We start from the raw sequence: 72,089 nt of genomic DNA, 5'->3' as shown, positions 1-72,089 counted from the left end.
GACAATATTTGTCACTTGTAGCAATAAGCTAGCGGTATCCACCGCTTGTGGAGAGGGGAGAGGTGGATGAACACCTGACCCTGTGTTGGTTTCGGCATCGCCGTTGCCGCCACGTGCTCCTGCCTCGCCGGGGTTAATGGTGTCCCCGTTTGTTGCTGACCTGGACTGATTCTCCATGGATCGCGTATATACCATACCACGAGGCGCCTAACGGGGCCCCAAAATTGAGAGCGCGCAGGACCACTCTCGATTGACAACAAAGGAACGAATTTACGTTGGGCGCCAAATGTGGGATCTGCTCCTATTTAGGAAGCCTATCCCACGGGTGTGGGCTCTAATAGCCTAGTTCGTTCCCTGCTGTCAACCAAGAATGACTCTGACACGGAAAGTATACCGACTCACATTTATTCATTTGAGTCTTCTTCTAAACTGTCCTCCTTGCGCACCGTCCCAGAGCCGACTGCCCCATCCACCACCCTTCAGTCCCCATCACACCTCGTCTTGACCTTTACTCCCGGGGCTTCCGAGGACAGGGGAACAATACCAGAGGAATGTGCCTTGGGGCGAGGTCGTGCCGGAGTCTGCCGTCTGGGATCCCCACAGAGTATTCTGCACATCGTATTTATTTCCGAGAACTGTTTGTTGTTTAACAAATTTAATGTTCAACCAGGTTTCTAATATTATTAAGAGGGGATACCAGCCGCGGCGTTTCGCCGACTCTTGGCACGAGATGGCGCCGGGGTCTAGACAGCCACCAGATGGCGCTATAAGCGCCGGGTGCCGTAACCAGTACCGTTGTTCAGGAAGTGCGCAATACGCCGCTGGGGCATGTAGTTCCAACAACACGCGTGACCTTGTTGCATTTGATCGGATCGACAAGAATGTACGGCTAATCTCCTAAGAAAAGAGGGGTTCTTGAAGGGAATGCAGCTTTGTGGGACAAATGTGTCTGCGGTTTCTTCCTTGGTTCGCACTCTGTTCGACTTGTGTATCGTCTTGCAGCTTTTGACTTACAGCGTGCTCCTCACTAAAATCTCCCGACTGGATGACTCGAAAACGGTTCATGCTGGTGAAATAATTTCTTTTGGGTTGGTATTAGTGATGCGCCGGCTACAAGATATGCCGCGTAACGTTTATTTGCATACTCTCACCAATTGAATAAAAATTAACTTATGAATTTCGCATGCGATGGTCTCCGAGAATGTCCCCCATGAAAGGGCACCTTCATAGGTTTCCATTTCTTTCCCCTAAGTGATCGAAAGCAGGTTATTAAAGCGAAGTTCGGTGAAATAACTTATTTGCTGTATTAATTCACGAGAAGTCTATCCTACATAAATTGTACAGCTAATTTTAATCGCAGATGTTGGGATAACAGTTCTCGTATCTTGGGTTCCTTATTTTTCGGCCTTTCGATGATTCGGTTTTCTGACTTTTCGGCCTTCTGCTTTTTGGCCTGATGACTGTTCGTCGTTTTAATTTTTCGGCCTTCTGATAATTCTGCCTTTTGACTTTCGGCCTTATGATTGCCACCCCTTCTGGAGAGTACCTTATTTATTTCGATAACTTAGCAGCAGCAAAAACAAAAGGTGCGTCGATAGAAAATCATCTGTAGTGTTTTCAGGTTCCGGGACATTTGATCAGACGCCGTTTGGTCGAAGGTCGCTTGATCGAACGCGGGACATTTGGTCGAAAGCCATTTGATCGAACGCCGTTTGATCGAAACGGCAGCGGTCGTTTGATCGTTTTTTTTTTATTGTTCACGCACACTTCAATTTGAATAGGCGACAAGCAGTGTGCACTGAAAGACCCCACAGAAAAGAAATCCTCTCGCGTGACGTCATGTGCACAGTGTCTGTGTATTCCAGTGTTCTCCTACGTCCAAAAGGAGAAACATGCTTTGTATTTGAATTTGCACAAGGGCATAGAAGACACACCGAAGTAAAGGTTACGGATTGCAAGGGTCAAACGTACGTCAACCCTTTGTGGCGCGTGGACACTGCAAGTGTACACTGTACAGTGCCAGCGAAGCCTTCTCAGAGTTGTGACGTTGACCTCCTTTGAGGGGGAAGAAAGTGGGGTGGTGCAAAATGTGTCACGACTTCCCTACATAAAGTGTAGCGGGTGGAGTCACACTGACCCTTACGCTGACAGCTGAGACAGACGCATTGCGATGAAAGGTGCTCTAGTAGGCAGTAGCCAATTGAAGTTCCTCGACAGGGACAGGTTGTTCATTGAACCATCAGTGAACATCCTGACTTTTAGCTATCCATGAGCGACAGTTGCGCGCCTGACGGGGAAGGTTCGAAGGCTTGGGCTTCGGAGACTGGCCTTTATCGTTGCCTATATTGGCGGTAATGACTTGCAAGACGGCAAAACAGCAGCGCAGCTCATCGAAGACATTTCGGTTAGTACAAGTTAATCTCCGCTGGTTCCGCATGTTCCGCATATATGCCAATAATGCGTAATTTTTCCAGGAATGCTTGGACGAGCTCCGAAGGTACGCGGGACATGTCTTTCTGTTTCGCCTGATGCCGCAGCTAAGAAATCCCGCCGTGTCAGGCGAAATCAGACGGTACAACAAGCCGCTGGCCCGTCTCCACCAGGTGTCCTTGGGATACGTCACGTTGCTGAATGTTGACGTGAGTACTCGACGCTGTTTCATTGTTTGTCCTACAAGTAATGCGCATGCTAGCCCGCAAGTTATAAAGCGGGTGCCCGCGGGTCGTGCAGAACCTTTTTCTTCTTTTTTTTTTTTTTTTCAATTATGGTCATGGAACGTTTCTCTCCTTTGCACAAGGTCCTGACGAAAGGCAGGGTGCCGAAGCCTGGCATGCTGGACAAGGACGGCTACCATATATCTCAGGGTCGCGGCCTGTCCTGTATCGGCGGCATAATTGCAATGGCGCTGGTGAAACGGTACGGGGCGGCTTTGAAATCTAAAGGCACGCAGCCATGGACCTACAGGAGGAGGCCGAAGTCCTGCAACGTATGCTATGCAAAGGGCCATGACAACGGTGAATGTTCGGACTTCCTGAAGTGAATAAGGAAGTGGGCTTGCACAGCTGCATTACTCAGGGTTTCCACTCCAAGGGCGTGTTCCTGTGAGCGCCGTAGCATCATAGTGCCGCTCACTGCAAAAGCAGGGACTGCGCAACGATGTTACGGTGCTCACGCGCTTACAGGAACGCGCCGCAAGTATAGAAAGGATGCTTCACAAATTGAGCTATGAAAGGAAAACTGGTGCCTTTTCTGTAAGACTTTTTGCAAATAAACTAGCTTTACAAATGTCTCATCTTTCGTTAGCTCACTTTATGAAAAATCCCCTTTATAATTGGCATTGTCTTCAAATGGAATGTATTATGCTCACTGTTCGTGAACATAACCGCTGATTCAATTATTGCTGCGAACATCATGATGATCTTCGACACAACAGCTATATGTGTTACGCGCTTCACGGAGGCCCGGTAATTTATTGATTTCATAAAATAAACTAGTAATAAAATGGCATGACATGAGGTGGGAGCGCGAAACGTGAAAAATTTAAAACGGAGGAAATGGACAGGTGGATGAAACTAACGGACTGTGATACAAGGAATACGCGACGCACAGCAACGGCTGACCTGAACGGCGATGGAGCAGAAAAACATACAATGAACACCGGCGGCAGACTTGAATATGGCGATAGACGCGAGGAAGCAACAACGAAATACAAAAGCATATATTGTGTGTCTTCTCCTTTTTCCCCTTTTTTATTTTTCTTCACGAGTGGGGCAATAAAAGGATTTCTTTGGCAGAAGAGGAATTTGTTTGCAAAACTAGGAAATCACGTGACTTCACACAAACTTAGATAAGCTTCAGGTTGCTACATTCTATATTTCCGTTTCCAGTATGCTCCGCCCTTCGTCCACTTTGACTTTCGCTTCGTCGTTCCTTGTCCTTTCTTCTTTCCTTCTTCTTGTCCTGTCTTCCTCTGCCCGAGCGTGGACTTGCCGACGTGACACGGCTGCGAACGGAAGCATCCTGGTACTTCGACCAGGATGCTTCCGTGTACCTGCAACAGCGAAGGGATCGGCCCTTAGTCTACTGCAGAGCAAAATGCAGAATGAATACTTACGTTTTTTGAAAGGAGCACACCGCCTCGAACACAAAACGATGCAATGCTGAGAAATGTAGATCACACGTATACAGCATGAGCACGTGGACCTAGGCGTCCCAACGTTGATTGATGAAGTCGGAGCTGCTGACTGCGGGCAACACACGTGGTGGACGATTCAGGGGTGGACGAGCCGGATCCTAAATGAAAAAGGGCACAGTGCTGAAAACCAGGACTGAACGGGCAAACAGACGATACTGTAACTCACACTTTGCCAGGGGGAAAATATAACAGCTGTACATGCTGCGACGCTTCGGAGGGCGGTGGAACGTATAGCGAAGGCGCCAACACGAGACGTCTAGGTCACACGTATATAGCATCAGCACGTGGACCCAGATGTCCCGACGACTGTGCTCGGAGGCATTTCATTTTTCGCTACTTGTCTGTACCACTTCGCTTTGTTCTCTTCTTTGGTCTTGTCACAAAACCACCTTCTGTTGCCGTTCTACCTTGATCTTAAACTTGATGCTTTAACCTTCATCGAAACTTTCATATTGAGCCATACACATACGCTTCTAATTCGTATAAATACTCGTGAAACGTTCGCATACAACTTTCCGCCGAGAGATAACCAGAAATCATTCGATAAAAATGGACATGGCTCTCTGTTATGAGGCAGTGCCATATGTCATACATTTATCGGTATTTATTGAACAAGCATTCCTGACAACGTTCACGTCGCTACAATGCCCCTCTTCCACCTTTGGTTCCTGACAACGCACGGATTATTGGAATCTTTACGGGAATCTCTAAATAACCTTTTATGCTTTCAGTTTTTCATCTGCTTTATTTTGTCTTTTCCGCTACCAAAAGCGAAATTGATAATATAACATGTGTGCTCCCTTTCGTTTCCTTGGTGGATGGAGACGTCCCCGACAAAAAGGCTGCTACCCGTTTTCACTTGGCAAGCCTACCGAGGGCGGGTATTATCGACCTTGGCCATCAGTTAATCCGCTTTGAAGGCACCAAGTGGGCCTCCTACAATGGGCTTCTGGTCCCTTCTGACTCACACCACGAGAAGGAAGGATATGGGTTTGGAATACGGGAGCTTCCTCACGCGGAGTGGTACTTCTCCCTTCTAATCCGCGGCATGGCGCTACTATGCAGGGGGAAGACAGGACCATCTCCCACGGCTCTCGGTACATCTGCATTTTGCCCTTAATCTCGATAACGTATGAGCGGATTTCAATGAGTATAGTATCAAAATACTCTGGAAAGAATTCTGCATCCGAGTTTCAATACGGATTTTTCGTTTTTCTTCTTACTTTTTAACAAGAGCGCTTCAAAGTTGCATTCAATTTTTCCCGTGCTTTCGCAACGCCTAGAAAAATGTCAAGAGCGAAGATAAAAAATCGGTTCTGAAGCTCAAATGCACCATTGGACAAGCTATCGTACAAAACAAACCGGGTGAAAATCCGTCGAATATTAGCCGAGATTAAGGACGAAACGTGTTCCATAGAAAATACATGGGGCCTTTGGAGCTGGTATCCCCTCTTAATACGTCCATAACCCCCAGACTGAGGCACATAAACTAACGACACCAGCTCGAAGGCTTCATTGCCACCTTATGCTATTGTGTTACATAGGCTTGAAGTCGCCAGTTGAGGTACCTGGAAAGAAGCAAAAAGCCCCAATAGTCACGTTACATGCCCTATATTTTGCAATTAAAAAACGAGTATTTCGAATAAACTGCTTTTTGGTCTTCTGGCAGAAATCTGCCTTCTTTGTAAAAGAACTGTTCAATTTGCCATCTCGACAGAGTCCTCAGCTGTGCAGGCTCCACCGAGGATGTGGACCCACTTGTATATGTGTCAAGGATGAGGGCACAAGGCTCAAACAGCTGAAATGTCGGCATTTAGTTCAAATAGTACCATAACTAATATACACACTAATGCTACACTAATATGCTACACATGCATAATTTTGATGCATATGCAAACACAGGATGTATTCTGTTTTACACAGTCACACAGCTGTATTGGCACCAGTGTTATCAGCAAATAAGGGCTAAAGTAGCTGCACAGGCTCTACAGGATGCACAGAGCAAGTTGAACTGGTTGAACGCAGCAGAACACCACTGGTATGGTAATGGTTGGTAAGGTTATTTTTGGTAATGTAAAACAAAGTGCAGAGTTGTAGCACGAACAAAATCTCCTGAGGACATAGTGCATCAAACTTAGGTTTATTTATTTTAGAGGTGAACTACAGAACACTTGTAGTTTTTCCGGCACGTTACCCTAGTGAAAGACTCCAGCTGCCATACACATGGGTCGCCCTGGTTTGAGGGAAGAAAATGAATAACACAGTATGCAACTCCAGTTCGGGTGAATGTAAATGGATGTAGTAGTCCACCTGAGTAATGATTATAAGATGAGGAACAAAAGTGTGCACCTCTTAAAAACATCCTAGCTTATTCAGGTGTAAACAAGAAAATGTCCCCCTCAATATCATAGTTGTGCACATGATGAAGCAAACTGAAATCAAATAATAATAAAAAAAGAACTTGTCAACAACACACGGAGCCCGAATGGTAGGCAAGACAATGCTGCAAAGAGGAATCTGGAAGGACTCTGCACAACATTGGTCTCCTCTGAATAGTAGGTTGCAGTGATCATGCTGTCTCACCTGGTGGGTTTCAGGCTCCGCTGAGGAAGTTACCTGGAAACATGATCATGAAAGCAGATGAGTGAAGAGAAAAGAACGGATACATATGTTCAATATATTACATAAATATTCTGTTAAAGTATGGTTTCTAATATCATGCTAAACGTACTCTGTTTTTATCAACATTGTGCCACCTGAGTTTACTGACTGGATTTGGTAACTTCTATTTTGTCTTCTTTTACACTCTCTCTCCCTCTTGTGTGCCGTAATCGGCCGCAAGATTCCAAGTGACGCAGATGAGAATTAACCCATTACGCATTCCTGAAAAATATGGTAGCATTTGGACCACACGGACTGAGAGATGTTTGTTAGCCCCAATAACGAAAAGTACTCACACTTTTGCGCCGTTTAGGTGGATGTTCTTTCCCTGGTGAGGACACGTATTGTGATGGTATCACACCTTGATTCAAACGACACTGAGCTCGTTATCCAGTACGTTGAAGAGATTCAGCGTCCTCTCCGTAATTGCAATCATGCAAATATGTTCGCTACAAACACGAGCAGTCGATGGCACCATTCCGTCTTTCCATTTCGGCGGTCCGATTGCTTCGTGGTATCAAAAGCTGTCCGTCTCGTCACTGGGAAGCATATGACATTGGATGCCCGGCGAATATTGACGTGAATTAGGGCAACCAACCATCCAACATCGTCTCGGCATGTCGGCGAAAACCACAGGATGCGACTGCGATATACTGCGACGATCGCCCGGAAGCTGGTGTCATGGAGATTTCCACTCCCGACGAACGCATACGCGGGATTCTACGGCGCATGCTCCTGGCGGGATCGCGACACGTCACGATGACGTGTCGCGGACCGTGCCGTGGTCCTGCCAAGTTGCCGGCTGTGTTTCCGCGCGGCAGCTTGCCACAGCGCGGCGTCAGCAGTACTCCCCTCGCCGCTTCGTTTAAATTCGCTCCCGAGAATACTCCTCGCATGATAAAGGTAAAATTTTGGTTCTAGACTCAGAAAAATGTTTTCTATCTGATGAAAGCGAGAAAAAAATCATTTCATAGTCCCTATAAGACATAGCACATTGACAATTACACAGTTGCATATATTGCTTTTCTCCAGTTCACAGTTCTGTATTGAGTCGTCTTTTATGTGGTGCGCCCTGTACTGGAGTTTTTAGCGACTTTAATGCAGGACCAAACCAATATGGTCGCTCATAGGTTCGCGCTTCCCACGGAATTCAATATATGCCACCTTCAGAACAGTCGTATTGAGACATAGAAGTTGGTCTTCGTGGGTTGTGGTGCACTCATATTGCTGTCATTCGGCTGCGCTTTCGAGCTCCTTGCAGCACAAGCATTCGATCTCCTTCGGCATTATGACACACCAGCCGCTCCGGCACCTTAAACAGCAAGTACGCATTAAATACGAGGACACGAAATGTCAGAGAACGCATTTACATGTTCGATCACAGTGTGCGTTAAAAAGCTCATCGCTTACTTGTCTGTCGAAGACAGGCGACTGATCTTGTTTGCTTCATCTGTAACCGATGTTCGCAGAGCTTTGACTTCGGCTCGCATTTGCGGCATCGGCGACGTTTCGAAAGCGAGGCTTCCGAACTCTTCAGCACACAGAATTTCCTTCTCGATAGCAGAAAGGACAGAAAAAAGTTCCGGGCTCGAAGTCTCCGCATTTCTTGCTTCGACGTTCATATTGAATATCGCTTTCCAGATGCCGCCGCTCTCACAAACTAACAACAGAACTTCCCGGTTCGGGCGCCCAATGAAACATGACCCTCATGTTTTCGTCACGCACACGGAAATTGGCGGATATCCACTACAAAGGGGCTAGATTTCGGCGCCGATTGCGCGAGTTGAGGAGGAAAAGCCAAGCTGGTTTTCAGCTCCCCGTTTGGCAAACTGCCGCCACGCACAGCCAAAATATTTCGCGTGTGGCTTGGAGGCATATTATGCCTTCGTAATACATGCAAACGAAAGATTTGTTCAACTTCTGGTCAGAGCCGCTTTAAGCCCCGAATTTTATGAAATTGGCAATTTCGAGTGCCGTTTTGGAAGCGATTTTGTCAAACGCGACCTCTCAGGGTGCAACAGGGGAACAAGGCACGGGCTTCAAACCCCGTGACCTTACTTTCACATATACGTATTACAAAATCAACTTAGGACATCTTTACTGTTATTGTTATAACAAATGATATTAAGTTGCGAAGTCGATGAAATTGGCCATTTGGCCATTTCCAGATCTGTTTTGGAAGCGATTTTGTCAAACTCGACCTGTCATGGTGCAACAGGGGAACAAGGTACGGGGGTCAAACCCCGTGATCTTACTTTCAGATATACACATTAGAAAATCAGCTTCGGACATATTTAATATCATTGTTATACCAAAATATATTAAGCCCCGAAGTTGATGAAATTGGCCATTTGGCCATTCGAGTGCCATTTAGGAAGCGATTTTGTAAAACGCGACCTCTCAGGGTGCAAAAGGGAAAATGGTACGGGGCTCATACTCCGAAATCTGGATCGTTGCGAATACTTACATGGCTTTGGAACTATGATACAAGGGGTATCGACCGTCTTAAAGGGCTCAGCTGCCCCTTTTCCGTATTTTGCGGTAGTCTCTGTTACAATCCCAATAGAAAGGCATAGCACAAGGCATTGATGACATGTCATTGGCAGCATGATACAAGGGGTCTCGCCCGTTTCGAAGGGCTATGCTGCATCCTTTTCCGATATTTGCGGCCGCCTGTGTTATGATCTCGGTAGAATGGCATAGTATAAGTTGTTGATAATAGGTCTTTGGCAGCATGACGCAAGGGGTTTTGCTCGTTTAAGAGGGCTCTGCTGCCACGTTTTCTGAATTTGGCGATCGCCTGTGTTATAAATCCAGCAGAATAGCATTGCCACAAGCAACTGATAACTTTCTTTCTTTCGCTCCATGATACAGGGAGTGTCGCCCGTTTTAAAAGGCCTTGCTGCCGCTGTATCCAAATTTTGCGGTCCCCTCTTGCGCAATCCCGGTAGAAAGACATAGCGTAAGCCGTCATGAATGTGCCTTTGGTACCATGATACAAGGGGTTTCGTACGTTTTAAAGGACTCTGCTGCTGCCTTTTCCGAATTTTGTGGCTGCTTCTGTTGCAATCCCTGTAGAAGAGCATCATAAGTCGTTGATAATATCTGTTTGGAACCTTTATCGCCCTTCACCTCCTTGCACGGTCTTGCAACCTGGCACACCATTGACACCAAGCCGAGAAGAAAGGGAGTCCCCTGTCATTGGGGTTTTTTTCTGAGCCGGTGTAATGTGAAAGAAAAAGAAGGGAGAACATGGGGGAAAGGAGTCTTTCAAATATGTTACTGAAGTTTCCGAGTAATAATAAGAAGTCTATTCTGCGACGGGAATTTTGAAAAGTCTTTTGCACAAACGCCTTGTAAATGAATTCAGATATTTGATAATGCTTACTTACCAGAAATATACATACGAAAATGTCATTTTTGCATGAATAATAGAGTTATTATCAAGGTAAATTGCATGTAAGCGAGTGCAGAAAAAAAAAGGAATACTGTTTCGAGCACTAGATTTTCCAGACTGGCATTGTAAGCGCTGTGTGCAGGCAATGTTTATAGCCTAATTTACAGCCGCTGGTACATCCAGTTGAGAGTCTCCGAGGTACCGACATCTTGGGCGAGCTTTGATAGCATATGAAGTTACCTTTCCTTGGCCATTTCCTGATTTCTTAATTGGTAATCGCCTTGTGCTCAGACTCACTGCTGGCAACATTCGTTTATAATACCATCTGTGTGTGTACTGCCCATATTGTCATCCGTACTATCCGATCACACTTATACGTCGGCATACAGTAAGTATGCACTAGTAAAACAATACGAAGAACAACTAAAAATTCCATAATCAGTCAGTACAGACGCCAGTGACTTGTGAAAACAATAATTGTAGCATAAATATATAATATACCATAATTATATATAATATATAATAACAAAATAAAAATAACAAAGTACTCATATAGCAATAGGAGACAAGCTAAAAGACGTGAATGTCTCGAATCAAACTGCGGACCTTTCGTGTCAACTCCGACACTTTACCTCTCGACAAACAGCGCAGAGGGTTCGTGCCGCCTTAAACTCGCGACGTCAACCATGCACGATGGGGATTATTTCGGAGTCGGAGGCGAACGGTGTGATAAGGACGGCGAGCGTGGCACCATCTAGAATCGGGAAAATCGTGAATCGGAGTTGCTCCCCGACTGGTATGGCCTCTTAAGCGTTACGTTACTAATCTCAAATACACTGTTACAGAGGAAATGAACTGAAATAGAAACCACCTTGAGGTAAACGATATCGCTGAAATGTCGTTCGGTAACACGCGGATGAGCACGCCGCCGCCGACAAAACCAGCATCGGCGTACACCTGGGGTGCTAGACTCGTTGCAAAGTTCACAACTGAAGAAAGTTCAGCAGATGCGAAGAAACACGGCGATTGGACGCGGCTCATGTGACAGGGCGCCAATCAAAAGTTCAAAAGCAACTGAAAATGTGTCTTTTAAACTTTTGGCGTCAAAACGACGTTGCTGAACTTAGGGCCAGTTCTCACTTGGCGATGCCCGAAGCGACGTCCGACGTCGCGACGAGCGGGCGGCGGAAGTAGAGACGCAATTCCGCCGCCCCGACAGAGCGCACCAATTTCATGTTCTCACCACACTGGCATTCCGTCGTCGAAGGCAGACAAAAAATCAGGAGGCGTGGCCTTTCTGTGTCACCTGATTGGTCGCCGGTATACAGTTCTCGCCGCCGTCGTGAAAGAAGTTCGGCATGGCAATTTGTTTGGCTCGACGTCTCTCCTGTCTCAACGCCGGAAATGCACATCTATTTCCGCCGTCCATTCACGACGTCGCGTCGAGCGTCGCCAAGTGAGAACTGGCCCTTATTCCAGGCTCAAAAATGGTCAAGGCTGAATTGTGTTAATATGGATAAAGGCAGCGATTGGGAGCTCTACGTGGCTCACGTGACGGCGCTTAACTGTCAATCAAACAAAGTTCAAAGCGACTGAAAATGTGTTTTGAACTGTGGCGTGACGTCAAAATTACGTTGCTGAACTTATTTCAGGCTGATACTCCAACATCGGATCGTAGCGAACATCTAAGTTCATAAAAGAAGATAGCGTTCGTTTTGCTCCGCCGACGGCGTGTTTATTGTGACCATAGCGACGCGTTCTAAATGCCTGACCACACTTTTCGGCAGCATTACCGATTGTCACTGGGCACTGTGTGGTAGTTGTGCGACTGTCTTCGCGCGACGCCGGAGGTTTGCGCAGGGTACGTTCCACGCAGGGTTGTTAAAGTTACTTTTCAAAAGTAACTAAGTTACAGTTACAATTACTCAGCTTCAAAAGTAATTAAGTTACAGTTAGAGTTACTGACAAGAAAAAATACTGAGATACAGTTACAAATACCTTGGAAAAGTATCCGAGTACGGGTGGAGTTACTTTTTGCAATTTTGTATGCATACCATATCTAGAGCCGCAGAGACATCACTCCTTGGGTAATCGTACATAATTGCAGGCAAAACATCGAAAGGAACGCCTAAACTGGGGGTAACCGAGACAGGGACAAAAATTGGCTCACTGAGCAGCAAATAAGCATTTCAATTGCCAAAAAATCTCACCGAGTTTCGCATGGGCATCAGATCCATGGGCTGAATATCTTATGCCCCGACTAGTTCTCTGTGAGACTGCGGTTCTGGTGGGTAAATTATATGAAATGTATACAATGAATACAGTACATAACACAAGCAAAAAATGTGCCGCACATCACTATCTACGCTCCGCAAACACACCCACACCACTGAAGTATAAAGTGCCTCAACGCCTCAACAGTGCCTGTACTCGCGCACTTGTTTGAAAATCACACAATTGGTTCACTCTGCGCATTCATCACAAGAGAGTGGCGAGGAACAAGGATATGTCGCGTGCGAGTGTGAGGGCGGGAGCACGTGTAGCAAAGGTGAGGAGGAGTGGAGCTCGTGCCTGGTGTCGGCTAGTGAGCCTCGACGGGTTGCTTCAGCTTCTCACGCGCATGGAGGATGCCTAGTGTCGGCGTGCCCTTCGCGCCACCTCCTGCTTGGCGACGGTGTTTCGTCGTTTTTACTCAAAAAATACTCGCAAAAAGACAGATACAAAGTTACTGAAAAAAGTAATCAAGGCGTGTTTGAAAATATATCTAATATTTCCTTAAGATACACAAAAAGTATCTAAGTACACGTACTCAGATACTTTTATTAAGTTACTTAACAACTGGGGCTCGGGATCTAACACGTTTTTCCGACTTTCGTTTAAAACGTTTCCGGTTGAACGTATTATATGCCGTTTAGATTCACATATAGTCTGGAAAAAGTTCTTTATGAAACGTTTAAACGTTTTGTTATTGCGAAACGTTTAAACGTGTCGTTAATGTGAAACGTTTACGCATTTTGCTAAAATAAAGCGGTTGAACGTTATGTCAAGGCGAAGCGTTTAAACGTCTTGTCAATACGAAACGCAACGGCTTTCGAAACGGATAGCTATTTAAAGCTCGGTCCTACTCCCCTTGTGAAAACTGCCATGTTTGCAAAGAGATTGCGCCGCTCCTATTTGTTTGACGTTGGAAGTATTGGTATCGTAGGAAAGCATTTTTTTCTATACAAATGCGCTACAGCGCTCTTTTTCTTATACATCGCTCAGCTGTTCTACTATAAAGCGAGGAACATGACCATATTCTCATTTTTTGCTAGTCTTTGTCAAGGTTTTACGTGAAGAAAAAAGAAGTAGCGCTATGTAGTTTTTGCAGCGTGGTGTCCTGGGATACACAAAGTGCGCCACAGCCCAGTATTATTGATATTTGACGTAGGTAATTTATAAACGCTCTTTAGAAAAACTGAAAAACGGGATTTTCAACTTGTCATTTGGGATCGTCCTATTGCTTGTCTGAAAGCAAAATCACTACTGAAGAGACACAATTATGCACACAACAAATCCTGAAATTTTCACCGTAATCGGAGTGTATCAAGGGAAGCCCGAATGCCTAGAAGCTACCCACTCACCGCCCGAAACCGGTACCGATGTGCTGTGGCAAGCGAGATTTACGCGTAAGTTGGTAACAAGGGTTTGTAAGTCCCAGCCTTCCCCGAGAGGTGTCGCAGGCAAATACCAAAAGAAGACGTTTTCTGTTACAACTGTTATGTGCACTTTTCGTTGTCTTCTTCTTTTCTTTTTTTTTTCAGTTATAAATACGATATAAATTCAACAAATCTATACGTGTAATGTAATGGGTTATCCGCTGTCTAACCTGCTTTGACCTTCCCCGTCAGCTGACAAAACAACACTGCCATGGCTTCCGCCAGTACCGTTCATTTTTCTTTCTTTTTTTCAATTATAGGGTATGATTTCATGCAATTGAACTCGGGAACTTCCTGTCAGTCACTGTAACCGACCGTTTGCCTTTTTTTTGCAACCGTGTTTCTCATTCTCGTGTCATTCTTTTAACAACAACTTGATTTTTATTTCATTTTTATTTTGGACACAAAATGCGAATGGCAGATACATATTGTGATTGTGATTGTAATTGTAATTTATTTGACCTGGTGCCTGACAACAGCTTGATAAAAGCCTACAAGTCAGTACACAAAGCAGACACGCATAATAAAAAAAAGCACGTAAACTCGCGAGACCATGAGCTCACACAGAGTGTTTCAGTAACAATGTCAAAAGCATAAAAGAAGGAAAGCGCGTCACGAAAAATGTATGATCAACGACATTTGTTTTCAGTTAACATAATAGGGAAACACGCCGAGTGAAAATGTTATTCTGTATCGTTTTTCACTTTCAGGCGGCCATTTCACCACACGCACACTGACGCTGAACTTCGCGTTACACTAATATAACCGTCCTGTAATTTTTTGGCACAAGTAGAAAGCGCACGTAGGGTTGACCACGCTTTATTACAAAGTAGATTCCCCGCTTAGAAGGTTATAGCTAAAAGGTGACACAGAAACAGGCGTGCAAATTGTCGTCCACCTTCAAAATGTACCAAGCTACGAAACAAGGAAGACTCGCTACCTCCTCAATACTTCAGATGATGAAGGCAGCAACATAACAAACAAAACAATAGGTACCCGAAACAACAGTGAGAGAAAACACCAAAAGGACGGGTAATCGCTTTCGAGCTACGACGTGCAACACATTTTTCTGAGTGATAAAGCAGATGTATGTATGTATGTATAATTTCACACTTATTGTGGCATTTTCTCATTGAATAGAGTATCGAAATTGAGTATGTCCCTTGTTTCATGTGGCGACCTTGGTGACTCAGTCGTTAGCGTGTTCGCCTTCTGATCCCGAGATCACGGATTCGAACCCGGCCGGGAGCGCCAGCAACTTGGTGGCAGGGTACAAGTTGCTTAGACACGCTATCTTCCGCGAGGGACGTTAAATGCGGGGCGCCGTGTGATGAGCTTTCATTGCACGTTAAAGAACCTTCAGGCGGGCAAAAGCAATCTACAGGCCGACCGCTGTGGCGTCGCTCATGATCTCAGTTGTCTCGCGACGCAGAACACCCAATTATTATTATGTTTCATGCGTCGGACAAGTAATTTTTTATGGCAAGAAGAGAAAGAAACAAAACAAAAGAGACAGGGATCGTGATCAAACTTACTTTTTTAGATCTCGCTAACATTACATGTGGCACGTACTGTGGTACTGACTCTGTGTAAAGTACTCCGATCGTCGCGTTGCACGATCTCGGAAAGCTTATTGCTTCCTTGCTTCGTAGGAGATAAGACTAGATACGACCTTCCGGTAAACGTTCCTCTCACCCCTCAACCACTGACTTAGGCCTTTGTGAAGGGATAATAGGCTTGCGGGATAACCCAAGTCCGAAGGGCTATTTTGGGAGTACAGGCTTTTTGCAGAAGCTGTTTAGGGAGAGAACCCGCTGCTGTCGGACACCGGCTGGATATAGGGTGGTGGCTCCTCGTAGTGTCAGCTTTCTCGACGCGATAGGGAAGGAGGAAGGTGGGTCATTCCAGGCGAAATGATCCAATGGGTGCGCTTGACCCCCCGCAGTTTTGGTTCATAAAATTACCAAGCATTCCTTACGACAGGAAAAGGCACGTCTCCGAGATTTACTCCAAAATATTTGCCTGCTCAAGATTTACGCGGGGTCAAAGTTTGTAACAATGATGTAAACCCTACCGGGAAGTAAGTAGACTAGTGGGCAGAATATTGCAGCTGGACAGGTGTTTGTGGTGCAGAACGAGAGAGCAGAGTTCAAATAATGTGCCAAGGTTAAAATATTCCCGCTCGTCGCGCATTTGACCAGTCAAACGGACCCCTTCGCCGGATTATTTCGTCCCACTTTGGGCGTCGCTAAGGGCACCTTTCAAATGAGTGAAAAATCTAAGAAAAATTGGGCATATTATAGTATAAATATATGTCTTATAGCCAAGAGTTCTCTCTAATCCAATTCCAATCCAATCCAATTCTAAGCCATAATCTAGTTCTAATCCAACCCAATCCAGTTCGAAAGCCAAACCCAAAGCCATCTAATTGGCCGCCATTAGCTCCGCCCACTTCACGTTGATTGGCCCATGCTAAGCCTACTGATCTTTGATTGGCTGACCGCAGAACCGCTCCTTTATGCTAATTAGTTGGCTTGGCTCCCCCAGTTCACGCTGAATGGCCCGTGCTAAGCCTACTCATCATTGATTGGTTGACTGTAGCTCCGCCCCTTTATGCTAATTACTCGGCTCCGCCCACTTCACGCTGATTGGTGCAGACGTATTGCTGAGCACAGCCCCGCTTCTTTATGCTAATTAACCGGCTCCGCTGATTGGTCCATTCTAAGCCTACTGATCACTCTCCACATTTTCACCACCATCACCACCACCACCACCACCACATTTTCCAGACCTTCTAAGCACACTGATTGGCTGACTAAGCCCGCTGAACATGGCCTTCGTTAGCGCCCACCAGATGGCGCCCACGGCAGCGACCCTGCTGCGGCTTTATCTCATACATCCAAACTTACCTCGTGCCGCCAGATGGCGCGACTCAGGTGCATCAACTCCGCGCGGTTCCGCTTTGAGGCGTCACACGAGCAAAAGAACTTCGTCGAGATGTGCTTCCTTATATTGCGCTCCCGTTTCACCGCAAACAAGTTGCGGGACATCATACGCGAAATCTTGGACGAGTACCTGTCGGCTTACAGGGAGCAATCACTGCGCGAGCTTCATGAACTATGTCAGGAAGAAATAAGAGTCCTGGAGACGATCATCAACCGCGCTAGGAGCTGTGAATGAAAATAAAGATGCATCACACCTCGCTACACAGTCTGCTCAAGTTACTCCACGATGCGCATGCAGTTCCAGCACCCCGCTCGAATTCTCATGTCCGGCGCGTCCATGTGTGGCAAGACGGTGCTCACGCAGAATATAATGAGACACCCTTAGTTATTTAGCATTCCACCGCAGAAGATACTCTACCTACGAAAGTATGCAGCTGGATGGGAAAAGGATTTCGACGGCGTGGAGTTTATGGACAGGATACCCGCAGATTGGGATGAACAATAAGCCACTCTCATAGTTATTGACGACCAAATCACGGAAAAGGGGGTTCTATCGGAGGTAGAATTGCTGTTTGCACGTGGGGTAGCCACTATAAGAATGCGTCCATGATCCTGATAACACAAGCCTTGTTCTATCACAACGCCGCTTTTCGAACGATATCGCTGAACGCCAGTTATATCGTATTGTTCTGGAACGCTCGGTCTGTACAACAGATCGAAACCTTCGGACGTCAAGAATTCGGGAAACAGGGGCTCTCCTATTTTCTCGAGGCATATAACCAGGCGACGGAGAATGCGCACGGTTATTTAGTTGTAGATCTTCACTCGCAAACACCTCCTTCCCGTAGCCTGCGAACGGGTATTTTACCGCACGACCGGCAGTTCCTGTTTACGCCCGCGAAATGACCGCCGATCTTAGAGGACATCTCACGCTCCTCAAAGTATTGGCCACCAGCAAACCGGCCTGGTATAACCGGCCTGTCTGGCCTGGTATAAACACCGATGTCCGGCGCTGGACAAGATCTTGCACTGCCTGCCAGAAGAGCAAAGTCACTCGCCATACTAAGACCCCTCCTGGCCACTTCCCCCCACCCGACGGTCGCTTCCGTCACATCCACGTCGACCTTGTGGGCCCTTTACCACCGTCCCGAGACCAACGCTACTTACTAACCATTGTCGACCGTTACACCCGCTAGCCCGAGGCCGTCCCCATCAGTGACATCACGGCGGTTACCGTAGCCCGCGCCCTTGTTTCAACTTGGATCGCCCGTTACGGCTGTCCCACGCGCATCACCACAGACCAGGGCCGACAATTCCAGAGTGCCCTTTTCAAGAACCTGATGGCTCTCCTCGGTGTTCACCATATCAGCACCACGGCATACCACCCTTCCTCCAACGGCCTCGTCGAGCGCTTTCATCGTCAGCTGAAAGCTTCGCTCATCGCTCGCGAGGCCCAAACCAGCTGGGTGGATCACTTGCCTGTTGTCAAGCTGGGCATCCGTTCGGCCTTCAAGGAGGACCTCTCCTGCACCGCAGCCGAGCTTGTTTACGGGACGACACTGCGTCTTCCTGGCGACTTTCGGAGCGATACCGACGGCGTACGTTCTCTTCCCCAGGCCGAGTACGTCCAGCAGCTCCGGCGTTTCTTTTGTGGCCTGGCGCCGGTTCCCTTCAGGTCGCCGTCCTCATCCAAAGTTTTCCTCCACCCCGACCTCAACACGAGCACCCACGTGTTCATGCGCCATGATGCTGTGCGGAAGCCGCTCTCGCCACACTACAATGGCCCCTACCGTGTTATCTCCCGGAACAGCAAGACCTTCACAATCGACATCGCGGGCCAGCGCCAAGTCGTCTCGCTGGACCGCCTCAAGCAGGCCTACCTTGAAGCCGTCGCCCCCGCTCCCCCACCCGCTCTTGGCGAGGACTCTTACCCCGCCTTACCTCCTCCGAAGCCTCGTCGCAAAGTTACTTGGGCAGCTAAGCTGCGTGTCCACAGCCCCACCTCGCCTCCGCTCTGAGGAGGGGGGGGGGGAGCCCTGTTGCGGCTGCAGGTCGGCGCCACCGGAAGATACGCGCCAAAAATAAACGCTGACGCGCGCTCACGGGCTCGAGTTCTTAGCGAGCCGAGTGCAGTCTCATTCAGTTGCCTCCTTGCTGTCTGCCTGTCTACTTCTCTCCGCGACAAGCCACAACTGGTGACCCGAACAAGGTGATTGCGTTAATCGATACCGGAGCCGACGACTCTGTTATAAGTGGTAGGTTGGCTAAGAAGCTTCGCAAGGTGCAAACGAAGTGGGATGAGCCTAACATCGGCACTGCTGGTGGACACGTCGTAACACCGACTGGTCGATGCACGGCAGTCATACAAGTGCGTGACATCCAGTACGTCGTCAGCTTTGCCGTCTTGCCGAACTGCGCACGGGATGTAATACTCGGAATGGACTTTCTAGTCGAAAACGAAGCAATCATCGACTTCACAAATGGAGTTATCTCTTTTAAAACGCCGGAAACAGCAGAAGACAAGTGGTGGGCACGAATAACCCCGGAGAAACGCGCAAACACGGACGTAACCGCCGTGACGACTCAGCACGTCAACCTGCCTCCCTTGTCGTCAGTCCTTGTGACCGCTACGTGCGAGAGAGCACCGACTGGCTGTTTGTTGGCTGAAGGCAACACGCAACTTCTCCTCGAACGAGGAATTGGGATAGCAAGAGGAATTGTGCCCGTAAGAAACGGAATATTCGAACTCCTGGTCACAAATTTTCGCCCGGAGCCACAACACCTGGCGAACGGCACGAAGATAGCCGTCATCGTAGACCAATACTCCACCACGGACGTTTGCCTGATGGACACTGCTCGCATCGCGGTCACCACGGAGCACGAGGCCGAACATTTCGACGTAAACCCTCAACTCAATACAACTCAAAAGCAAACCCTTCTCCAGATGCTCAACGATTTCAGTGACTGCTTCGCTGCATCGTCGAAAGTAAGACAAACGCCCATTGCGAAGCGCTGCATCATCGTCGACGAAAAGGCCCGTCCAATTCACCGCATGCCGTACCGGGTCTCCTGCAAAGAGCGAGAAACGATCCGAACGCAAGTAGAAGAGATGCTAAGAGATGACATTATCCAGCCGTCGACCAGTCCGTGGGCATCGCCGGTGGTACTAGTGAAGAAGAGGGACGGAACACTCAGGTTCTGCGTCGACCAGTGATGGCCACTAACTACTTCTAGAGTAGTTTAACTATAACTACTAACTGCTTTGTGATTGAGTAGTTTAACTAGTAGTTCAACTACTTTTCAGGGGACTAGTTAAAACTACTTTTTTAACTACTGCAATGTAGTTTAACTACATCTATAACTACTTAACGTTGTCCACCAACACCAATCCCTTGTAGCATTCTTGGACACCTAAATATGAATCACAAGCAATCATAAACTTTGGCTCAAGCCATTGCTACGATCGTCAAATACAAAGCTTGTGGCGAGATTCTTTCTGTGCCTACGCGATAAACTAAGTTGCAGAATTATTTCACAGCAAATGGGGCTTCCCTAGACAAGCATTAAAAGTGAACATTTAGTACACTTAGAAAAATGGCTAGTAAAAAGGTAGTAACGACTGCAGTTACTACCCACGAAGTGCGTTACTAGTTGGTCACTAGCTGAGTACTAGCTAATAGTTGTGGGAAGCAGTAAATGCTGCCGTTACTAGCCAGAAAGTTTTGCTTAGTAGCTGTTACTAGATCGATACTTATGTTTCCTACATGTTATTTTGTGCCCGTTAATTTGTGATGTAGGCAATATTATCCGAGTTAAACGGTCATTTGATTTAAAAACACACGTGTTAGTAGAGTAGCATTTTATTCAATACGGGAGAGACCTACGGTAGCGTATTATTTACTCCTGGGACAACCGTATGCGCGCGTCCACACCCAAGAAGTCGCTTCGCGGCTGGTGGCGGCTTCGTAATCTGAGAAGTTGGGATGCATTATATCAGTATCTGTTCTCCAACAAATGGCAGTCTGCTAGGATGAGCTGCCCTTCTGCGTTCGCACCCATGCTTTGGGAATGTGAGTTTGTGTAGGCGCAGTCTCCCCCGCGTACCCCCCCTCCCCCCCCCCCACACACTCATGTAGAGGTGACAAATCTTCGTATGTTTGTGACTACTTCTATGCACAAGTATATATACATTGGCGCTGAAAAAATTTAGCATTCCCTTTTTCCGAAATTATGCGCAAGCCGTGTATGCTTTTTTCTTTTCTTTTTTTTACCAGTGTACACTTTGTTATTTTCACTAGGTGAAGGTCGCGCTTTTACTAGCCCCAGTCAGTGCTATCAGCTAAGACCGACTGATGGAGGTAGTGCTCTTTACTAGCCTCTTCAGTTAGTAAATGTTACTACCGCCACTTTTACTACCTACCGTTACTAAGATCTTAGTGGCTGGTGTGACAAGTAAGTGCTTAGTTTTTAGTTAGTAAGCGTACCGACCTTATTTTTAAGAGTGACATGCACGACACAATTGCTCTGCACCTCCGTTCTCATCAAACAAGTAGCTCAAGGTAAAAGTCGGAAGCATAATCGTGCCGTAAAGCTTGCGGAACAATCGGAAGTAGTTGGCGTCTTCAGTAACCTAACTACTGTAGTTAACTACTTAAAACTACTACTACTACTTAAAGGGACCGAAAAGTGAATATAAACCTATCGAAACTTATGTTCAGCGAAAAGCTTGAACCTTCAAAAGTTAAATGTCAAAGAACTCCGCTGAAATCGCTGTAGTTTTTCTGTAATCGAATTTTCCATGATTACATGTCCAGGGACCTAGTAGGAAACTGAGCAGTCTGTCAACAATTGCATGACCCCGCGCCGTCTGTCGAGGACGCATGTAATACGCGCACTTCCGGGCGCTAATCCGTCGAAAACGAAAATGGCAGTGGGCATTTGTGACCACTTTCTACGTCGAGAATGTCGAGCCTCTTGAACATGAGTGCGCTGGAATTCCACATTCGATAACTGTCGCTCACACAGAACTGCTGTTCGTGCGTTGGCGTGCTGGAAAGTGTGTTCTTCGCAGCAGAAGATTCCTCGTCCAGAAATTAATCGGAGTCACATTCGTCCTCAGCAGTAGCTCACCGTGCCGTGAACATGGACTGCTTTGTGAAATTTCCATGTATCAGGGAGAAGCACTTGTGTAAGCCGAAACAAGCGTTGTTTTTTCGTCGTGCAGGTGTTCATGTGTGAAATGCAAACCGACGGATACTACGGATGGATACTACGGGTTTTGCTTCCGGGAGGTAGAGAATGCGTGTGAAAAGCAGACAGACAACTGCATCAGAACTAACGAATATTTCGAAATACTGTGCCTTGACACCGAAGTACTGCAAGTGTCTTTTACATACATCCGAGAAACCGAAGAGCATGGCAACATACACGGCAGCGCCGTGTGGTCTTTACGCGCTACTTGAACGGCAAACTGGACGTAAAACCCTTATTTGTGCAGGAAATTTCGTTATACCACCTGTCGGCCATTCACAAGAAGGATATGGGGTGCTCCGAGAAAATACAATAGAAAGTACTCCACTGGATCTCGATCTGCGTCGTGCATGCTATTAGGGATGCTTTCCCCTCAGTGCGGAGACTTGTAGAAATGTTGATGGCAGCATATTTTCATTTCTTGCTTGCTGCAAGTTTTTCTCATTGCTTTTTCTTTGCTGTCATAGCATATTAGTATAATTACTAGTTTTTTCCTGGAGGGTTGAGTAACCTGTGGGCATAGATGTGTTTGTAGGTTATACTCATGTCTCAATTGTATATATGAGGAGTAAGTAAGATAATTTTAGTCAGTGTCATTCAGCTGAACTGTGTTCAGAACATTTAGTATACTTCTTAGCGACCACGTTTCCAAATGTCAATTAATATTTGAACCAAGATTGGGATTTACACTTAATTAACTCTGTTTTGCTAAACGGAGTACTTGTAACTGATTCATTATCTCATCGCCAACTAACATTTGTAAAGGAGGACTTGAGGGCTGACTTCAGGTATTATTAACCCTTGATCTGGGTTCAAAGTTAACCATGCACCATTGGTGTTCATAATACTCCAAAATGGCTAAATAATTTATTGCATAAGTTCTCTGTTACTGTAATTGAGATGTACTTTTTTTAAAGTACTTTTAACAGCCCCGTAAACTGCAACTGGCTTCAGTGTGCATGACAAATGCATCGTAACATTTAATTGAAATATAATATAAGAGCAGAAGCAACATTTTGTCACAACTCAAACTATATCTTTCTTTTTCATTGTCCAGAGATTTAGGAAACAGAGTAGGGCTTCCTGCCCTCTAATGTTTCGACGTACTTGATAGAGCTGTAAAACCTGCAACAAAATAAACAAGAGAAGTATAAACAGTTTCTTCTTTCGCTTTTGAATTTAACAAGCTAGTTATATTTTACCATTTGTTCACTGTTGTATTCTCTCTTGGTGAAAAGATTACAGGAACAATAATGCTGCAGATCAAACAATGACCTGTCATCTTGATGAAGATGAGAACATTTCTTCAGGCATGCTAAGTGAGACAAAAGAAATGTACAATGAAGGTTGTTCAAAAACAGCATCTATCCTTCACAACAAGTCTCCGTCGACTAAAACTTTATATATGTGGATGTTACCACATCGTGTAGTTTCCATCCAAAAGTAGGACTAGGCAAGGTTGTTTGCTTGTTGTTCGTAGGTTGTTGGCATGTTAATGTGCTATACCGTTATAGCACATCAATATAGATGAGGGGCAAACACAGTAGCCAGCGTGATGGCTGCAAACTCAAGTGAAGATTTATTCAACAGAACAAGAAACCGAAAGCATGAGTAGAAAAAGGCAGTGCCCATGCAGTGTATGGTGAACCATATTAACCTCTGAGAAGGTGGGATCGGAAGAGCAATAAGAGCAGAGCAGAGCAGAGCAGAGTTCCCCTATCTCGGACGCAATTGCGTCCGAGATAGGGGAACTCTGCAAATTTAGGACCAATATAACGTGGTAACCTTGCATGGCTCACTGCAGCTCTGACACACATTGAACAATTCCAGTAGTGGGGCTTCAAAGACAATGAACTTTTGCTGTTTCATTGGGCATTCAAGTGTAGAGGATGCATCTCTAGAAAATTAATTAGCGTTCCTTAGTCATAACTACATCTCAACAGGAAGTATTCTTGTACCCTACCTAGGTAGTAGCTCTCATCGGTTTCTTCTCCTATTGTTGACGTCATACTAATGTTCTGCACCTGTCCAAAGACTCCAAAAAATGTCACAAAGTCTGCAACACGTAACAAATCTAGTGCTTCCATCTGTAGACTTTGCATACCTGCTTTCAGCTATTTCTGTCATGTCAACTTGAGTGCCTGGATCACACACACACGAATCAGTCTTGCGCCACTTCAACACTGGAAGGCCCCTAAAATTAAATTTGTTGATGTTGACAATGTTGAGTACGGGACAAGTAGGATAACATAAGTTAAATGGAATACGTCATCGCTATATTATAATTTATACATGTGTGGCGCCTGTACATACCTAAGACGTTGTGTTGAACTCGTCACCTCGGTGAAGCAAAATCACTAGTTACTGAACATCAGTGTGCTTCGGACGTCTTCGCAATTCGCCTTCTACGGCATCTTCGTAGTCATCGGCAGCAAAATGAGCTCAGCACACACGACACGACTGCTACATCTAATAGCCGAGTGTTTCGAACCACATTCGTTTTCGCGCACTCTCCTGTAGAACCTTGTGGTAGAAAACGCCCGCCGCCGATGGTGAACGAACATGATTTTTGCATCCCCGAACACCAAAACTACACCGGGCATATGTAGGTCTCTCGAATAATCGACACAACAGCCGCGAACATGTCATTCACTTATACTTTCTCGTTTCTGCTTCGCGCAACCAACATGACCACCCACGACGTAAACAATAAACGCGATAACACAGATGGCCTTGCAGGTGGCGCGGCGGATCGTAGCTCGTAGCGGCGAAGTAGCTGAACGCTTTATTAAAGGGACTATCGCATCCGGGAACGTGTGTATGAGACCCATACCATAATGTTCGGTATCATTTCACAATCTACTTGGCCAAATTTCTCTTTCGAGAACGCCGTACATATTGAGTAAACGAATTTTAAATATTCCCGCCGCCTCTGAAGCTAAGGAAGCCCAGCGATAGTAACATCATGATGACGTAACGCAGCCGCACGAATGGGAGGGCTGCGCAGACGACAGTCTCCGAGCTCGTCTGCTTCGGGTTTGAGTCGCCATCGTCGCCATTTACCTCGCGAAAAGTCATCGATAAATACGCCGACTTCCGCTTGTGATTGCGAGTTCTGACGCGACCATGTCGCGTGAAACACGGTGTTACGTTCCTGGGTGTACGAACACTTCGGGCTCTAACCCAGAAGTGACATTCCACAAGCCGAGGGACAGTGATACGAAGCGAAAATGGGAGGCAGTAGTCGCCAGCAGACATCCTGACGTACAAGGAGAAATACATGTGTCCCGCGTTTGTTCTTCACACTTTGCGGAGGATGCGTACATGGAAACGGATGTTCTACAAATCCGACTTGGAGTTCCGAAACGAAAGCGGCTGAAGGCTGACGCCGTGCCCACAATATTTCCGGAACCAACTCGGCCGCGGTCTGCTGAGGTGGGTCACAGTTCTCGTATATGTCAAATGGGACCCCGCAAAAGGACATAATAATTGATAGGATCTAGCCCTGAAAAGCGTGCCTGCAACGCAGTTTACACGCTTTTCTCGGCATTGGCACAGCCCTGCTGGAAATAAAGGGCATGATCTCAATGAATTCTCGCGCAGTTCCAATGAGATTCAATGTGAAATCAGACGACCAATTCATTCAATGTGCATAAGAGGAGTATTTCTCATTGAGAGAATTGGGAGTTTTGCAGGGGAGCGGCCTTCGCGACGTGTTCTACCATGTTGTGTGGCGAAGGCTGCGCACAGGGAATAAAGAACCAATTCAAGGAATTGGTCTAATGAGCATCAATGAGAAACGCTGACTTCCAATTGATTTGATGAGATACTCCACCAATACAAGGAATGCGAAGCCAATTGAATGAATTGGCCCAATGTGAACGAATGAGACACGATCATTCCCAACTGAAGGAATGAGATGCTACCTTTTCGGCGCCGTAGCACGTTTCCCCATCCGCGCTCCAAAATAGTTCGCGTGATTTCGAATGTTTCTGAATATTCCCTCAAAGGTACAGGATCCGTGGTATAACTTACTGTTGCGCCTCCTGCTTGAAGCTATTGTGTTGCAATTCATGCAATATTGCACTGCACAGAAGTGGAAGCGTCCGCCAGTCGCCAGCGGAATAGTCAGCTCTTATGAATCGTCGAAGTGTGAGGATGGCGGTCGCGCATCTGCATCAATTCGCCCTTTATCTTTGTGAGCTTTTGCCGTTTTAAGGTACGTAGTTGACGTGTAAGGTGTTCCTGTTCTTTGTATGCCTTTACCCCTGCAGGCATTATGAGCGCTGACGGAAAGATAGCAAGATGAAGTGGAGTGTTTTAGTGACTGTTACCAACCGCGCTGTGTGAAACGGTATGTAATATGCGTTGTTGCCTTCTGACATTATAGCAACGTCATTTGAAATGGTATTTGAAGTATTATATGAAGTGTATCTGAAATGGTATTTCGTGCAGGTTGAGCCTGTACGAGGCGGCAGGCAAGGGAGTCTTTGTCGCGATGTGGCTATCACCACGTCGTGGGAACGCAGTCTCGCCCAAGTTGGAGATGTGTTAATTTTCGCTCAAGAACGGCAGGCTAGACTGTAAATCGTGAGGCGGCAGCTGCACAAGACAGTGAAGAACATGGTCGTCGAAGAACTCAGTGCTTTAAGAAATTTTTCCTCCTGGCGTTGTGCGCTGTTCGTTGTTTGGACGTTGCGAGAACGAGCCTCCATGGATTACGGTAGTGTGTGTCGGTGATGAACGGTACGCCTTCAAAGACACGTGAGTGCTGAATTGAGTATTTGTTCCTGCTATTTATTGTTTCGTGTGGTTTCTCAGTTCCATGAATACTCACACATGTGCAAGTCATTTGAAATAACTTTTCGTTTTTTGTCTTGCTATTTGTCATATTTTCACACCTACTGTATTGTTATGTGAACAATAAATTTTCACGAAGAAACCACACAGGGTGTATTTCTTTTTGCAGCCACAGCTTGTTTGATTCTTCAACGTAACTTTCATTAGGAGCAACGGTTTTGAATGTTACTACTCATTAAAAAAGTGCATTGGCAGGGAGAATATCAGGCTGACTTCAGTGGGAAATTCCTTAGTGCAGCACGTTGGCTCAATGGGACGCAAGGCTGACCTCGAATGAGTTTGCATGGGTTCTATTCAATGTGTCTCGAATTGGGCCCCATTGATTTTTACAGAGAATTTTCATTGAGACCAATTAAAACACCAGTTGTGTCCAATATAATATTTGTTCCAAATCATCTATTGGGATTTGGAATTTCAGGGTTTTTTTAATGGTGTTTGTCTGAAAGACGTCCAATTGAATTCAATGAGTTTTTCGGGAAATCTTCAATGGGACCATTTCTAGCAGGGAGCCGGCGAAGTTCGATCCCTAAAACTAAGCAATGTCGGTTTTGCAAGGGAAACCCATGAGCTGAGATTGCCATTCTCGTAGTGCTTGCTGGAAATGTCGCTTACCGATGGGATGGATTATTATGAGAACATATATAATGAAGGGGCGTATGCACGTTTTCATTTAGCCGCGCGTCATACACGAACACGAACGGTACTTTGTCCATTTGTGGGCTCCCATTCAGCGAGCAAATTTGCGCGTGAGGTTTCATTTTCTCTACTGCATTAATGCATGCTGGAAATACAGGTTGCATGTTCGAAAAACAAGTGACAACTTTATTTTGAGATTGTGAATGGGGAGTTTGTCGCCATGGGCGATACTCTACCCCATTGCTTCTGGTAATGTGGGGTATGGAACAATACGAGTCCATTTTCATAAGAGGTATCTGTACAAGGAATGGTTTTTCTAGGCAGATTTGTGAAAACCAATCTATTACATATCTTATGGGATGTTGACTTATGAATTGGAACCACAAGTAAATAGTTTCGTTTACAGGTCCAGTCCACCAGCTTCACTGAAGCCAGTGCAAGTGGTACGTTCCGTAGAAAGCTCTTATTAGGCATTGCTGCACACTCATGCTCCCGCCTATCTGTTCCAGTTTAAGATGTTTTTGTCGTACTTGTCCTGTACCAGCCTGTTACAGTGATAGGTGTGATAATGTGTTTGTATTGTAGACGTGGAAAGGATGGAATCAGCAAGCGATGCGGGTGAATGTTTCAGCCTACAACAATCCATGTCATCAGCGGGTCCGGAAAATGGTACATGCCCAATTCATTTATGCTCACTCTCGATAAAATCCATGGTGGTTAAAATGAATGCATAGGCAATTACTCTTGAGATTCATAGCTCCTCCTTGTAAACACAGGAGAGCAGTAATCACATTATATCCCATATTGTTTTTTCATAGCTGTATTGTATAATTGCCTTTCTGCATTTTTTGTATGTGTCATGTTGGTATTGCTCTATTTCTTCAGTGCTAGTGCTGGATGGACTGCCCCTTGAACCATTTGTGCCCTACCAGATAGTCAGCCAATATGGGTTCCATTACACATTAGTACCGCACAAGCCACAATCTGTAGCGGAAAGGGTTCAGGACAAGCAAACACAAACAGCTATTCCGACATCCACGCTTGGTAATATTATAATATCATTTACAGGGAACAGACCTTTTACACACGTAGCCTACTACCAATTTGGTTTGCAGGCACTCAAACTGGGTTCCACATGCAAAGTAGGGAAAGCCAGACAGGCATGAGCCTTCCCCCTTCCAGCTCCCTTCTGTTGACATCATCTGAACTAGCAACTTGGTGTCCAGAAGACAGCAACATTGAAAGCGTGGAGGTCTCTGCAGGACAGGCTTCCATGCAGCATATAGGTGCACCAGCATTTGAGGAACTGATGCCAACAGATATGCTTTACATGCCTCTTTCGCCCGTCCACTGCTCCACCCCAGCTAGAGAAGAACTTGATACAACCTTGGGATCTACATGGTATGCCGTAGTACAAGTGTATTATATTTACACAAAATTGTTAATAGCTCTGGTGATCTAGTGATTACAAAAAGGAAAGCTATGACGTCCATTTAAGTTAATATGAATTACATTCTGACCGTTGTGAGGCAAGTGTGACAGAGTTACAGCATATTTGTCTACCCACAGATTAATATTGCCTCTTGATGTGTTTTACTATCCATGTGGGTGGTGAGCCTAAACAGCTTGTACCCTATCATGAAGTTGCTACTATCTGTGTCGGGTCTGAACCCATGATAATTGGGTCAGTAGGTGAACATGCTAACAATCAATTGATAGGAGCCACCTTGAAATGAATACCACAGATGCTAACAGCATATGTTACAACAGCAGTCAAGGTGGTGGATAAAGCTTGAAGATAAAAAAGCTTAGGAAGAACAACAGACATACACACGGATAGCTCATAGCAGCAATATAACACGTAACACAGACATGACAGAAGTTATAACAACAAAATACATGGGAACAGAAGGGGTAAGGAAGCTGTGGCCAACAAACTAGGCCACCATGACCACGCTGGGGAACAGGTCATTTTAACCTTGGTGAAACAGACCTACAGGGAAGGATGTACAGGGATTTTATGAAAAAGTCATCCTAGAAACAGCACCGCAGAGTGTGCTGCCCTGACGAATAGGCCGTGCATTCCAAGACATAGATGCCTTCCTAGACTGAATAGCAAAGGCTTTCTACTTCACACACAGCATTGTATTACACATATACGTTTCGCAAAGGTGAATAACTTCTTTTCTTTCTCGATGTAGCCAGCCTGATCCGAAGGACGTGACGGTCCACTCATCTGAATTAACAGAGGGATCAGAGACTGAAGAGTAAGCTTTGCGCTTGAAAGCCGTGGGAATTCTTACATTGCAACTATTTTTTTCCTAGTGACGAATATGAGAAGGAACATGAGGGACATCATTCTAAATCCCATGTGCATCGAACGTAAGTACAGCATGCTCCAGTATGCTGTGTTTTAAGACATAGAAATATGTGATTGCTTTTCAGGCTAAATCCAGAGGAACGTCTCTTCCTGGTGGCGGAGTCAAGTCTGCGAGAGCTCCTGTCACAGTGTCCTTGTGGCAGCAGCGATGCTGAAACAGACATCTCAACAAGGGGCACATGGCTGAGAGCAGCAACAGCTTGCAGCTGTGGGAAACTGCGTACATGGTCCAGCCAGCCTTGGGTGGAAGACAGGCCACTCGGAAACATTCTGCTCTGTAGTGCGATTCTGTTTTCCGGCGTGAACATAACCAAGGCATTTCGTATGTTTGCCATGATGAAGGTACAAATACTGGCACTTTTCTAGTGTTAATGTAACCAAGGCATTTTGTACATGTTCCATACGATGCAGGTGCCAACACTGACTTTGTCGCAGTACTTCAGAACACAGAAACAGCACCTCTTTCCTGCCGTGAATGATGTGAGTACATTTATAAAGTATGTGCCTATTATCGTTCAAGAACACAAGTAACATATCCTAGCGGTAGCTCGAAAGTCACAGAATGTTTTCACCCAATGTTCCTTTTAGTATGTGATCTTATCTTATCTACAACTGTTGTAGGTCTTCCTGAGCAGACAAGCTGAGCTACTGGACCGGCTCCGCCCAGTGCCCCTGACCCCTGCGGGAGATGGCAGATGTGATTCGCCAGGCCACACAGCCCTCTATGGCACTTACACACTGCTTGAGACAGTTGCCAATAGGATCATCCACTTTGAATTGGTCAAGGTATCTCATACCAAATCTTTCTGTAACAGTATCGTAAACATTGCATCATGCAATTCATACTTTTTCGGGTAATACCCGATATTTACCCTCAAGCTTCCAATTTTCAGCCTTAATCCAGTTTCTCCCTAAAAAAAATGTGGTTCTAATTTATTAGATTTTGTCATTGCGGAACTGGCAGAGCTTACTCACAATGTTGTACTAAAATCCTTAACACTACGAGCTCAGGACTAATTGCTGCTATTCAGAGAGTGGAAGAAGTGTTGACGCTGTACAGGCCTACAAGTGTTGAAGTTCCACAGCCTAATTGAGCACGTCAAAACATAGCTCTGTTGTTTCTGTTGTCAAATGACCATACCTCTAGGGGGCAACACTACCCTGTATATGGGTATCACATGTCTAATACGTCGATCTTGGTGTTTTATGTAACAGTCAACAGAAGTCTCAAGCAGCAATGCCATGGAGGTACATGGTCTAAAGAACTGCCTTGCCTACCTTGAAGCACATGACATGGTTGTGGACACCATAGTGACTGACCGCCACACTGCAATAAAGTCTGTGTTAAGGGAATTGTGTCCACACATCAAACACCGTTTTGACGTGTGGCACGTTGCGAAAGGTGAGCACTCTCAACAAGCATGGAAAGTTGCTTTCGGTATTAAAACTCATGTGGTAACTTTGAACAGGGATCAAGAAAAAGCTTGTGTCTCTCAGCCGCTCCACAAAGCACCACGTTGTGAAGTTCTGGATAGAGAGCCTTATCCGACACATATACTGGTGTCCAAAGTACAGTGGGGAAAGTGGTGACCTTTGTTTTGGCGAAGTGGGTATCGGCAGTGAACCACATTGTCGATGTCCATGAGCATGACAACCCACTGTACCCAGTTTGTTATCATGGCCCAGTTTCAGAACCACGAGAATGGCTCAAAGAAGGTAAGTACAAATAGATAAACCAATGGGTGCAGTCAGGCGATAAGTCAAGAAATCTCTGAGAAAACTTTAAATGAATATTTGGTAAAGTAATTGCATCTGGGTTTTCTGGAGTAACACAAATGCAAAATGTGTGACATATATGCGTGTGTCTACTCTACATGCATGCCCTGTTATCATTGTTTTGGGAAGTGTCATTTTTAGCTGTAACTGAACAAAATTCAGGAAAACTGCTTAACCCTTTCTTAAATATAGTACTGCATGTAAATGGTTTTGGTGCTTAAAAAATACAGTTCTCACAACTCGGACCTCAGTGGCTGAACGATGGTGATGACAGGCAGGGTGAAGTGACCCGACGAGACTGATTGTGGCATTAAACCAGCACACTCTTGAAAATGGTGTCCTAAGATTAACTGTACAGTATGACTTTAATAAGTCACACTGTGCAGTTAATCTTAGGACACCATTTTCAAGAGTGTGCCTGTTTATGAATGCATTCTTTTAAATTATATACAGTGCTTATTAGCACTGCTGACACAATCACGTGAGGTAGGTTTTTTGAGTGGAAGCTGAAGTTAATTTCCGCGTTGTATCAAAATTTAAGCCTTATTGGACTGTTCATCCCATTGACACACATGGATTTTTCATTGCTTGCCCTCCTGTAGAGGGCCCAATAAATAGCACTATGGTCCTAAATTTTCTTTGGCAGGCATGTACTAGTACGTAGACATAGCAACAAAAATACTAAAGAGTGGACAAGTTGATTTATCCCTGTCTTACACCCACGAGTTCTGTCGTTTGCTATGTCGTGGTTGCATCTCCAAGCATCGAGCTTATAGGTAATTTTACATAATAAGTGGTCGAGCTGGTGGATGAACTCCAATGTCAGGGAGCCTGACCAGTGAGTGACAAGGGAAAGCAAGCACAACACAAGTGGCTTGTTGTGTCTGTTTTTTTTTTTGTTTTTTTTTCTGTTGTCGGTCGCTCACGCTTTCTCAAGATGGAGTAGTAGTTTTGTTAACTTTGTTGACAGAGCTAGAATTAAGCTTGTCATTTACAATTACAGATAGTGAGACGTACGCAAAGGTCAAGGACATCTTGACAGCACCCGCACTGCTCAGGGATGTCCCTATGCTTTCTACAAAACAACAGACATATGGCCTGGAGTCATACCACAGTGTCCTGAACCACTTCGTTCCGAAATCCTATTCGTTTTCTGACGAGGGGATGGTGGCCAGGTATTAAACCTTCATAAAATCATGTCACACATACAGAACTTGTACCATCTACATTACAAAACTGGGTTTTAGGACACAGTTGGCAATACTCCATTACAACGAGAATGCTGACCGTGTGCAAGTGGAAAGAGAGGGCTCCAAGCAGTTCCGACTGAAGCCATCCAAGCTGAAAAAGACGTGGGTGGCCGTACCCCTCAAAGAAAATGCTACCTATGGTATATTTTCACCACTGCGTGCATCATGTTCTGTGTCAATACATGGATGTAGTTATTGTGGCTAGTTTGAAGATAGCACTAGTTATAGAGTGTTTTATCCTTTGCAGAATTTTTTTATTGAAAAGCTATGAGAGCAGCATATATAGATCTCATTTTTGCCTGATTACTTTAAAAAATTTAATTAGGTGATTCCAGACAAAAGCAAGCGGAATGAGGGTATCCTTGTTTAGAGCTATTTCAGGTCTAACAAATCCTAAAATACACATGTGCCTTAAAATATCCATCCTTGAATATTGATATGAAAATGAGCTGAAACCACGCTGGCGGGGAATGCAGGAAGCACAGCGCTCACTTCATGCAAGAGCTCAACATAATTTGAAGTAAGGGAAATCATCAAAGTAGGTGCTGATCTACTGGCTAAATAAACCACTTCTGTTGCCGTAGATGGCTCTTGAGGAGCACTTTTTCAGTCTGTCATCATCTGCATACCAAAATTCAGCAATAGATATTTCACGGCATGCTTTTAAGGATTTTTAAAAGATAGAATGGCTTTCAATGTGGATTTTCTCCTGTTCTGCTTGCTTTTGCTCAAAGGTCACATATACCCCCTTCCAAATGATGTCCGCCTTGCAGTATAACTCAATTGAAAAAGTGATGTCTGTGCTGCTCCCATAGCTTTTTCATAAAAACACCCAGTATTAAGCAGGGTCCTTCAAGTTCACCTAACACATTCATTGTCAACCTATGCTTATCCATCAACAGATTATGCGGCAACACTGATTGCAGAGGTTCTGACTCGCATTCAAGAACACCAAACGCAGTCAGCAGCTGCAGAAACTCGGCCAGCTCGTTCAGCAACATATGGCGAGAAGCCAACTCTTAGGCAAGCTGTGGAACAACACCAAACACGGTACGCAAAATATTGGTTCTACCAAGTTGCACCCACCCTGCTTGCTCCTGATGACTTAACTCTATTCTGGATTTTACATGTAGGTTCCAGAAGGGAAAGTAGGCCATGTCCACACCGGCTGAGGACCACGGACAGCTGGCCATCTTGACATATGACACCACAAACGGCCCTTTTCAGGGCCAACCAATGCTTTACGCAAAGACAAGCGTTGCTTGTAGATCAACCCACCTCATATGACATTGCATATTAATTCTCAAACCCATTTTGATAACTGCATAACTAAAATCATTAAAGGGACTATCGCATCCATGTGTGTACGTTAGTCGTCGCTTAACAGTTAACTTGGCCAAAATTCACTTCCATAAACAGCTGAAGACGAATTTGTCACTCTCAGCCGCTATCAGCCTTGTGTGTGTGACGTTTGCTCCAATACTCTAATATCCGTCATCCACTCTTGCCCACATGATTGTCAGTGAACAACGTAGAAAAAAATGTCACTGCAGTGGCACAATCAATTGGGACGGATGCGGCAGCCCCTTTAAGCAGTACCTGTTGTACTAAAAGAAGTCTTATGGATATGCTGAATTGCAAAACTATATTTTATTATAACCAAGTTAACTTTTTTTTTTCATTCCAGCACATGGGCAGTTCCGAGAAGACAGCAGCCTGGAATCTACTGAAATTGCGAACAACAGTATCATCACCATCTGTGCATGGATATTAAATACCACTGTAGCATTTTGTTATGCAAAAGAAATATTAAAACGAAAAACACGAAATAATTTATATTCGTGCTATCCGGGAGGTTTTTCGGTATGTGTGGTGCATGTACTTCTTTCGACACAGCAGCTTGTGGCTCTTGATTTTCATCACATTTGAAAAAAGGTACATGATCTTTTTATGAGCATTAGCTTAATGAGTTAGATGTTTCAAAAAAAGGAAGTGAGGTATGTGGCTTTGAAGCCTTACAGTGTGATAAATGTACAGGAATGTACACTCATGCCAATAATATCAGGTCGACACCCTCTAGCTTGCCTACTCCTTTTATGTTCACTGACGTATACAGCCTTGTTAATATGAAGGTATAACCATGAAAAGGGAATCAGCCAGCAGATGCATATAATATATGTATGCTGAAAACATACCATTCTTAAGAAAGAAACCCTTGGTATGAAGGCGACGGGTGCTCTCTTCGAATCGCTCGCACAGCGCAGCCTGGAATTTGTCGCCTATTTCTAGGTCCGAGGTAGCCCCAGACCCAACTGGCAAATATAGAGTAGGCTGTGAACCTCAGACACCTATGTAAAGATATAAGGCCAGTCAATTTCAGCGATACTGCAGCAAAAAAGGATGACCAACTCGCATACCTAAGAGGTGACCAAAAGACAACTGCAAATATCCTAGTATATTCCAACATATCTATAGAACATTGCATTAAAAGGTTGCATTAAAAGATGAAACTCCTACATATCGGTTAAAATACAGCTGTGGTTGCTGTAAGGGACTATTACCGTACCCGCCCTAGGAAACGACATACCTGTTGTCTGTCGGATCCAACAGCCGCAGCCGATAGTCGTAGCGGCAGTACTGGCGTGCATTCACCGCCAGCATTTCTCTCCGCAGACAGAAGTCGTGGAACAGACGGTGCTCGGTGATGCACCGCACGCCAGCACTGTCACACAGAGCTGCAACCTGGCTCACTGAGGTGCAGCACAAGTATTCGTCTGGTTGCTCCGGACTGCAGACGCCGCACAGACACCTGTCGTTTTTGAAGTACCAGTCCAACAATCGGTTGATAGCGCAATTGCAGTGGGTGCGATGCGTACAATGTGATAATCTGACTTACCGAAAGTCATCGTTTTGCGCGACTTCGCGAACAACTGCATCCCTGTTGATCGGAGGATGAAGCGGAAGTGGGTCCGTTGAATACGGATCATCGTCTGACACCACGTCGTCCGAGCCAGGCTCCCACAGCTCCCCGTAGAGCCCATAGTTTGAGATAATTCAGGCAACACTGGACATGCAACCAATGAAAATGAACTATGATGCCTACCTTTCGGCCAATCAGGAGTCTCTCAGTTTGGCTCGCCTTTCGGCCCGGTACTGGCCAGTACTGGCTACCATCGGCTTTTACTTTTACTGGTTCTCATGCCCGACGCTTGTTATTTCGTATTCCAGAACAACTAGGCAAATTTTCGACAAAATACACATTTATTTGAGAGATCGTACTGATTCAATAGTCTGACACAAATATTCACCGTGCCTACAGAGTCCAAATCGTTGCGTTCGTTGACCAAGTTCGAACTCGAAAAACACACACACACTCTACTCCCAGAAGTGAGCGACGCTCACACGAGTGCACGCGATTTCACGGTGAGCATCTCCTTTCGTTGGTTGCAGTGCGAAGGTTTCAACGAAGCGGGCCATGCTTGTCGCACGGACACCGAATCCTATCTCCGTTGTGACTGCATTTGAAAATGCGACGGCACTCACAAGTGTTCCTCAGGCGTGAGCTCTCCACTGCATTCTAGTTCTGAACTCGAGAGACCGTTCGTACGTAGGATACTTGTGTCGGGAAACATCACAACACGCGCTGAGTCACTTTGACACACGAACAAATCTGGGACTTCTCTTTGAACAATGCCATCATACCGTGGTGTCAATTGACATCGTCGAGACGCGAGACGCCGCTGCCACTTCTCTCCCTTCTCTTCTCGTAACTGCCCGCCAGACAGGCAGCCCGCGAAAGAATGCTCTTTTGAAACTTTGCCAACCAATAGCGGAGCGCGCAATGTCCTTCGGCCAATGGGTATCAACTATGATGCCTGACGGAGTTATACCACGTGTTTATGACGTGCAAACATTTTTTTAGAGCCGCGAAGAGGGGGAGCTGTGGGGGCCTGGTCCGAGCTGTCCTCACTGAATTCATCCAGCAGCGACGAGGAAAAACTTTCGCTTTCGACGTCCGACATGATCACAGCTAGGCTCTACGCGGTTTCCCAGGCAGACGACGTCCCGACAGTCGCTCCCTGACTGGTGCGGCTGCGTGACGTTTGCGGAGAGGGAATACCAGAAAACCCTCAACGTCCGTCGTCTGCTACGGCTATGTTTTCCATCAAACTGCACAGGAACTACTCCACTTTTTCGTGTCGGACTTTTTGTGTAATTGTTGGCGACGAACGACGAGTAAAACGGCGCTATAGTTTCGGAATCAACCGGGACGGATGCGATAGTCCCTTTAACGTAAAAGCTATGGAAGTGAGCGTCATTTTTAAAATGGCGTTTAGCTGTAAGATAATGTGCGTCAACTTTGTTCTCTACAAAATTAACTCTCACGTGGTAAGGGTTGACCAATCCCTGGGAGCCCCGGACCCGAAACCCAAGTTGCTCTTTTTCGCCGTTCGCTGGCAGCACAGTCCATGTTCCGGCAATCTTCAAAATATTTATACGTAAAAAATATGCCGAATTGAGAAGTAATGCTTTCTGTGTCTTATCAAACAACGATGTTGTGCACGACAGTGGGCAAAAATATGGGGGTTATTTTTCACTTTTCGGTCCGTTTAACTACGTAGTAGTTTAACTAGTAGTTGCCACTACATTTCTGCAAGTAGTTGATAACTACTTTTTAACTACAATCAGGTAGTTTAACTAGTAGTTTAACTACATGTAGTTAACTACTGGCCATCACTGGCGTCGACTACCGGAAACTCAATGAGATAACGAAGAAGGATGTCTACCCGCTACCGCGCATCGACGACACGCTCGATCGCCTTCAAAACGCAAAATTTTTCTCTTCCATGGACCTCAAGACGGGGTACTGGCAAATCGAAGTCGACGAACGGGACCGTGAGAAGACTGCCTTCGTCACTCCGGATGGACTTTACGAATTCAAGGTTATGCCTTTCGGCCTTTGCACAGCACCAGCGACGTGCCAGCGTTTTATGGATACGGTTCTCGCCGGGTTGAAGTGGCAAACCTGCCTGGTGTACCTCGATGATGTTGTCGTCTTCGCAAGAACATTCGAAGAACATGTTGAACGGCTAAAGCAAGTCCTCGAGGCTATCAGAACTGCAGGGCTGACGTTGAAACCTCAGAAGTGTCGATTCGGCTACGAGGAACTCAGATTTCTCGGCCATCTCGTGAGCAGCGACGGCGTACGACCCGACCCCGAGAAGACGGCGGCTACCGTGTTCCTTCTAATGTGAAAGACGTTCGAAGCTTTCTTGGCCTTTGCGCCTACTATACCGACGGTTCATTCCGAACTTTTCAAGAATTGCGTCACCCCTGAAACCCTCACGAAGGACGGATCCACGTTTATCTGGAGTGAAGCCCAGCAACAGGCGTTTGATGAATTGAAAACGCGTCTACAGACCGCACCCGTGCTTGCCCACTTCGATCCAAACGCCGAAACAGAAATACACACCGACGCAAGCAACGATGGTCTAGGAGCCGTGCTCGTTCAACTTCAAGACGGCGTCGAACGTGTCATCGCTTACGCAAGCAGAACGCTAACCAAGGCAGAGAAGAACTATTCGACAACCGAAAAAGAGTGCCTTGCACTCATATGGGCCATCACAAAGTTGCGCCCCTACCTGTACGGACGGCCGTTCAAGGTGGTAACAGACCACCATTCTCTGTGCTGGCTGGCTGGTTTAAGGGACCCCTCAGGACGCCTAGCGAGATGGAGCCTCCGATTACAGGAGTATGACGTAACCGTCACTTACAAGTCAGGAAGAAAACACAACGACGCCGACTGCCTGTCCCGAGCACCACTCCAGCGACAGGACAACAGCCTCGACGTCGACGACGCCTTCCTCGGTCTAATGAGCGCGACTACCATGTCTACCAAGCAGTATAATGACCCCGAATTGAAGACACTCGTCGACTATCTGTAGGGCCGCGCCGACAATGTTCCTCCCATCTTCAGAAGATCACTCCCAAGTTTTTCCCTACGTAATGATGTTCTCTACAAAGAAAACCACGCACCACAAGGCGCTACGTGGCTTCTCGTTGTGCCTGGGGACATGCGCACCGAGATTCTTGAATCCTGCCACGACGAACCGTCATCAGGTCATTTGGGATACAGCCGGACACTGGCCCGTATAAGGGAAAAGTACTACTGGCCAAAACTGGCCAAGACCGTACACCACTACGTAAGGACGTGCCGGGAATGCCAACGACGAAAATGCCGACGGTACGACCCTCTGGGTACCTTCAGCCAATCGTACCGCCGTCGGCGCCGTTCGAGCAGATTGGGATGGATCTACTCGGGCCCTTCCCACGTTCGTCTTCCGGAAATCGTTGCATAATCGTCGCCACCGACTACCTGACCCGCTAGGCTGAGACTAAGGAAGGGAGTTGCCTCAGGACATAAATAAAATGCGCCCTGCGCTGTGACTGTTCTTTATTAAACACAAGACGGTCACAATTGAGCGGGACACAGTAACATGCCACTTTAACGATACCCTGCACTGTCTTTCAAAGAAAGTAAGCTGTAGTGTTTAGAGGAGGAAAGAAAATGATTAAACGTCTCCTAAAGAAAACGTTTATATATGTATACGTGCCGCTGGACGTTTATGCGAACGAAAACGTTTAAACGTACCATGGGAAAACGTTTAAATACGTATACGTGCTGTTGAGCGTATATCTAAGAGAACACGTTTAAACGTGTTTTAAGAAAACGTTTAATATGTGAAACGTGTTACAAAACGCGTTTCTTAAAGGTACTATGAAATTTCCCGAAACCCCCATACTTTTCTTCGCTGGAAACTGTTCTTCCTGCCGAGAAACCAATATGCCACAAATTTTTCCGGACGAAATCGCTCCACTCTGTGAGGAGCGCGCGCTCGAAATATCTCTTCCGTGTTCCTCCTCTCCCGCGCACATTCTCCCGTCGATGGTGTAACTGTGGCTGCGTTCCGGAACTCACCCGGGTTGACCCGAGAGTAGGGAGTAGCTACTCTCCGCGTTCCAAAACCTACTCGATGACGTCGCGACCCCCGTTCCAAAAGCGGGTTGCCTACTCGAGAGTAGCTACCCGAGGTCGACTCGCTCTACTCCCTATCAGACGGGAGTAGATAAGAGTAGTGACGGTCAGAGCTGTCGTCTGCATTGAAATCTACGATCGTCTGCTTTTACTGCTGCTCCTCTCGGCAGCATCATAGCGGACCCAGGAAAGTTCCAGTGTGAATTTTGCGACCTGATGTTTTCTTCAGAGCAACATGAACGGAACCATACATAAAACGCACATCAGACCGTTGTATGTGAAGGCCGAAACCTGTTTCTGTGTGTTTCAGAGCTAGCTGCGGACGATAACAGCGCTACGCTTTCTCGGAACGTGCGGCAAATACCCCTAATTCGTGGCGTGAATGCTTTACGAACCAACGCAGATGTCCCCATACCGAAGTCAACAGCGTCACACTAAAGCGAAGCAGCGGACAGCGGTTCTTAAGACGCGGGGCCCGAATGTCAATGTCGTCTGCTGTCGCCATGTTGAGAATCGTACTCGCGCCCGTTCCACAACCTACCCGAGGGTTACCCTACTCCCACGGCGGTCACGTGGTACAACTCTGTCACGTGACCAACTCCTACTCGAGGGTTGTTGTGGCAAGGGGATGAAACTCGCGAGTTCACTTGCGGACTAAAGTGAGGCGCTGCGAGCTTTTCACGTCATCAAACGTCATGAAACGTCAGAATTTTTACGTCGAAGCGCGAGTTCTCAACCGTCACGAGCCCATTGGCTCCTGAGGCCGCTCCCCCGGTATGCGAGCGCTCATTGGTTGGTTTGAAATTATGAACTTTCCTTGGCGCGCTCAAGCCGGCGACACCGTGTCGGCGGTGCCGGGTGCCGGAGCAACTCGCAGCAAAGTTTCGAAATCTGTTGGGTGCAGCAGGGACGCAAGCAAAGCATCTATGCCGGTACCGCTTTGGATGGTTTTTAGTGCACTAACATGTTGTCGATACCGACTGTGAAAAGCTCGGTGCCTCATGGATACTTCTGCAAGTCAATTCAGTGGTAGATAAGTGGAAGGCAGGTCTGCTTCACATTGCTTGGTGCGACAACGATTCAAGAAGGACGAATACTGAGTTTTTCCGCTACCCACTCGATGATAGGTAAGTCAGTTCCTATTCCATTCTGCCGCTTAGCATAGCATAGCGCCACACCTGTGGCATATACGCAGCAATTTGACAGGTAGAATTTTTGGTTTTCACGTTTCTGATCTCTATCTTTCTTGTTCAGGTATAAGCACTCGACCCATATCTGCTTCAGAATAGCATCTGCATGGATACAGTAGAATGGATAAGCCACTCAGAGTGGTTGGAGGATCATCTTTCTGCATAGCAGCTGCACAAGTTCCTTTGTGGCGGGTCAACCAGGCGCCTACACAAGCAGCAAAGGGATATGGACATGTTCTCTGTCATGGCGGATCTCTGAATGTGTGTGCCTGTGCAGCCAATACGCTGTTGTTCTACTGTGAAATATTCCACGTGAGACATCAGCTATCAGTGAATGCAAAGTTGCTTCGGCATGTCATTCGACCTTCAGAAACAATCACGTTCGTGTTTTGCACAACTACAGCAGACTGCAGTTTGTGATTTAGAAATATCAATCTCGAAAAATAAAGGAGTTTGTGTAGCAGAAACGTCCAACGCTTCCGCATTTTGTTATTTATTTCACTCGACGCGAACGAAAATCCACAACCACCCAGAACCGCCAAAGCGGGGGAGAGGATAGACAACAGATGAGAGAGGGAAAGGGAAAGCACCGCCAGCGTCACAGGTCACCCAGGGAGACAGAAAAAAGCAAAGCAAAAAAGCTACTCAACCATCGTCCAACGATTGGCCCAACGCTAGAGGTCACGTGAGTTTTTCCCGACAATAGAAATATACTACACGTTCATCCCCCTGGTTGTGGAACGCACCCTGTACCATGGAGGAAGGAAACACAAGGAGCGGCTCTTCCCTCAAGACTAGCGTAGCCACCCTCTAGCGGTCGCTCGAGTCAAAATCGCCATTGCTTCCTGTCCACCACGTGATCCTCTCTAAAGTTTCGGTTTTGCAAGGCTTTATTTCTCGCGCTGCTCTCCGTATGATTTTGGTTTTTGAAAGTAATTTATTGTGAAAATGTGAGCACCATCGTAGAAACGACGTATGGTAATGTGTTCCTGTCCCGGCTACGGCTCTCGTTGAACTGAAATCAGCTCTGTCACGGGAACGCGTTTTGTTCGTAAGTAAACGGTAACTCGCTTTAGTTGCCCGTGTGTCTTCGAGTCATCTTGAATTGTTCATTTGGGACCTCAAACTCTGCCGCAGATTCATTTCATATCTTCTTTTGTTGCCCAAATCTGATTAATGGAACGGCATTCTTTACCACTTAGTCAAGAAAAGTACATACGTTGGAAGTAACCGTTGCCACACGTGATGTTTCCGATCCAGCGTACTCCTTTTGTGTTCTGCGCACTGTGACTGGTCTTCTAATAGAACAGTAAACATTCGAACACACAGAAATAAAGTGCAAGCACGTGTTCAATGTAATACTGCCATCTGAACTGCAACGCAACTACAGCTCGCGTCGTCTGCTTTGCTGGAGCCATGCTGTCTGGAGGGTCACGTGAGCGGTCACGTGGTAGACAGGAGCATCCCAGAATGCAATGCGAGGCCGGCTACGCTCGTCCGGATAGAAAACTGTCGGAGGGGCTGCTCCTTGTGTTTCCTTCCTCCATGCCCTGTACGGACCGCACTTCTGTTCGCCGTTACGTCACCGGTGTTGCGCAATGGCAAGTAATGCTGCGAGCCCGCTGTAGCTGGCGCCGTCCAGTCGCACATAGAAGGTCACAAGGTCTCTGATCGCGTCTGAGGGTTGAAGTTGAAGCATTACGTTTTCTTTGTTGGAGGCGTTCGGATAGCACGCTATAATGAACAGCTTTTTGCGTGTGAATCGTTTGCTACAGTTGAGCTGGCAAGTATGACATGTGAGCTGTACTTTTTCATCGAATGTATTCGTCCTCTGCTCTGCGGCCGTTCACAACAAGGAACTCAAGTACCTCCGTGGCTTTGAGAGTTTTGCTGACGAATTACGTGGGCCTCTAGCGATTCACCGCGACGTGTATTGGTTGTATAGCCGTCACCAATGGAAAGTGTCTGGTGGTTCCTTGGCGTTCCAGTTATATTTACGTCAGTTGCAGTTATGTTTACGTGTTGGCAATCTGACAACAAAGGAAGTGCGTTGTGAAGTGCGACTGTGCTATTTGGAAGATGCCCCCTTTGTTGCTCGATTTGTTTGCACAAATTATCGTAAAAGACTGGGTGGTCTAATGTTTTGTTTTACTTTGTTTCAACTCGTGTTCTTCGTCATCATTCCTCTTATTATTCAAAGCAGCTTCGCGCCTTCAGGCGATTTTGATTTACTCTGCATTTATTGTTCTACAGATGACTGTATTTCCTTCCGTCGAAGGACTTCTTGTTTGCCTAAGATTATGTTTCATGCAATAATTTATTTATGAACACGTCACGTATTCTGTATTCAATGTTGAGCACGTCGTAAATCTGAACATTTAGCATTGCCAACCACCATGCCTACAAAACGCACCTTCCCCTTCCTTCCCTCCTTTACCTTCCCCCTCTCACGTTGGGGATGAAGGAAATACGCGTCTGCGAAGATGCGCAATGAACAAAATAAAGAAAAAAATGGCGTTCCTTCACTAATTTTTTGCGGGCGATCTATGGAACGGATTTTTGTTCTGAAAACGGCTATGATATCACGAGACCGAAAGGACCAGATGTTCTCATTGGGACAGCTTTGTAGCTTTTATCATTAAAAAGTTAATTAATGAAAGTTAATTAAGACATTGCCTTTGGACTTTGCTAATGCTCTCCTATGGAGTGCCCTTCAGCATATGCTATATTGCAATTGATTTCATCTTGGAAAAAGTGTTATATATAATTTTTAAAAATCTGTATACACTTAGCTGGGACACCCTGTATACACATTATATGCTATACATGCATAATGTTTATTTTTAATAGAACACAGGATATGTTCTATATTACATTGTCACACATCATCTAACAACTGTATTGGCACCAGTGTTACCAGCAAATAAGGGCTGAAGTAGCTGCACGGCCTTGCAGGATGCCCAGAGCAAGTTGAACTGGTTGAACACAGCAGTACGCCGGTATGATAATGGTTGGTAGGGTTATTTTTTGGTAATGTGAAACAAAGCGCAGAGTTGTAGTAGGAACAAAATCTCATGAGGACATAGTGCATCAAAGGTAGGTTCCTTTAATTTTGAGGTGACCTGCAGAGCACCTGCTGGAGTTGTCCTTGCATGTTACCCTGGTGAAAGATTTCAGCTGCCATACACATGGGCTGCCCTGATTTGAGACAAGAAAATAACACAGTATACAACTCCAGTTCCGGTGAATGCAAATGATGTAATCTAACTGAGCAATGATTATAAGATAAGAAGTGTAAACAAGAAAATGTTCCCTCAATATCATATTTGTGCACATGATAAAGCAAACTGTATATCAAATTACAAAAAAGGTTAAAAAAAAACTTGTGAACAATATACAGAGCCCGAATGGTAGGCAAGACACTGCATTAAAGAGGAATCTGGAAAGAGGGTGCACAACATTTGTCTGCTCCGAATAGTGGGTTACAATGATCATGCTGTCTCACCTAAGGGGTTTCAGGCTCCGCTGAGGAAGTCACCTGTGAACATGAAAGCAGCTGAGTGAAGAGAAAAGAACGGATACGTATGTTCAACATATTACATAAATATTCTGTTGAAGTATGGTTTCTAAGATCATGCTAAACGGAGTGTACTTTTATCACCAGTGCACCACCTGAGTTTAGGGACTAGGGGTCAGATTCACAAACGTCATCGTAAGTTACGCTAAGATGCGCTAAGACGTCGTAGCCTGCGACGCGCGTACGACGGCGTCTTAAGCATGATTCACAAAGCTATCGTAGTGGAGAGGGTACCCCCTTTGACGAGGAAGAGGAAGGTGCTCGCTTCCTGTCACGTGCACCTCGGAGAGAAACAGCCAAAGGGTGCGAGACTATGTTTCCGCTATGGTAACGATGACGAAAATTTGTAATCGCACCAATAAGAGTCGTCCCATTAGAAGAAGACGAAGTTGTTCGTCCTCAAATGTTTTGTTACTGCACGTGCTATCCGTCTTTCGGTAGCCATAATGGATGCCATGCAATCACAGGCGAAACGCGTTCGATGACACAGCAAATATATTCCCAGTATGTTCATCTCGGGGAGGGGGTGGGTGAGGGTGTTTTGTAAGCGGTGTGTGGCACTCAGTTTTGCAGCTTTTATGGCTTCTTTTGCCTTTCTTGCAGACAATTTGGAGGGGTGTCTTAGCCGGGTGTAGGGGATGCTTGAAAAATCCCTGCGACCCGATTTTACGGAGCACAAAGTTGAAGCATTTGTTGAAGGTTACCAAGCAAAAAAGTGCACCAATGTCACTTCGGGGATGGTCTCGAAGGTTCTGTGGCAAAGTGCAATGCGTTGGCGCGTATTACGGAGTCTTTGTTTCCCGTCACCAAATCCACCGCTGACAAATAACGCCGTCATCTTTCTTCGTAAGACTGCTCGGGAGCTATCGCAGGATTCCGCCGTAAGCTGCGAAGATTTTGCGACGCGCGCCCTTCGTGAATCTACACTTCGTCGTAACTTTCCCGTACGACGGAGTTACGACAGATTTCGTCGCACGAGCTCTTTGTGAATCCGACACCTGATTCCAATCCCAAAATTCGCGGTCACCCCCCGCCGGCGCACTCCGTCACTATACTCATCCGCCATGCGGGAAGCTGCCTTACAGGATGTTAATTCAATGGGAGACAGCGTTTATGCCAATTAACAGCAAAACAGAATAAATTTTTTAAGATGTCATCGTCTAATAGAGAAGAACACCATGTAAAGAACCCCTGGAGACATGAAAGGCACCAGCAGAATATAAGCCTAGTGCACCCTGGCCAAATTAATTTTAATGCATTGCGCCTATGGGGATTCCGTCGATTTTTGCACATCGCCCATGTTTAGACTACGATTTTTCGACAAAGGCAGTCAAATTCTGGAAATGTCATCGCCTATTTTCGTTCAGTACGTCCTCCAGGCCACATACCAACCACGGCACGATGTGTGAGTGTTAATCCTGATGCACCCAGGGCCTTCAAAGTTGCGACTCAGACAGGGTTCCCCTCTTAGGCGCTCGACGGACTAAGTCCCAGTATTATCGTAATACGCATGCGCTGAGACTGTACGGCCGGTCTGAGGGAGTTCGAAACGAGAACGGTCATTTTTCCAGAACTCGAAGTGGCTGACAGAACAGACAACTTTATTTTGAGTGAGTAATATACAAATGATACCATTTTGTATTTTATATCGCTTTTATATTAAACTATACAACTTGATAACACTGTGCATTTCGAGTGCCGTTTTGGAAGTGATTTTGTCAAACACGACCTTTCAGGGTGCAACAGGAGAACAAGGTACGGGGTTCAAACCCCGTGATCTTACTTTCACATATACATACACATATACATTACATTACATAATCAGCTTAGGATATCTTTATTATCATCGTTATATCAAATGATATTAAGCTCCGAACTTGATGAAATTCGCCATTTGGCCGTTTTGGAAGCGATTTTGTCAAACGCCACCTCTCTGGGTGCAACAGGGGAACAACGTACGGGGTTTAAACACCGTGATCATACTTTCACGTATACATATTACAAAATTAGTTTAGGACATCTTTAGTATTACCTTGATATCGAATGATATTAAGCCCCGAAGTTGACGAAATTAGCCATTTGGCCATTTCGAGTGCCGGTTTGGAAGCCATTTTGTGAAACCCGACCTCTCAGGGTGCAACAGGGGAACAAGATACGCGGTTCAAACCCCGTGATCTTACTTTCACATATACATACTACAAAATCAGCTTAGGACATCTTTAATATTATTTTTATATCCAATGATATTAAGCCCCGAAGTTGACGAAATTCGCCACTTGGCCATTTCGAGTGCCGTTTTGGAAGCGATTTTGTCAAACGCGACCTCTCAGGGTGCAACAGTGGAACAACCTACGGGGTTTAAACACCGTGATCTTACTTTCACATATACATATTACAAAATTAGCTTAGGACATCTCTAATATTATTTTTATATCAAATGATATTAAGCCCCGAAGTTGACGAAATTCGCCACTTGGCCATTTCCAGTGCCGTTTAGGAAGCGATTTTGTCAAACGCGACCTCTCAGGGTGCAACAGGGGAACAAGATACGGGGTTCAAACCCCGTGATCTTACTTTCACATATACATATTACAAAATTAGCTTAGGACATCTCTAATATTATTTTTATATCAAATGATATTAAGCCCCGAAGTTGACGAAATTCGCCACTTGGCCATTTCCAGTGCCGTTTAGGAAGCGATTTTGTCAAACGCGACCTCTCAGGGTGGAACAGGGGAACAAGATACGGGGTTCAAACACCGTGATCTTACTTTCACATATACATATTACAAAATTAGCTTAGGACATCTCTAATATTATTTTTATATCAAATGATATTAAGTGTCAAAGTTGACGAAATTGGCCACTTGGCCATTTCCAGTGCCATTTAGGAAGCGATTGTGTCAAACGCGACCTCTCAGGGTGCAACAGGGGAACAAGATACGGGGTTCAAACCCCGTGATCTTACTTTCACATATACATATTACGAAATTAGCTTAGGACATCTTTAATATTATTTTTATGTCAAATGATATTAAGTCCCAAAGTTGACGAAATTGACCACTTGGCCATTTGCAGTGCCGTTTAGGAAGCGATTTTTTTCAAACGCGACCTCTCAGGGTGCATCAGGGGAACAAGATACGGGGTTCAAACCCTGTGATCTTACTTTCACATATAGATATTACAAAATTAGCTTAGGACATCTCTAATATTATCAAATGATATTAAGCCCCGAAGTTGACGAAATTCGCCACTTGGCCATTTCGAGTGCCGTTTTGGAAGCGATTTTGTCAAACGCGACCTCTCAGGGTGCAACAGTGGAACAACCTACGGGGTTTAAACACCGTGATCTTACTTTCACATATACATATTACAAAATTAGCTTAGGACATCTCTAATATTATTTTTATATCAAATGATATTAAGTCCCAAAGTTGACGAAATTGGCCACTTGGCCATTTCCAGTGCCATTTAGGAAGCGATTTTGTCAAACGCGACCTCTCAGGGTGCAACAGGGGAACAAGATACGGGGATCAAACCCCGTGACCTTACTTTCACATATACATATTACGAAATTAGCTTAGGACATCTTTAATATTATTTTGATGTCAAATGATATTAAGTCCCAGAGTTGACGAAATTGACCACTTGGCCATTTGCAGTGCCGTTTAGGAAGCGATTTTTTTCAAACGCGACCTCTCAGGGTGCAACAGGGGAACCAGATACGGGGTTCAAACCCTGTGATCTTACTTTCACATATACATATTACAAAATTAGCTTAGGACATCTCTAATATTATCAAATGATATTAAGCCCCGTAGTTGGCGAAATTCGCCACTTTGCCATTTCGAGTGCCGTTTTGGAAGCGATTTTATCAAACGCGACCTCTCAGGGTGCAACAGTGGAACAACCTACGGGGTTTAAACACCGTGATCTTACTTTCACATATACATATTACAAAATTAGCTTAGGACATCTCTAATATTATTTTTATATCAAATGATATTAAGCCCCGAAGTTGACGAAATTCGCCACTTGGCCATTTCCAGTGCCGTTTAGGAAGCGATTTTGTCAAACGCGACCTCTCAGGGTGCAACAGGGGAACAAGATACGGGGATCAAACCCCGTGACCATACTTTCACATATACATATTACGAAATTAGCTTAGGACATCTCTAATATTATTTTGATGTCAAATGATATTAAGTCCCAAAGTTGACGAAATTGACCACTTGGCCATTTGCAGTGCCGTTTAGGAAGCGATTTTTTTCAAACGCGACCTCTCAGGGTGCAACAGGGGAACAAGATACGGGGTTCAAACCCCGTGATCTTACTTTCACATATACATATTACAAAATTAGCTTAGGACATCTCTAATATTATCAAATGATATTAAGCCCCGTAGTTGGCGAAATTCGCCACTTTGCCATTTCGAGTGCCGTTTTGGAAGCGATTTTATCAAACGCGACCTCTTAGGGTGCAACAGGGGAACAACGTACGGGGTTTAAACACCGTGATCTTACTTTCACATATACATATTACAAAATTAGATTAGGACATCTTTAATATTATTTTTATATCAAATGATATTAAGCCCCGAAGTTGACGAAATTGGCCATTTGGCCATTTCGAGTGCCGTTTTGGAAGCCATTTTCTGAAACCCGACCTCTCAGGGTGCAGCAGGGGAACAAGATACGGGGTTCAAACCCCGTGATCTTACGTTCACATATACATACTACAAGATCAGCTTAGGCCGTCTTTAATATTATTGTTATATCAAAATATATTAAGCCCCGAAGTTGATGAAATAGGCCATTTGGCCATTTCAAGTGCCATTTTGGAAGCGATTTTTAAAACGCGCCCTCTCAGGGTGCAACAGGGGAACAATATACGGGGTTCAAACCCCGTGATCTTACTTTCTCATATACATACTACAAAATCAGCTTAGGACGCTTTTTGCTTAGGGAGTGTCGTTTCGGAAGCAGTTTCTTCAAACGCGACTTCTCCATGTACGGCCTGGCACCAGGATTAAAGGGGCTTCGCACGTTTTAAAGGGCTCGATCTGGTGCCGAACGTTGCGGTAGCCTCTGTTACAATCCCAGTACAAGCCGTTCATAGTACCTTTTTGGCACCACGATACATATCATTTGAGTCATTGTAAAGGGCCCTGCTGCCGCCTTTTCCAAATTTTGCGGTGGTTTCCGATGCAATCACAGGAGAGGGGCATAACATAAGCCGTCGCGTCTTTATAGGTGTGTAAAATGTCTGCCACCATGATTAAAGGGGCTTTTGTCCGTTTTAAAGGGCTCTGCTGTAGCCTTTTATGGAGTTTGCGGCCGCATCCGTTATAATTCCAGTAGAATGGCAATAGCATAAGCCGTTGCGTGTACTTATATGACTTTGGAACTACGATACAAGGGGTATCGACCGTTTTAAAGGGCTCTGCTGCCGCATTTTCAGTATTTTGCGGTAGTCTCTGTTACAATCCCAGTAGAACGGCATTGCACAAGCCATTGATGACATGTCATCGGCAGCATGATACAAGGGGTCTCGCCCGTTCTGAAGGGCTATGCTGCATCATTTTCCCGATATTTGCGGTCGCCTGCGTTATGATCTCGGTAGAATGACATAGTATAGGTTGTTGATAATATGTCTTTAACAGCATGACACAAGGGGTTTTACTTGTTTAAGAGGGCTCTGCTGCCACGTTTTCCGAATTTGGCGATCGCCTGTGTTATAACTCCAGCAGAATAGGATTGCACAAGCCACTGATAACTTTCTTTCTTTCGCTCCATGATACAGGGAGTCTCGCCCGTTTTAAAAGGCCTTGCTGCCGCCGTATCGAAATTATGCGGTCTCCTCTTGCGCAATCCCGGTAGAAAGGCATAGCATAAGCCGTCATTAATATGCCTTTGGTACCATGATACAAGGGGTTTCGTAAGTTCTAAAGGACTCTGTTGCTGTCTTTTCCGCATTTGGTGGTCGCTTCTGTTGCGATCCCTGTAGAAGAGCATCATAAGCCGTTGATAATATCTGTTTGGAACCATGATTAAAGATGTTTTGCCCGTTCTAAAGGGCTCTGCTGCGGTCTTTTACGGATTTTGCGGTCGTCTCCGTTACAATCCCAGTGGGAAGGGCAATAGCATAAGCCGTCTCGAATATGCCTTTGGCACCATGATACAAAGGGTTTTGCCCGTTTTAGAGGGCTGTGCCGGCGCCTTTTCCAAATTTTGGGGTCACTATACTGTTAAAATCCCAGTACAAGGGCCTAGTATAAGTTGTTGATAATGGCTTCGCTATGCAGAATACACCAGTGACTCTGTGTGGTGTATTCCTTGGTTGCCCCTGCCATCATCGGGGTTGCAGAAAGGTTACTTTTTACTTTTCTCAAAGAAGTTGGCAAGTGATGCAATGTTTCAGAAGGACACTGTGGGTCATTTCTTGCAGGTCGAGGTGTAAGCGAATCATGGACTTGTTTATGCGTGCTGCACTTCGAGAAAAATTGGTTGATTACCATGAACAGTGAAATTCAAACGGCTTCGTAACGGATATGCTCTCAAGCGGTGAACCACCCCAGGCCATAGTCATGATTTATTTGTTGTTGTAACGGATATGTATTTTCATCTATGATGTCTTTTCCTCAGACCTTAGCACCAGTGCTCGTAGGTGTCTGTTGCCGTGTAAATGTTCGGACTGCCGGCGATTTGCTGTGCAAGTTCACTTTGGTGCCCCGTATCTTGGCAAGTTTCGTTTTTTTTTTCCTTGGCATATCGTCGCGGCTCTCACGCTGAATTCAAACGGAAGGTATCAGCCTTTGGTCCGTTGCGCAACTCGTATCATCAGCGAAGAGGAACGACAATTTCTTCTTTGTCATTGTAGCTGCGGCTGGTACTATCATCAATGCGCATAGAAGCCAAGATGCGGTACCCGGCGTGATAAGATGTCTGCGTGATTTCGAGTGGAGAGAATCATATGGTGGTATATCTATATGGATACATATCTATGCGTATATGCATTGGTGGCCAAGGTGTATCGGGAAATCTCATGAATTACAGGGGAGTGGTTGGAAAAATTCAGGGGGAGTGTACACCTCCCTGCGGGGTGGGGGTAATGTCCCTGGAAAGGACCGCAATTATAGCAAAGTACCTTAGCGTAAACAGCTGAGCGGTATAGTTATTAGGCATTCGCATATACAATTCGTCAATGAAAAACTTCACTTGACACACCAGCAGGGACAAATGAGGTTCTTTTCCAAATGAGATATTGAAAATTTGAAAGGCGTTGCAAGTTCTTCGTACATAGTTCTTCACGAACGATTATCCCAACGTTCAGGAGCACTGAAATTGTCGGTTTACACACTGTATTGCTGATTTTGCTTGCATTTTCAACGTGAAAAAGAAAAAAGAAAATCAGGGAAAGAGAAATAATTAAAAATATTCACACAATGACACTCGAACATAACTACTCCATCTATTTTTTTTATTTTTTTTTTTCACTGCGCTTCTGTGTGCTCAGTATACAGTTTTTCGCGAATGATATCCGGAGAGGCTGCTGCTATGCTGTAAGCCCATAAACTTAGTGTAATAATTAAGTTGATGTCATTGTCTGCACTTGTCTCCACTATTACTTCTCAATTATCATATTACTTACAGTGTAGTTTATCAAAATCCACGTTCAGACCAGATCGCTAATCGCTAGAACTACTAGTTGAGGTTCATGAGTCACAAGAACTGCTCAATTGTGAATGTCCTTCCTAACGTCGACAGGAGCAGCACTACATCGAGCAAGGGTAAAAACAATGCCTGAAAACCTGGTTTCATTCCGAATTCTTCATAATTGGTGTGCGCGCGTGTGTGTGTGTGGGGGGGGGGGCAGCTTCTATTTAGTGGTCAAGAGCCCTCGGGACACAGAATAGCTGACTGCAAGCCATGCACATGCGGCCCGCGTGTGTGAGAGCCCTGATTGCCCTGATCTAAGCATTACTTCATCTTAAACGAGAAATAAATAATGTACTCGAGGGCGCGTAGCACTTGTTTAGCGTTATCTCAAAATCTGGTATTTAGTTCTGCTCCAAAATATCTGGTCCAAAAAAGCCGCGTTTGATCAAATCATTGCCACTCGCATCGCCATAGCACTCGCAGACGCCAAACTGCCGTATCTTCCGTATCTGTCAAACTGTCCGTATCTTCCATTTCATTTAGTAATAACTCTGGATATAAACGTGATATCGAAGATGTCATCACTTAATTACGTAATCTGTATATCCATGCTTAATAGCTATGAGTCCGCGGCTCATACCTGGTTCCCTTGCCAGAGCCTGCGAAGTAGCGTTTGGTCAAATCATTCATTTTCAAGCGACCACAGAACAAAAAGGAGACAAGATCAGACACAAGTCGCTCTGTTGTTGTTTCGTGTTTGTTCTTTAGTCGCTTGTGGATTTACACCAACCAGCCCAATCTATATACTTCAGACATTTTGCCAAATCGTTGCCCAAGTGGCACTCACTCTCACCAATTTGTCAGTTTCCTCTATTTTAGCTCGTAATAACTCTTGATACCAATTTGATACTGACGGTATCATCATAAAATTACGTAGTCTGTGTATCGTCTGCGGACCGTAGCTGCTGTCCTTGCTGCACTCTTAGAACTCGCATTTAGTGAATTTGTCGTCCAGAAGGCTATCACAGGCGCCAATCTGCCAATTTCATCCGGCAATCTCCCGATATTTGGAAAGTCTCATGCTCGTTCCCACAGTTATACATCACGTCTTTTTCTTTATCTTACGCGAATGCTCCCGGGCGTGTTATCGGTGTTGTTATCAGGTCGGGGTGCCAAAAGGGAATTGTTCGCCTCAGATATGTCCTCCTCTCCCTGCCCAGATCTGTTCCTCCTCACGTACTCACGCACCACCCTGTAAACTTAGCTTCCTTGCGTAGTCCTCTGCTATCAGGTCAAGCCGGGTTTCAGAGGGGGTGTCCCTGAATGCTGCTCTTGCGGTAACTTCTATTTTCTTTTTTTTTTACTCTCTTTGTGCCGTAAGCGGCGGCAAGGTTCAGAGTCACGCAGATGAGAATTAACCCCGCAATCCTGAAATCTATTATAGCATTTGAACCACACGGACTGAGAGACCTCTGTTAGCCCCAATAACGAAAAATACTCACACCTTTGCGCCGTTTAGGTGGATGTTCTTTCTCTGGTGTGGACAGGTTGCTACACCTTGATCCAGACGACACTGAGCTCGTTACCCAGTACGTTGAAGAGATCCAGCGTACCCTTCATAAATTCGATTATGTAAATGTCCGCTAAAAACACGAGCAGTCGATGGCACCACATAGTCTTTCCACTCCGGTGGTCCGATTGCTTCGTGGCATCAAAGGCTGTCCGTCTCGTCACTGGGAAGCATGAGACATTGGATACCAGGCGAATATTGACGTAAATTAGGAAAACCACAGGATGCGACTGCGATAGACTGCGACCATCGCGCGGAAGCTGCCGTCATGGAGATTTCCACTCCTGATGAACGCATACGCGGGATCCTACGGCGCATGCTCCTGGCGGGATCCTTCGGCTCGGTAACACGTCACGATGACGTGTTGCCGAGCCGGCCGTGGTCCCGTCAAGTTGCCCGCTGTGTCTCCGCTCCGCAGCTCGCCACGGCGCGGCGCCAGCTGTCCTCCCTTCGCCGCTCCGTTTAAATTCGCTCCAGAGAATACTCCTTGCGTGATGAAGGTAAAATTTGGTTCTAGACCCGGAAAAGGGTATTCTTTCTGATGAAAACGAGAAAAAAATCATTTCATAGTCCCTTTAAGAAAATGTTTAAACGTTTAACATAGAGCTCTATTAACAACCCTGGTTCCACGTCGCGGACAATGACTGTGGAGCAACGTTGGAGGAACGGGAAGTTTTCAGAGCATTGTGGCCACCGATTGGAACCTGTCTATGTCGCAGAGAACTATGAACCGAGGGGTTAGAGCGGTTTCCGCAGCGGCTGTAGCGGATCTCGGTGATGAGTGGGAGAGCTTTCCACGTGATGCTGTTAGCGGAGCGGCCAGCAAGGACTCCTTTACGCGACGGGACTCACTGATGCAGCATTGACCGCAATCCTTGGGCCACCGGGCACTTCTGGAACCATCACCAAAGACGCCTATACTGGCTGGTGCCGCAAGCAACACTACACGAGGCTTCAATCTGTTCATCACGTCGAGCCCTCGGCATTCGCCGGAAGCTCCCATTGACGCAATGGTCCAGGAAAAATGGCGGGCGCCCAGACCACGTGATCTGCAGGAGCCACTCACAGCGTCCCAGATCAGCAGCGCGGGGAAAAAAGCTCAGGTCAAGTGCGCATGCGCAGAGCGACCTCCTTTCCCAACCTCCTTCTCTCCTCGGGTTTTTCGTCTCTCCTCTCGTCCCCACACTACCCCCAGGCTCGTCCGTGTTTCTTCGGCGCTTGCTGTAGAGCAACGATCATGTTGTCGCAAAGCAGACAATCAAAAAGCGATGGTGTATGACAAAGCAAGTTTATTTGTCCTCGGGAACTGCTTCGAAAAAGTTACAGTACATATCTGTTCACGTCTTGAAACAGGCTTCACTGGAGCTTTAGGTGCTTCGACATCGAAGGGCAGTTCAGAACCCAATCGCAGTTCGCACACCCAGAATGTAGAGGTATACAGTTTTCGAAAACTGGCTGAGCCATGTGCGTCGTTGTTGCCGATGGCTGCCGGAGCACTAAAAAAAAGAAAAGGAAATCTATTGATGATCCGTAGCTCTGCACGAAAATCACTGTTACCATAGGCAATCGATGTTGATTTCGTATTTGAACACCAAAGCACACTTGTCACAGATGTTCGTAGATTGCAGTGAATGAACGGCTGCGACGTGCATGAGGGGCAACTAGCATAACCACACATACTTTGATTAGCGGAATATCCGAAACGCACAAGTTACGGCACTGCACTGCACTATGAAACGCCGCTAACGTACCGAGTGAATCGAAATGTTGTACGTAATACACTTAACCGTGATAAACTTGCATTACTTCACAAGCGTAGAAATGCGGGGTATTTGGTAACTGGACATAATGATAAACGGAGCGCAGCCAGGGACACGGACGAGGAAGTGCACAAACAAACCAGCAGTTCGTTTGTGCACTTCCTCGTCCGTGTTCCTGGCTGCGTACCGTTTATCATTATCTGCATTACTTCCTTCGGTCACAAAAAGTAACCAAACTTGTCTTACCGTTCACATGGGCGACATCGGAAAGAGTGCAGGGGAGCTATTCTCGTCAAAAGTAATCGAGCTTGATTACTTTACGTCACGAACTGTTGGGCAGAGGCATCCGCCGGAAGCTCCCATTGACGCAATGGTTCAGGGAAAATGGCGGCCACCCCAACCACGTGATCTGCAGGAGCCACTCACAGCGTCCCAGATCAGCAGCGCGGGAAAAAGCTTGGGTCAAGTGCGCATGCGCAGACCGACCTCCTTCCCCAACCTCCTTCCCCATCTCTCCTCGGGTTTTTCGTCTCTCCTTTCGTCCCCTCCACCACCAGCCCCAGCTTCGTCCGTTTTTCTTCCGCGCTTGCTGTAGAGCAACGCTCATGTTGTCCCAAAGCAGACAATCAAAGAGCGATGGTGTATGATAAAGCAAGTTTATTTGTCATCGGGAACTGCTTCGAAAGAGTTATAGTACATATCTTTTCACGTCTTGTAACAGTCTTCACTGGAGCTTTAGGTGCTTCGACATCGAACAGCAGTTCAAAAGCCAATCGCAGTTCGCACGCCCAGAATCTACAGGTATATAGTTTTCGAAAACAGCTGGGCCAGGTGCGTCGTTGTTACCGATAGCTGCGGGAGTACTAAAACAAAACAAAAACAATATATTGATGATCCGTAACTCTGAATGAAAATCACTGTTATGAATAGGCAATCGACGTTGATTTTGTACTTGAATACCAAAGCACACGTGTCACAAATGTTCGTAGATCACAGTGAATGAACGGCTGCGACGTGCATGAGTGGAACTAGCATAACCACACATAATTTGATTAGCGGCATATCCGAAACGCACAAGTGATGGCAACGCACTGCACTAACGCCGCTAATGTACCGAGTGACTCGTAAATGTTGTACGTAATACACTTAACGTGATAAACCATAACATAAACAAAAAGTGACCAAACTTGTCTTACCGTTCACCTGCTGGACATCGGAAAGAGTGCAGACTTCTCGAACGATTTCTGCGTCCCTTGGAAGTGCAGGAATTCCTTGTTCTTTCATCATTAATTCCCTGTCACGTTCATCTTCCCGCTGTTGTGATTTTTAGCTGGATGTGCCATTCCGTTTTGACATTAGCAGTTCGCCACAATGTAAATCTAAAGCATTCAAAACCCTAAACTACACGCTAGCGTCTGCGAGCACAACGGTCGTAATCCGAGAGAACACGCGTGGCCGGACAGACATGAATTCGACCGACCGTTCAGATCCTCGCGCCTCAGTCAAATGACTCTCGCCCTATCAGCGCGAAGGAAGACAGGCGCCAGTTCTCGGAGACCAATGAGCATCCAAATATTTACACATATATAACGCAGCCCATTAGGGATCCTCAGATCAGCCGCGCCAGTGGCGACGGTATTTTGGAAGCGGCGTTTCGCTTTAGAGCCGGCGGCTGGCAGCAGGGGTGTCGGAATCGCTCAAACAAGCGTGACCACACGGGAGCTGCCATCCGTTGGTCATGGAAGGTGTTGCCTTCCATTGGCTACTTCATTCCGCTAAACTTGACGTGCTCGTTCTCCTAAATTCATCACTTGCTATCTAAATTCGGCGTACTATGTGCCTATCTCATATGTATTCGTTAAACAAATAACCAGTGAACATTTTCCTACTACATCACTTGCTTTTGTGCTCTCGTTCGTTCGTCACTTTATTATCACGAAACTTGGCCGACCAGAGCATGGAATGGCGGGTGGTTTCGTTTTTGCCATTTCCGGTTCCCGTTGGTCCGCAGAGCAGCATGAAAATGGCAGTATACTGTGTGTATTCATCTTAGGAATACTGTTGCCTTCGGAAACACATGCCTACATTCGTTGCGATGGGTAACGATTTATTGATTTCGCTCGCAAAAGATACAAACTCCAGTTCAACACGTCATAGGCGGTAAACGTATTCATGTGTCTCGGTGGAAAGCAACGGGTTCGCGGTGTCGCAGGTAATCCCATAGATAAGATATGATTCACGTTTGATATGACCAGGGTGTCGAACCGCAAAAAATACGGGTTCGGTTCGGGTTCGGGTTCGCGTTGTTTTGATTTCGTTCCGGTTCAGTTCCGGTTCGGCCAGGCCAGAAATCGAACCGGTTCGCAAACCGGTTCGCAGCCCCGAACCGGTTCGCGAACCGGTTCAACGCTTCCGTTATATATGTTCCATAAAACTGCTTTTATCAGGAAATGCGTGGCTAATAGCATACTGCTGTTGTCTGCATTGACGTCTCTAGCGGTGAGGTAGCCCTTTAGTGAGAGAAATGAGAAATGGATGAACACTTATTGCAACTAGAGTTCACGCTGTTGAAGCGGTGTAGTCCTGCTACTTTCTGTTCCCAAAATATCTTTTTTCACACGCACAGTGCCAGCAAGATACACTTAAAGGAAGCCTAATAAGATGGACAGCGTACCATAGACGACAGTACTTGCCGGCACACTGCTTTCTCAACGTGAATCGATCTGAAACCGTACTGAAGCATGTCGAAAATAAGCCTGCAAGCCTTACTCTGTCCGAGCTCACAGCAGTGTAAGTACTTGTTAATCCACAACACAATGGCAATGTGTCACGGCGACACAACTGCGCTACCAATAAGCAGAACCACATTTACTTTTCAAAGCACGACCAATCTAACAGGCACCGTTCTGCGTACGCTCCTTCTCCAGTTCTCATGTTTCTGACTTGTTTAATTTGTGCTGCTCACGTGTAAAGGGAAATCTTCGGCGCTTATTTGATCACATATTCGTCCTGTAGAGCTATATAACTGGCCTACTTCATTCGTGTTTCATTCGTCCGCGTGGCACCTGGTCTCTGAAGAGTAGACGCCGCACCGCGTGCGTGGGGCGCTAGCCGCGGCACTCACAAGGACAACTGCGCTTCAACATGTTAAAAAGACGCTGAAAGTATACTTACTATACGTCGTCGTCTGACTGCTAGGTGAACATTTCTGAAATTTATGATATAGGCGCGTGATGATGATACCAATGTGTCTTCGTTCGGGGATAGAGAGGGACTCTTATGCTGACTTCTTTTATGTCCGAACCGTTTTGTTGCGAACCGGTTACCGCTATTATTTTTTACGGTTCTGCTCCGGTTCGGGTTCAACAGTGTCATGAAAATTTCGGTTCGGGTTCGGGTTCGGTTCCGGCAAAAATAACGGTTCGGGTACGGTTTTCGGTTCGGGTTCCGTTCGACACCCTGGATATGACAACGTTTACCTTGTGATTCCGATAGCACAACTCAATTTTGCACGTATCCCGAAGATTCCTACGTACTCAACGCAATGGACCCTTTTCACAATGGCCTATGCGCATGCGTATGACCTTGACGCGCCGGAGAGGATTATCTCCGTCTTCACTAGATGGCGCAATATGGGGACGACAGAAGTGGGGACCAGTGGGAAGACCGCACGAATGGCGCGACCTTGTCGGCCCCACTCCGGACCGGTTTTGGTCCTTTGTGCTATCCACGTGGATTTGTTTTGACTCGCGCCGAGCATGGTTCGTTGGAAAGCCGCTAGGATACGACGCGTATGTGAAAAAGGTCCATTACACGGCTACTCCCTACGGTGGACGTCGTTCCCTCCATCGGCTCGTTCCCAGTTTGTCATCCCACGTGACTGCAAAGGGTTGGCAACAAACGCAGCAGCTCCACTGTAGTTAGGGGGCTGAAATCCGTCCGCTAACATTGTCCATGACCAACGGATGGCTGCGCCCAGACGGTCACGCTTGGGGATAGGAGAATCCCATTGACGGCGCGCCAAGTACGTTCTCTAGAGTCTTCCTGTATTAACTCTATGGCTGGCAGAGCTACCAGAATAAGCTCCGCCCATAGGCTCCCCTTATTTATCTCTAGCCGGTATCGTCGTCCACCGGTGTCTCTAGCGCATGAAGAGTAAGAAGGTCGCGCTTTCCTACCACAGGGGTGACACAAACCCCTCCATTGTTGTAACTACCCTCAAGCGGGTGCTTTTGGCAAAACTGCCATCTTGTCCTGGTCGCACGTCATAGAAAACGTCATTTTGAGGTCATGTGACTTTGTTTGTCGTTTTGCCGCTTACCGACATATTTTCGTCGTCATAACGCCAAGAGATGAACGTATTTTGCCAGCGTAAACTATGCGGTGCTTCTTCCGCAACATGGTAGCCCATTTCGCCTTAGTTGCATTCCCAGCTTTCGTGGACAGCGATGCCTTGCGCCCTCTCGCGACCATTGAGTGAAACTTGCCGCCAAGACAATAGAAAAGTGCTTTAGCAGCTGTTCTATCCAAGGTATCGTAATATGCCCGAGGATACACGTTCAGACACCTATTCTAAGCTTATACAAACGAAAAATATCGCTGTACATGAAATACATTTGGTTCCCCAGACATCCCGCAATCCACCACTTGTAGTGAACGGCGCGACGCCTAGCGGTGGACGACAAAAGCTCCAGCTCGCGGCCGCCTTCAAATTGGTTAGAAGCGGCGGCCGGAGAAGCTGGCGTTCCGTGCTGCGTTGGACACCGGAGAGGCTGCTTATGTGTTGATGCGTTCGTTGTTCTGTTGTTTTCGGTTAGAATGAAGGACGACGAAAATATTCCGTTTGCGTTCAACGACTTGGGATGGCGAAAGGACCTTTCGCGGTGCGGAAAACTGACCGAGCATGAGGTATGGCGATTCCTCGGACGCACCACGCCAACCATTCGTCAGGCGCACAGAGGCTGGGCCTTCAAGGAAGAAGGGTTCGTCAGTAATGCTATGGTGAATGAAGAAACGAATAACTCCGGCTATGGTCTTATCAGAGCAGCATGTTCGCCATCCATGAAGAAGGGATATTACGTAGTCTCGGCATGGTACCGGAAAGAAAATGGACACATAAGCGGAGCCCGTTGTCAGTGCGTTGCAGGGTAGGTGCTGCACTTGTTTTTGCTGTTGCGCTTTTTGTCAGGGTTTGTGCAAACGTTTAGTTCCAGACGTTATGCACACCCCTAATGAAAGTACGTATTGTCATTACAGGAATATCGAATCGTGCCATCATGTAGCAGCAGTACTGTTCCACGTTGCGGATGAAGCCAGAAGAAAAATCGGCGAGGCAGCGGCAAAGACATGCACTGACCAGCCGTGCGCTTGGATCGTACCATTGCAAGGTTCGTGTTTGATTCTGCATGACAGTCCACACGACTGCTGTGTTGCAAAATGAAATAATAATAATAAATAGAAAAAAAAGTTGCGTGTGATGCGATTGAGAGTAAGAACTGTAAGAGCATGAAGATGACATTAGACATTCGTAAATTGCAGCTACTTTTCGACAGGAAACCACAAGCCTATTGTACGAAAGTCACGCTTCGCAAAGTTTTAGGGCTGTGAATGGGACTTGACACGCGGGGTTTCCATGTGTCTTATCGTTCTGGGTGTTTTCTTATACTCCATGGAACATTATTACAGGTAAACGAGCCACCTCCCCCAAGCCCTTACAAGAAATATCATTTCAAAAGTATCTTGTGCACAGACCGAGGAAGGAGAATAGGAAACGTGTGTATAACCCCTGCGAAGCTACTTCAAGTGGAGGGAGTGACGCACACCAAGAACTTGTGCAAGATATGACTGATTGCTGTCCCAACATGCTGTGGCTGCGCTATGCTCAACAAAGGAGAAAGGACTCTCCAAAGCAACAGCCGCCAATTGCTGATGACATGGACCTGTACTCTGAAGCAGCAGCAGCTGTGATTGCAAAGCATTTCGCAGCTCTCCAACCACTCACTTCAGAGGAACGACACATTCTCACAACTAACACCATGGGTCAGGCTGACAACAAAACGTCGAGAGAATTGGTCGAATAACATCATCAATGTTCAAGCGAGCTGCAAAATGTAGGGTTCCTGAAGGCCTCCTAAGGCAACTTCTCTATCCGAAGATGACCGCCTACTCTGAGGCGATTGCCTATGGAAGGAAAAATGAACCCTCTGCAGTAAATGCATATTGTGTCTTGATGGATGCGTATGACAGAAATGTTTCTGTTGAATTAACAGGACTGCATGTCCATCCAGACTACCCATTCTTAGCAGCATCTCCAGATCGCATCGTCTATGATGGTTCCGAAGTAGGAGTTCTTGAAGTAAAATGCCCATTTTCAAAGGTGGGCCTCACAGTGGTGGAAGCTTGCAACGACAAGAATTTCTGCTGCAAGCTGGAAAGTGGAGAGGTAAAGCTACGAACAGACCATCCTTATTACTATCAAGTACAAGGCCAAATGGCTGTGACTGGTGCAAAGTGGTGTGATTTTGTCGTGTGGACTAATGCTGGCAACAGTGCAAGGTCTACCCATGTTGAACGGATTTTCTTCGACAGTATGTTTTGGGAGGAGCAGTTGCTTCCCGCACTTCTGCATTGCACGAGGCATGCTCTTGTTCCTGAGCTGCTTACACAGCGTGTCAGGAGACTCAGCCAGCTGTACACAAAAGGACGTTATGTGTCGTTCGAGCAGTGGAAGAAAGGCTATTATACATGTGAGACAGGCACTGGACTAAAGTTTAAAATTAAGAGATATAAATGAATCATATTTTATGGCCATGAAGGCTTGTTTCTCAAATGCACTGTCTGGTTTTGTGAAGGGGAGAACTTAATGATTCCTGAACATGCAAAAGAAAATGTCAATTTTTTTTATAAAGATGTCTTTGTTTTAATAAAAGCACAAGGCAGCCATACACTGAGCACAAGCGAATAGTGTTCGTAGATATCATACATTGAAATACAATAATGAGGTACAGTTGCATCTACCTCAAACCGCTGGGATCATGCTTGTAGCTACCGGTCATTGATAAGTGGCAAACGAAAATTGCTAAGAAAACAACATACATGGAACACTTGCTCTGCAATATCTATCATGCTAATGGGAAAAGGCTTATCCAGAATATGAAACGACTTCACTCTGCGGATCGCCCTTTCAACGCGCACTCTTGCACATGCCACACGCCTGGTTTCTGCAACATCTTCACGGCTCATCTGTGGCTCGTGACTTTGACGGTATGGAGGCCTGTAGAGTTTAATGTGTGGTGGCAATGCTGGGAAAGTAAATCCTTTATCCACCATGATAGTATCACCTGGTTCAAGGAGATCTAGCAGGCCACTTTCCTCAATGATCACACCGTCTGAGACTTGTCCTCCCCACAACTTAGAAACAAAAGATATGTACCCGTCTGGAGTACAGCCAATAACCACTTTATAAGTGTTGTAGTGTTTGTATGTTGAAAAAGTCTGCCTCTGTGCATTAAGTGAGGAGGGCTTTTGAATGCGCACTTCGGTGGCATCTAGCAGCAATCTGGTGTTTTCGAATCCACGAAATGACTTTGGCAGTGTGGGCTGCACGTCCTTAACCTCAGGAAAAACAGTTATCTCGTTAAGCTTGCGAAAAAGAAAGTTTATCCAGGTGGCAAATATTCGACTGAAATGACTTTCAGACAGCATAAAGTTCCTAGCAACTTCCCTGCCTTGCATACCCGTCCTCAGGCGAACAAGTACCATAAAAAGCTGGTCGATAAGCTCTGTCTCCTTTGACTGTCCTCGTGTTTCGTTGTCCTTGCCCTTGCGTCTTGGGATCCCCCAATAGGTCATCCTGCTAGCATCTTCGTGAAGGTACCTATATAGTCCCATGAACACCTCAAAGCTTAGGAGACCAGTATAATACATCGAACTATCCACACACCCTCTTATGAGGTCCACATTTAGGAGCTGCGACCTAGCCCTTTCAAGGGAGTGCTCCAGTCGTGCTGCCTTTAGCCTCAGTTCCTCCACTTCCTTTTGCAGAAATGCTATTTTCTGTGCAGCGTCCCTGTCAGCTGTCCAGGGGCATGAAGTGCAGGCTTGTTCTTGGAAGTCTGTGTGACACTCTAGAACGACCAAGTGAAATGTAGAGTCATCAGAGTCCTTCGTTTTTGGGTTTGACCCGATTTTTCACAATAATTTCCCCCGAATAAGTTTTCAAGAATTCGTGTAACACCGATATCTACCCGAAATCAATTTGAGGCTTTGTTTGTATCTGTCCCTTCTATGTTCACACTGCTCAGGTCACATTCACCATTACAGAGAGAGAGGGAAAAATACACAACAGAGGGGATATTTTGTGAAAGTAGAAACTTACCCTGACCATCCAATTTATTCGTTTCAACACTGCGGCATCCAGTTTCAGTGCTGATCCCTACATCGCTGAGCTCTTCTGTATGTAGGCTAGCTTCTTGCTGATAGGATGTTGAAGCACACAGACTGGTGCCGTGAGCGCTTGTGTCTCTAAGGGTTTCAGCTTCATCATCAAGCCGACTGGTTTCGTCTCCACTTGTGGCTCTCAGAAGTGCAGGCTGACTGTCAGTACTGGTACCTGTACTCTCACCTTGTGTTGGAGCGTTAGCAACTGCAGAAATGCAATGATTGTGTGACTCACATTAAAATTGACGTATTTGGCATAAAGGTAGCCCTGGATACTCAATGTCTTTTGAGTGAGCTCAATACAAATACTGCTGTATGTCGATCCTAAATGCGGTATTGCGAAAGATCTTTACTTTTCTAGCATTTTTGGGATTACCTGTGGAGACCTGACTGCGACGTCTCCGCTTTTCCAGCCGCTTGTATCTCTGCAGTGATGTCTCTGACCGGCGTTTGTTGTACGAGAAGACACTCGGCACATAATCCGGGTGCCCCATCGTCCTTGAGAGCTTCCCTGATGGGCGAAACGCAGAATGAACTCTCGAAAACTTCTCCCGCATGCCACCTGTCTTACCTGAAATGAAGTGATAACCACATATGCGCGAGTGAGCACTTGGCTCCCACCTCGTGCCATCAAGCGCCTGTCGCTTTACTGCCTGGACCCAAGCAAGTCTTTTCTTCGGGTGTAACTTTGCAGACGGAAATCGGAAGAGGCCAACTTTGTTCCCTCGGCGATAATAGTGCGTACAACCGTATGCGACGCAGTTCGCCGGCATTCCCACAGTGCGAATAGCCGATCCCAAGCACAACCACAATGGCAACCGATGGAAACTTTCCAACCAAAACGATGTAAAACGAAAAGAAAGAAGGCGTCTAGTGTCGAGAGTATCACCGCCGCGCATGCGCAGCGCGCTTTTCTACAAATGGTGGATTCGGACCGTGAATACATGTGAGGTATGGGGATTTTCACGCAGGAAACGATTTCATCGCTTAATATCTCTGGTAATGTATGATGCACTGTAATATTCCCGTGGATATGCGTTGTAGGGTGCCTCTAGATTCAACATTTAGAAGAAGTTTCAGAGTCACTCAATCGTCTGCGGTTCCCTTGCATGGCAAACTTGACCCAAATGCCAAAATTCGAAAACAGTCAAGGTGGCTTCTCCGCGTTGCAGCGGTGTGTAGCAGGGAAGGTACCTTTACGCGTCAGTTGAACTTTTCTCTGCTTCGTAGAACGTGAAGAAAAACAATGTGCAAGTTTCCGGCGATGCAGAATCAAAAATAACAAAGACGGTTAAGAGCATCAGCTGTTTACTATATACATTAAAAACAAGACTTTCGTGCAGTAGGCTGCACTTCTTCAGGTTGAAGAAGTGCAGCCTACTGCACGAAAGTCTTGTTTTTAATGTATATAGTAAACAGCTGATGCTCTTAACCGTCTTTGTTATTTTTGTTTTCTCTGCTTATTTAGATTTAGTAACTGCTTTTGACCTCATTTCTTGAGTTAGATATAATTTTGAGAGCATGGTTGGTACATTATGCGCCCGCGGGTGGAACACGAATTTTGAAGCGTTATCTCATGTCATATTAATTATTAAGATGTCGCTATTCGATGAATTCGTTTGTGTTAACGTATTTGAGAAAATTTTAGGAGTATACTTTTTGTTTATCACCAATTGTTTATCGTGTATATCACCAATTTGTTTATCACCAAGAACATCTGACAACACAACAGTGCATGTTCACGTAATTATATTGCACACACTGATAATAACTTCCCAAAGCATTCCCAGAAGTGCGGAACACAGCTTCTTAAAGTTCGCTTGACCGGCGTACTCGCTGCCCTCCATTGAAGCAATGCATCCCATCTGGTTTTGTTAGAATATCTGTTGAGCCTGAGCTTTAGAAAGAAATGCCCACACATGGGTGTTGTTGTGAGAGGCCCTTCGATGGCGTACAAGTGGAATGGAAACACAAGAACGTCACAGTTTTGTTCCTGGAGGACTTATTTTCGCCGTATTGGCTTGGTGGCAGAATGCATTGGTGTGCTATTTTTCTCGTACTCGGCCAAAACAATGGGTTCTGCAGAAAATGCCCATGACAGACATGAAAGCTGAAGTTGTCTCTTACGCTTTGCAACTTTGTGCGCAACTGTGGGCTGCTGCAATGTTGTTCCCACGACAAGAGAAGTGTTGACAAGCTCAGTGTGGCCTGCGAAGCGTCTGTATCTTCATTCCTGAAGGTGACAGCAACGGGCGGTGTTGGCCCACTGATGACGATTTTGGTTATAGCTTTCGAGGGCCGTGGTTCGATCCGCGCCCAGCTTAGTGTTGTTTTTTTATTATCATTATATTCATGTATTTTCTATTTTTTTCATTTTTTTGTAGTGGGAGTTATGAGAGTAACGGCAGGGCGAGAGCGTCAGAGTTTTGGCTTAATAATGCCGTACTGGCGCTATGTCATACTGCATGCTGTTCGTTTTCACTTACTTCACCGTTACAGAAATCTCCGTTTTGCACAGTGCCGGGTGTTTTCGTTATAATGTAGATGATTGTCAATCCTCTAACATGAATTTCGAACTTGTGGCTTAAACGTCCTTTGTTCTCACTGCTCAATGTTTCACTCAAACATTCAACACAGTTTCTCACCTTCTCTGTGAAGGAGCTACTCATCAAAGTTTCATTCGAGATCGATGTGACGACGGAACCCATTCTGCGATTCAACTTTGATGCGCTCTAATGGTAAAGGGAATTAAGATGAACAAACTACCACGCGTGTCTCTTGCAGTGTTAATACATGTCAATCATTTAGCCTAAATTTCGGACATGTGGCTTAAACTTGCTTTATTCCCCAACTCGCCAAAACTTTCGTTCTCAGCATTGCGCAAGGCCGTAATCTCCTTACGGGTTAACTCGTTCTAGGTACCAAAATAATGAATATGTTAAAAATACATGCGTGCTTATTGTCATATATACAGGGTACGTGACGTAAGACCGACTACTTTTTTTTCCGCCAAAGTCGTTGAATATCTATTCCCGACGGGTTCTACTCAATGGTGGTGGTGTATCAGTAAATAGCGCAACTGTTAATTAACTTTCGTAATTAATCTTTATAATTAATGAAAATACGTTGACTGCGTGATTGCAAAGATGTAGAGTACAACTCTGGAGGGTCTACCCCACAAGAACCGACACGACAGCGCCTTTTTGTGCTCTATTAAAAATGTGCGAAAATACAAAATAATAGAGCATTGTGCTGGTTTTGCGGCCAATTTCTCCTTTCCCTGTTTCGGTGTCACCCCTTTTCAACTGACATCAGGTTCTTCCTGAAATCATGGAACAGCCCGCTTTGTCCCCAGAAGTAAGCGTGAGGGGAACTAGTGATGCCAATTCTCAGTCTACGTTATCGTAAAACATGCCGTCTTTGATCTTCTTTCCGTCATTATCTCCTTTGGTCTGCTCAGCACCTTCCAAGGCAGTTCGCGATTTTATGTGACAGCTGTCACGCAATAAAACTACCAATGTACCACAGAGATAACAAAAATAAAATCACCGATTCTGCTGCTCGGTAAGTGTGTACGTTCTGCCAGAAAAGAAAAACGACGATATCGACCAGGACGCTAGGAAGCGAGGGTGCCCCATGTTTTGTGATGTCAGTGTTGTCAAAGGTTGACAGTGAGAGAACGACAGGAAAAAGCGGCCGCCGAACTCGCCCGACGCTCGACGATTGGGCATTTTCTCATATTCTTTAAAGGCACAGAAAAGTACTGCTGTTTCGATTCTTGCTGACTAGACTTCTCAGGGTTGTGCTCTACAAATCTAGAATTGCGCGTTCAACTTGTTTTCAGGAATTATGAAGATTTATTACAAAAGTTTTTTTCTTTTTTTACCCTTTCTTTTTTTGACCCTTGTGCTTGTTTTTGGGTACCCGAACAAAAATGAAGTTATTATTAGTGTTATTATTATTATTAGTGTTATTATTATTATTATTATTATTATTATTATTATTATTTACACGACGAAAGAAGTAACGGCTGCTGGGTGTGCGTTCCAAAGCGGTTGCGTCTTGGTCTCTCACGATGACAACATTCTGGGCTGGTGGTTCAGTGATGCAGATGTCGATTCTAGCTTTCATGTTCCCTCGTTCGATCTGAGGGTCATGCCTTCTTTTTTATGAAGAGAGTTTTAAAATTATGGCAAGGCAAGATCACCATGACATAACATGACTAGCATGTGAAAGGTAGACCACTTTTTATTGCATCCGAACCTACTACAGTCGACCCGCGTTTATCCGGACGGCCTCGTTTCCTGTGAAAGTGTCCGGATTCCGGGGGAACCGGATAAGTGAAACACGAAAATCCAGAGTGATCCTAAAAGGACATTCACCATTGACATATCGCTATTGACCATTAGACAGAAAACTATCCATCATCATCTGTTTCATTCTAATACAGGCATCCAGTTCTTTCAAACCTTCGCTACTGGCATTAACTTGCGAAATATTGTTTTGTTGCTCGGAAAGTACTAGCGCTGTTGTCAGTGCGGATTCTCTACCGTCACAGCTGGTGCCCCCCATCCGCACTTTCATCATCAGATTCTTCTTGAACACAATCGGAAGGGACGACACCGACGATGTCGTCATCTGTGATTGCCGCGCAGACTGCTCAGGTGGATTACTTTTGTGTAACGTGCAAAGTCGGAAGGGAGAAAATTCTTCATAGCAACACCCTCTTTGTGTCAGTAAAAAGGAGGCCACGACCAGGGTCTTCGACCTCCCTTGATTAAGTGTGGGCCAAGTGTCCTTCCTGGACAATGACCGGAAAACTGAAGCCGATTGTTGGGTATTAGTCATTTCTGTTCCCTGGAATTCTACTCCGAGGCCGGAAGCTCAAGTCCGGATAAACGAGGGCTAAATACATGGGGAGAAATCTGTCCCCATGCGTTTTTGTCGAGATAGCGCAGGATCCGGAAAAGCCAAGTCCGGGTAAACGCGGGTCGACTGTACATCGTTATAGGAAGTCCCCTCACGAAGAAATTATGAGTAGACCTTTCATGTCATCTACACTTCACCCACCTTCGTTATCTTATATTCGGTTTTGCTCCATCTCTGTGCTATATTTTTGTTTTAGGAATAGCAAGCCGACCTTCGGTCAGGCTGACCTTTCCGAAATAAACGTATATCCACCCCCACCCCTCTGCAGAATGCCAAGGTGTTAACATTTCAGAACAGCAGCAGACAGAGCACCCTTAACCGCCATCGTTACAACAGCAAGGCGCGTGGGGTCGAAATTCTTGTTTCTCTTTGTAAATGGACCATTTCCGACAACACGTATGCGCATGCCCAGCCCTTGAGTTCGCCATCTTTGAGCGGAAAACATCGCCATGGACGCACCTGCGGGCGACTGTCATGTTCATTGTGGGGAGATAATCGGTTTCAAGGTTACGCGGACGTTTGATGTCTGGTAATCAGTACAATGCGCTTTCACTCTTTCCGCATTTTTCTTCCAATCTTCTCTTGCTACTTTCCCACGCAACGTACGTGCCAGTTCGTAAAGCGTCACCATTATTGAGGGGAAAGACACGACGTTCGACATTCCACCGCCAGGGGCGACGCGAATATGGAAAAGGTCCATTGTACTTGTTCACCCTTAAGAGGGGATACCAGCTCCAAAGGCCCCATGTATTTTCTATGGAACACGTTTCGTCCTTAATCTCGGTTAATATTCGACGGATTTTCACCCGGTTTGTTTTGTACACGACCTACTTAATAAGAGAACGACCAGTTCACTTGACCCCCCTTCCAGCGCCGGCTTTTTTGTTTCACATGTTTGCCGCAGGAGCATTGGTGGCGCTGCCGACATTCCCTACTACAATGGGGGTTGTAGTGCTTATGCGGTAGCTTTCTACGGACTTCTTCGCATCCGCGTCAGATATTTGTGCCTTCTTTTTTTTTTTTTGTGCCAAACATATCGTAATCTTTACGCACCAAACCGCCACGAAGACCTCAGTTCTCATGAGCATGGTTTATTCCGTAGTGCCTTTTTGCAAGGCAAGATGCTTCCTCGCGTGAAAAGCGAAAAAGTGTGCTGTCATCCATCTGAGATATTTCTCCAAAACCTTGCAATTCAGCTGCGGTCACTTTTACTTTGCCCCTTAACATATTACTAACATTTCTTCCTTTTCTTTTTGAGCATGTAGAAGAGATTTCCTACAACAATTCACTTTGGAGATACCGAGTGTGTACATACAGACGCACTTGTTCAGTGCGTGATGGCACCAACTTTAAATTAATCTTAAATATAAATAACGGCATACAGGAGCGTATCGCCACAGGAAGAGCAGGAACTGCTCTTAACCTATGGCCCTTTTTTACCAACAGTGGTTAACTTTGGACTAAGATCCAGCGTTGCGTGATCTGATGAATATTCCAGTGACAGTAACTTCCTTTAGTGTAGCATAGTTAAGCGTTAAATTCAAGTTAAGACACCGTTGTTCTCGGTTCAAATGCTAATTGGTGATGGTGAAACCGGGACTTAGTCTATCACTGAAGGACTGGAACCGAAGCGGATATCGGTTTGGTTACGGTTCAGTGTCAGAACTCTGAAAGCGGTTACAGGTAGGAGGCTCGCCGTTTTAATGCTTGTGGTTACCGGTAACCAAGCAGTTGAACCGGTACTTTTTCGGTTTTCTGTAGGATGTATCTGCTGGCTGCGTGGATGTCGCAGAAGCACGTTCAACGCCACTAATCAGAGTTGTAAAGAAATATATATCGCATCCCAAGCTGATCGCGTTCACGCGTGAGCATATTCTTATGAACCGGTAACCGAAATCACATAATTCGGTTCAGGTTGCGGCTTTGGTTAGTTGCGAATGGTGGATTGCAGATGTGGATATGGAAGAAATTTGGGTTCCAAGTCGTCTTCGGTTTCGCCCCGGTTTCAGTCCCTGCGCGCACTTCCACGTGCCACAGCATGATTGTCTCCACTGCTGTATCGCCAATGAGTTGATTGGTTTTTTACAGCGATATGGGGGTGGGGGTGGTGAAAGGGCTCACTGTTATCTGCCTCACAGATGTGGGCAACGTCACGACTAAAGCCCTGGAGGAAAACGCGTCCTGGGGCAACTTCAAGGGAATTGTGCGGAGATATGTCTAAAAGTGTCTGATGAAAACCCACGAAAAAATCCACACTGCACATACAGCTCCGGGACTCGAACCCGGGTACCTCCCAAGTTCTCCCAGGTATGGGGGAACTTGCTTTTCAAGGACGGCGTGGTATCAAATGAAGTACCTTGTACTGTGTACCAATATGTCATCGCACGAGAAAACAAAATAAACGGCGTCCATGTAAAGTATACCCCGACAAAACGAGCACAGGAGTCGATGTTGTACACTACAAATCAATATGGACGTCGAAAAGATGTACACGAGTCAATACGAACACCATCTCGTCACATGTCCCAATGCGGAGTCCCCCTGTTTTAGGGAATGTGGGCAGCGCGCCAAGCGGGCGTTTCACCTGTGAGAGGAGGAAATTGCGAGGAGGTTCCGCGGACAGCCGCTCCATAGGGATTTGGGAAAGTGACCTGGTCGCTCTCTTATTAAGTAGGTCGTGGTTTTGTACGATAGCTTGTCCAATGGTGCATTTGAGCTTCAGAACCGATTTTTTATTTTCGCTCTTGACATTTTTCTAGGCGTTGCGAAAGCACGGGAAAAATTGAATGCAACTTTGAAGCGCTCTTGTTAAAAAGTAAGAAGAAAAACAAAAAATCCGTATTGAAACTCGGATGCAGAATTCTTTCCAGAGTATTTTGATA

The 72,089-nt window shown here is 45.9% G+C and overlaps 2 protein-coding genes and 2 long non-coding RNA genes across 4 annotated transcripts; 3 read left to right on the top strand and 1 right to left on the bottom strand.

Moving 5' to 3' along the window:
- The first annotated feature begins 28,003 nt into the window (after positions 1-28,003).
- On the top strand, positions 28,004-28,613 carry LOC135393077 (uncharacterized). Its single transcript, XR_010422432.1, has 3 exons — positions 28,004-28,085; positions 28,228-28,311; positions 28,528-28,613. It is a non-coding gene; the product is annotated as an uncharacterized LOC135393077 (long non-coding RNA).
- A 2,105-nt stretch (positions 28,614-30,718) lies between these two features.
- LOC135393076 (uncharacterized) lies at positions 30,719-31,612 on the top strand. Its single transcript, XR_010422431.1, has 3 exons — positions 30,719-30,808; positions 31,238-31,424; positions 31,492-31,612. It is a non-coding gene; the product is annotated as an uncharacterized LOC135393076 (long non-coding RNA).
- Positions 31,613-31,627: 15 nt separating this feature from the next.
- LOC135393075 (uncharacterized) lies at positions 31,628-34,465 on the top strand. Its single transcript, XM_064623644.1, has 5 exons — positions 31,628-31,738; positions 32,802-32,973; positions 33,046-33,188; positions 33,951-34,098; positions 34,182-34,465. The coding sequence occupies exons 2-5, from the start codon at positions 32,867-32,869 to the stop codon at positions 34,198-34,200; spliced, it is 417 nt and encodes a 138-aa protein (XP_064479714.1). The 5' UTR covers positions 31,628-31,738; positions 32,802-32,866; the 3' UTR covers positions 34,201-34,465.
- Positions 34,466-62,883: 28,418 nt separating this feature from the next.
- Positions 62,884-63,573, bottom strand: LOC135390495 (uncharacterized). The gene has a single exon (XM_064620195.1). It carries the CDS (start codon positions 63,571-63,573, stop codon positions 62,884-62,886), a length of 690 nt encoding a protein of 229 aa, XP_064476265.1.
- Positions 63,574-72,089: the final 8,516 nt, after the last annotated feature.

The sequence above is a fragment of the Ornithodoros turicata genome, chromosome 4, assembly GCF_037126465.1.
Source record: "Ornithodoros turicata isolate Travis chromosome 4, ASM3712646v1, whole genome shotgun sequence".
Lineage (NCBI taxonomy): Eukaryota > Metazoa > Arthropoda > Arachnida > Ixodida > Argasidae > Ornithodoros > Ornithodoros turicata.
This window is presented reverse-complemented; position numbering and strand designations above follow the sequence as displayed.

Coding starts and splice junctions, on each gene's coding strand:
- LOC135393075 (XM_064623644.1), top strand. CDS start 32,867: ATGCTTTCTACAAAACAACAGACATATGGCCTGGAGTCATACCACAGT. Junction 32,974..33,045: donor GACGAGGGGATGGTGGCCAG/GTATTAAACCTT, acceptor ACTGGGTTTTAG/GACACAGTTGGCAATACTCC. Junction 33,189..33,950: donor CAAAGAAAATGCTACCTATG/GTATATTTTCAC, acceptor ATCCATCAACAG/ATTATGCGGCAACACTGATT.
- LOC135390495 (XM_064620195.1), bottom strand. CDS start 63,573: ATGCAAGGCAGGGAAGTTGCTAGGAACTTTATGCTGTCTGAAAGTCAT.